The following is a 50,501-nucleotide window of genomic DNA, read 5'->3' as shown; positions in this document are numbered from 1 at the left end:
CGTTCGGCCTCTAGTACATGAACGCTGGTTCCATTCGCGAGATTGGGAAAATTTTCATGAAGAACTTGTTACACTATATCTTCTAGACTTCTTTCTTTCTCCTCCCCTTCAGGGATTCTAATGATTCTGATGTTGGAACGTTTCATGGAGTCATTTATTTCTCTGATTCTGTTTTCATGGTTTCTAAGCTGTTTGTTCTAGGCTTCCTCTTGATCCTTCCTCTCTATCTGTTTGTCCTCCAGATCACTAATTCTATCTTCTGTCTCAGTTACCCTAGCTTTGAGAGAATTTAGATTAGATTGGAACTCATTGAGAGCATTGTGAACCTCAGCCCTGGTAGCTTTTAGCTCTGCCCTAACATTGTGAACATCCTGTCTGGTCGCTTTCAGCTCGGCCCTAATCAATTCTGTTTGGTCATCCATGGCTTTCTCCAACCTAGCTATTGCCTGGATAATTGTTAGCCTGAATTCTCTTTCTGACATATTGTCTATGTTGATAACCGTTAGCTCTGTTACAGAAGGTCCATCCTCTATATTTTTCTTCTGTTGGGCATTCCTCCTCCTAGTCATTTTGGTGAGAGATGACTGAACAGATGTAGCTGGTTGTATCGACCATGGTGCAGTCTGGGTGCATACAGCAATTCAGTAACGTGGCAGGATACAAAGTCAATGTACAGAAATCAGTGGCTTTCTTATACACTAACAATGAAAATACAGAAAGGGAAATTAGAGAATCGATTCCATTTACTATAGCACCAAGAACCATAAGACACCTGGGAATAAACCTAACCAAAGAGGTAAAGGATCTATACTCGAGGAACTACAGAACACTCATGAAAGAAATTGAAGACACAAAAAGATGGAATACCATTCCATGCTCTTGGATCGGAAGAATAAACATTGTTAAAATGTCTACATTGCCTAGAGCAATCTATACTTTTAATGCCATTCCAATCAAAATTCCACTGGTATTCTTCAAAGAGCTGGAGCAAATAATCCAAAAATTTGTATGGAACCAGAAGAGACCCCGAATTGCTAAGGAAATGTTGAAAAACAAAAATAAAACTGGGGGCATCACATTACCTGATTTCAAGCTTTACTACAAAGCTGTGATCACCAAGACAGCATGGTACTGGCATAAAAACAGACACATAGAATAGTGGAACAGAGTAGAGAGCCCAGATATGGACCCTCAACTCTATGGTCAGTTAATCTTCGACAAAACAGGAAAAAATATACAGTGGAAAAAAGACAGTCTCTTCAATAAATGGTGCTGGGAAAACTGGGTAGCTATATGTAGAAGAATGAAACTCGGCCATTCTCTTACACCGTACACAAAGATAAACTCAAAATGGATAAAAGACCTCAACATGAGACAGGAATCCATCAGAATCCTAGAGAAGAACATAGGCAGTAATCTCTTCAATATCAGCCACAGCAACTTCTTTCAAGATATATCTCCAAAGGCAAAGGAAACAAAAGCCCAAATAAACTTTTGGGACTTCATCAAAATCAAAAGCTTCTGCACAGCAAAGGAAACAGTCAAGAAAACAAAGAGGCAACCCACGGAATGGGAGAAGATATTTGCAAATGACAGTACAGACAAAAGATTGATATCCAGGATCTATAAAGAACTCCTCAAACTCAACACACACAAAACAGATAATCATATCAAAAAATGGGCAGAAGATATGAACAGACACTTCTCCAATGAAGACATACAAATGGCTATCAGACATGAAAAAATGTTCATCATCACTAGCCATCAGGGAGATTCAAATTAAAACCACATTGAGATATCACCTTACACCAGTTAGAATGGCCAAAATTATCAAGACAGGAAACAACATGTGTTGGAGGGGATGTGGTGAAAGGGGAACCCTCTTACACTGTTGGTGGGAATGCAAGTTGGTGCAGCCACTTTGGAGAACAGTGTGGAGATTCCTCAAGAAATTAAAAATAGAACTTCCCTATGACCCTGCAATTGCACTACTGGGTATTTACCCCAAAGATACAGATGTAGTGAAAAGAAGGGCCATCTGTACCCAAATGTTTATAGCAGCAATGGCCACAGTTGCCAAACTGTGGAAAGAACCAAGATGCCCTTCAACGGATAAATGGATAAGGAAGATGTGGTCCATATACACTATGGAGTATTATGCCTCCATCAGAAAGGATGAATACCCAACTTTTGTAGCAACATGGACGGGACTGGAAGAGATTTTGCTGAGTGAAATAAGTCAAGCAGAGAGAGTCAATTATCATATGGTTTCACTTATTTGTGGAGCATAACAAATAGCATGGAGAACATGGGGAGTTAGGAGAAGGGAGTTGGGGGAAATTGGAAGGGGAGGTGGTGAACAATGAGAGACTATGGACTCTGAAAAACAATCTGAAGGGTTTGAAAAGGTAGGGGGATGGGAGGTTGGGGGAACCAGGTGGTGGGTATTAGAGAGGGCACAGACTGCATGGAGAACTGGGTGTGGTACAAAAACAATGAATACTGTTATGCTGAAAATAAATTTAAAAAATGATTTAAAAAAATTAAAACTTTAGGAAATGTATAGGACCTCTGGAGTAGTTACATCATTTACCCAAATGTAACCCAAGTTTTATCATTGATTTAGCAGTACTTCCTAAGTAACTTTGCATATCAGGGAAAAGCCTTATGAGTCAAAGAAATCTCATTTACAATTCTGGGTGGACAAAGAAAACCATTTACATTTTCTTAGAAACATCTCAATCTCTAGTGAAGACTAAATATTAACCAATTGTGAACTGTTGCAACAGCAGTTATGCACAAAACATGTTTACCAACAGATGTCAAAAGCACAAACCTAGTTCCAGCAACCAGCGCCCTAGCACTTCATCCCATTTGTCATCCAAGCAAAACTTCAAAGCTTCAGGTTACCAAAGACTCCGAAAGCTACTTTAACAATTACCCATTAAACCCTGAGACAGACAGTTAACCATCAGCCCAGCCATCCCTCTGCCAACAGACCTCATGTTCCACCTGGGCCCATTCACTTCAGATACCATGCTTTCCCTGCCAGCAAGGGGAAGGGGCTAGGCAGTCCATGTCAGGCCAGAGAAGGCAAGGAATTCCCTGAAACAAAGGGAGTTTTGGCAGCTGCTTGGGAATATTCCTTAAAGTCTCTGTCTCGAGGTCAGTTTATCCTGCAGTGCCAGTTCTGCTTACCAAAAGTGGCCCACTAGGCACTCATATTCCACACCTGGCTCCAATGAGCATCAACATTGGGCATCTTAACCCGGCATTAGACTAACCCCAGTTGGCTCCAGTTATAACCCTTAACACATGAAATGAGTGAGGGAGAAGCCCCACATCTATTAGGAAGAACGGAGAGACAAAAGTCAGAGCCCCCTTATTCTGTTTGCCCCATTCCTTCAAAAACAACAAACAGCACAACAGACAATTAAAAAAAAAAAAAAAACAAGGCAAAGACAAACGCAGACCCAGTGATCCTCATCCAGAGCCTGCTGCTGGTGGGGACTCTCTTGGTCCCCTGCAAATACAACAAACCACACAACAGACAACAAAAGAACCAGGCAAAGACAACTGCAGACCCAGCGATTCTTACCCAGAACCTGCCACTGGTGGGGGCTTTCTTTATCCCCCAACCACCTAGGGGGACTCAAACCCCTCAACTATCTAGGGGGATGTGGGGGACTCATACCCCCTGACTGCCTAGGGGCACTCAACCCCCCCGACCGCCCAGGGGGACTAGAACCCCCCAACCACCTAGGGGGACTTGAACCCCCTGACCACCCAGGGGGACTCGAACCCCCTGACCGCCCAGGGGGACTCAAACCCCCTGTCGATCTATCCGCAGAGGGATGGGGCATCCCCGCATCCACTCCAGCCCTGGGGAGCATGGCTGCATCCAGCTTCTCCACAGTGGGCTATACCCTGGAGCTCCAACCAGACAGACAGATAGGATCCCAATACCCAAGATCCCAATACCTCCGGAGGCTTTTCCTAAAAATTCCGATGCTGGCTCAGTTCTCGTTGTTTGATCCCGGATGAGCCCCCAATGTTAGGGTCCATGATCAAAGGAACGAGACTGATATAAAGCGAAAATCAAACAAAGCTTTATTTCACACCAAGCATCAAAAATCAAACTGACTGGTGAGGGCTATCTCTTATGAAAAGACGACGATGATGATTCCGACAAGGTCACTCCCAAAAAGGCCGCTCCGGACAAGGCTGCTCCGCAGATGAGGCCACTCCCTGGTTGGAGCCGCTCCCAAGAAGAGGCCACTCCCAAGAAGGCCGCTGCTGGTGAGGTCGCTCCCCAGACAGGGCCACTCCCAAGAAGAGGCCATTCTGGAGGAAGCCGCTCCCAGGACGAGGCCGCTCCCAATGACGAAGAGGCGATGACGACAGCGACGATGACGAGGAGGACAACACCGATGACACAGACTCTGCTCCCCATGACACCACTCTGACAAGGCTGCTCTGGCGAGGCCGCTCCCCAGAGAAGGCTGCTCCGGCGAGGCTGCTCTGGAGGCAGCCTCTTTCCTGACGATGCTGATCCTACACGGCCGCTCACCGAGGAGGCCTCTTCCCAGACGAAGCTGCTCCCCGGAATGACACAGCTCTGGTGAGGCAGTGGCTCAGGGTTCCTGGCGAGGTTGCTACCATCTAGGCCGTTTCCTGCGGCGCCGCTGCTGAGGGTCGCAGTGTGTGGGCGGGGCCGCTGGTGTTGGGGCCGCTGGTGTCTTGGGGCACAGGCGTCTCGGGGCTGCAGGCGTCGGGGTACTGGCAGCGCGGGACCGCTGGCATCTGGACCACTGGCGTTGGGACCGCTGGCGTCTGGACCACCGGTGGCTCAGGCCACAGGTATGGGACCGCTAGTGGCTCGGGGCCGCAGGCGTTGGGACCGCTGGCAGCTCGGGGCCGCTGGCGTCTGGGCCGCTGGTGGCTCGGGGCTGCTGGCAGCTTGGGGCCGCAGGCAGTGGGACCGCTGGCGGCTTGGCTGCTTGGGGCCGCTGGGACTGTTGGCGGCTCGGGGCCGCTGGCGTCGGGACCACTGGCAGCTCGGGGCTGCTGGGACCGCCGGCGGCAGGACCGCTGGTGGCGCGGGGCCGCTGGTTGCTCGGGGCTGCCGGCGGCCGAACTGCTGACGTCTGGACCGCCGGCGGCTCAAGGCCACCAGCGGTGGGACCACCGCAGCGCTTATAGCTCTTACAAGAGCTGTTACAACCCCTATAGCTCTTATAAGACCTGTTACAGCTCTTCTTCTGCTCCCGCCAACTCTTCTTCTTCTGGTGCTCCCGCCGACTCTTCTGCTGCTGCTGCTCCCACCGACTCTTCTCCTTCTGCTTCTTCTTCTTCCTTCTTCTTCCTCTGACAGCTCTCTTTCTTCTCCCCTCAACAGCCTCGCAGACCAACCTTTATGGGGGTTGTTGAGCCCCACCCCTACACAGGCGGCCAATTGAATCCCAATTCACCCCAGTGGATATACACGTGCCCCACCAATTGGACGTCTCCACCCGGCCTGCCCCGCCCCTACATCTGGGGTCCAAAAGCCAGTTCCTCTGGGAGGGGCAGGCCCTTACACCCAGGGTTCTCTATTGTAATTCTCTCAGTGCTCTTTCTCAAATGTTATGCAATGTTTTTTTTCCCACCACTGACAATTCTAACATCATAGGCTCTGTCAAATCAGTGCAGAACTCCTTCCTGCTCTGGCAGCCTGAGCAGTATTCCTGTGTTTTGTTCTTCTTTCTTTGTGAAATGCAGTTCAAGATGAAATAATTTGTCTTTTAATTTAGAGAAGATATCCTGGCAGGTTTCCAAGCACTGGTTTATCGATGCACCAGGCCTGGTCTCCTGTCCTCTGGAGTATATGTGTCTTATCAAGGCATTCAGCATGCTAGCCATCTCTTGCTTACCTGCTCTGATCAACATAATTTCATCAATGTGATGGAACAATGTGATGTTCTACAGGAAGTCTGGGTCATCCAGATCTCCTCAGACTTTATTACGATGGAAGATGGGTGATAAGATCTATGGAAAAACTATAATGTACGTTGTTGCTCATCCCCTCTGAGCGAGAACTGTTTATGATCTTCTTTTCCATTTAAATTACAGTAGTTCAAGTTCTCCTGAGCAAATTCTTATTGCTACACTTTATAATATTGCTAAAACCAGAATCAAGGTTCTTATCTCTAAAAGAAATTCAACTGAAACAAGTATTAAACCTTAGGTAAGGGGTGATTTCTAAGCTTAGAAAGAAGAGAAGAAAACAACAACATGGAATGCCTGGGTGGCTCAGTTGGTTAAGTGTCTACCTCAGCTCAAATCATACCAGGATTCTGGGATGGAGTCCCACATCTGGCTTCTTGCTCAGCAGGGAGCATGCCACTCCTTCTGCCTGCTGCTCCCTCTGCCTGCCACTCCCCCTGCTGTGCTCTCTCCCTCTCTCTCTCTGACAGATAAATAGAATTTTAAAAAATTAAATTAATTAAAGAAAAAAACAACAGAAAAGACAAATATCCAAATTACATATACATTTTTTACAACAATAAAAAAAGTGAACTAAGCAAACAACTCAGGATTGCATTAAGAGAATAAAATGAATCAAAAGTGAGAGAAAGGAAATAATGAAGACATAAGCAATAGCAAAGAAACCAGAAAGTAAAAAAAGTAACAGATTTGATACATAAGCCAATGAATCATTTTGAGAAATTAAAATAAGAGAAAGAATAAAACAATTTTAGAGGAATACTATAGTAGAAATGTTTAGGGGGATGCCCACACCCATTTTTCCTTCATAATGGGTTCCCAAATATCTTTGTGAAATTATCTGTCCTCTGTTATGGGTTGTTTTGGTGAGAGAATAGTTCCCGGCACCTGCTTTCCAAAACGGAAGTTAAGAAATCCATATCCAGCCTCTTTCCATTCCCTTTTATAGACCAGGAACTGATGAAAGAGTCTCTCTCCTTGGTGTTTGAATCTTGAGTTAATGATAGGAAAACAGAAGAACCAACTGGGAATAATTTATTGAAGCAGCAGCAGCATCAGTAGTAGCAGTGTACTGGTCAGGTGGTTTAGCTGTTGTAACACAAGTTTGCTGTGATTCCTTTTCACCTTCCTGAATGACTATCCCCAGTTCTTAAGCCTAGTTTCTCAGCCTCCTGTCAGTAGTGTGAATATTCTATTACCTTCCAAATGAATTTTCTTTTACTAAAGCTAGTCAGAGCTGGTTTGGTGGCCTGTCACCTAGAACCTTAAGTGATAAAAGCATGTGCAACTTATCAAATAATCTGAAGATCTAGATGAAAATTTCAAAGAAAATAAAATGATCAGAATTTACTCAGGAAGAGGTAGAAAACTCAAGTTAATAGCTAAGGAGAAATAGAAAAGTTAAAGATTTTTAACCCCCCCCCCAAGACACTAAGTTTTACTAACTCTCTCTCTCTCTTTTTTTAAGATTTTATTTTTAAGTAATCTCTACCCCCAACATGGAGCTTGAACACAACCCTGAGATCAAGACTACTCTTGGGGCGCCTGGGTGGCTCAGTGGGTTAAAGCCTCTGCCTTCAGTTCAGGTCATAATACCAGGGTCCTGGGATCGAGCCCCGCATTGGGCTCTCTGCTCGGCAGGGAGACTGTTTGCTTCCTCTCTCTCTGCCTGCCTCTCTGCCTACTTGTAACCTCTGTCTGTCAAATAAATAAATAAAATCTTAAAAAAAAAATTACCTACTCTATTGACTGAGCCAGCCAGGTGCCCCTATTGTTTTTTTTTTTTTAAAGATCTTATTTTACTAACTCTTTTAATAAAGATAATTCTTCTGTGATTTAAACTTTTCCAGAACACAGAAAAAGATTAAAAGCCCTCCAATTTATTAGCAACATTCTAATAATCTTATGCCAAATTGGTAAGATGGGCCTCAGAAAGAAATCTATGAGCTAATAATTATAATTAATTATTCATTTATATGCAATGATCCTAAATAAAATATTAACAAATTTTAAATTATAAACCACAGTATATTAAAAACAATATAATGACCAAGTGGGGAACATCTAAGAAATTTACAGGGATAATCAACATTAGGATATCTATTAATGTAAGTCAATATATTAAAATATTTAATTAATTAAAATAATAGATTAAATAAGATATCTGTATAATTATATCATAAGGTATCGAAAAGGTGTTTGAAATGAGTTTAACATAAATTCTTAATTTTTGAAAAACGAGAACAAATATCATTAACCTGATAAAGGGTAGAAACCAACAGTAAACACCATATACAATGGTGAAACACTAGAGGCAAACCCAGAAAAATCAAAGATGCTGTATTTCAATACTGTGGTTGTTGGAGGCAATAAACATGAAAAAAACATAAATATTAGAGCAGAAGAGACAAAATTGCCATTATTTGCAAATGAAATGACTGTCTACTTAGATAAAAGTACTTGAAAAAGTATCAGACCTAATGTCAAAGTTATTAAAATGACTGGATACAAAATCAATAGGAGAAAATGATTTTCCTATATGTCAGTAATTAAGAAGGAAAGGTAATAGATGGTTCATGAGTGACATTCTGTATAGTTAGTTTTTATCTTTTCCCTCCTAACATGTCAGTGGGAATAAATATAAAAATAAAAATAATTCCAGGGCACCTGGGTGGCTCAGTCAGTTAAGTGTCTGCCATTAGCTCAGGTCATGATCTCAGGGTCCTAGGATCCAGCCCTGCATTGGTCTCCCTATGCAGCGAGGAGTTTGCTTCTCCCTCTCCCTACAATCCTACTCCTCACTTGTGCTCTCTCTCTCTCTCTCTCGGTCTCAAATAAATTAAAAAAAAATCTTTTTTAAAAATGAAAAATAGGGGCACCTGGGTGGCTCAGTGGGTTAGGCCTCTGCCTTCAGCTCAGGTCATGATCTCAGGGTCCTGGGATCAAGCCCCGCATCGGGCTCTCTGCTCAGCAGGAAGCCTGCTTCTCCCTGTCCCTCTGCCTGCCTCTCTGCCTGCCTCTCTGCCTACTTGTGATCTCTCTCTATCAAATAAATAAATAAATCTTTAAAAAATAAAATAAAAATAAAGAATAAAATAATTCCATTGCACCATCAAAAACTGAAGAGCAATTCCATCAATAGGACATAAACAGTGAAGAGCTACTGAAAATGTACCATAGAGATGAAGAGATTAACTGCAAAACCTAACAAAGTTTAAGAAATGTCCTATATATGACAATGACACATCCAGAATAAGGGAAACCACAAAATAAATAGAGATAGTGGAAATCTAAGAGACGTGATGCTCTAGGTGGTCAATTAAAGAAAGGTCAGAATAGTTGAACTAGTACCCCATTCTTTTTTTTTTTTTAATTTTATTTTTAAGTAATCTCTACATTCAATGTGGGGCTCCAACTCAAAACCCCAAGACCAAGAGTTGTATGCTCTACCAACTGAGCCAGCCAGGTGCCCTGAGTGAGTACCCCATACTTGGTGTAATTTACTTTAGCATTTGCTCCAGGATAAAGTCTACAGAAGGCTCTCTACCCATCATGTTCTAACTTAGTACTCCCTGAGTGGGTAGTGGGGCAGGAGAAGAAAGAAGCATTCTAGGTATATACAACTTCATGGGGTTCAGAAAACCTCTGCATTTGAAAAATAAGCCATAGGCAAGTTCTGGAGACCTCAAATCTCATCCTATCCCTCTCCTGCACAATCATCCACAGAGATTCTAGTAAGGTCTACACAACCAGAAAGTACAGCGTAAGAAAAAGATCAACCTCATTTAAGACTATAGGTGCAAAAATTCCAAATAAAATATCAGCAAATTGATATAAATAAAATCTTAAATAGGATTCAGCAGTCTGTAAATAATAACATCAACACTTGACAACAACAACATAACTATGTTATGCATATATACACACACATCAACACACATATGTCTGTAGGTTCAAGTAAATAAGTAATTAGGTTAATGTCATAATTAAAGTGTGGAAGAGGCACAAGTTTGAATTCAAAGAAGCAAAAACATTGTAGTCTTAACTTTGGATTGAAAATGTCAGTGTAGAAGAGGGAGGAGTAGCAGACTGAAATGACATCAGGTCACAGGAGTTCAGCTAGATATCAAACCATTCTGAATACCTACAAATTCAACAGGAGATAGAAGATAAGAGCAGCAATTCTAGGAACAGAAAATCAATCACATTCTGAAAGACAGGACGTGCAGAGAAGTGAATCTGAAGTGACAGAAAGATAAACCGTGGGTGGGGGGGGTGCTCCCAGCAAGCAGCAGAGCAACGGAGCACAAAATCAGAACTTCTAGATGTCTGCTACACTGAGGGACATTGCTCCAGAGGCTAAGCGGGGGTGGAGCCCTCACAGAGACAGTGTAGTCTCAGGTCCTGTGGGGTCATAGAAGGATCGGGGGTGTCTGAGTGTAGCAGAGCTCACAGGTATCAGAGTGGGGAAGCTGACTACAGGGACTGAGCCAAGGAGTGAGCTCTCAACTTGGGGTTACCTTAAACTGTGATCTGTGGCACAGTGGGGCCACTGCTCTTTGCGCAGAGACCCCACAAGTGGCAGATCCAGGTACACCCACCTTCCTCCACCAGAAGAGCAGCACAGCAGGAATCTGCTGGGTTTGGACTCCAAACAGGGCTCTGTGTAAGAGACAGAAATGCTCGGTCACAGGCTGGGTGAGTACAGAGCGTGGCCGGAGACCAGGGAGATGGGAGTGATTGACCGCTTTTCTCCAAGGGCGCACTGAGGAGTGGGGCCCTGAGCTCTCCACTCCTCCGGGCTGGAGATTGGGAGGCCACCATTTTCATTCCCATCCTCCAGAGCTGTACAGAAAGTGTTCAGGGAATAAAAACTCCCGAGAGCAAACTTGAGCAGATTTCTTAGCCTGGCCCCTGGCAAGGGTGGTACAATTCTACCTCAGGCAAAGACATTTGAGAATCACTACAACAGACCCCTCTCCCAGAAGATCAGCAAGAACATCCAGCCAAGACCAAGCTCACGGATCAAGGAGAACTGTGGAACTCCAGAGATAGGTAAAAGCAATGCATGGAATTCATGGCTTTCTCCCCATGATCCTTTAGTCTTGCAAAGTTAATTAAATTTTTTAAATTTTATTTTTTTATTCTAACTTTTTAAACTTTTCATCTTTCCTCTTTTAACTTTTTTAACTAGTTTATCTTAATAATACTTTTCTCTTTTTTCCATTTTTTAATTTATTTGACAGAGAGAGAGAGAGAGATCACAAGTAGGCAGAGAGGCAGGCAGATAGAGAGGGGAAAGCAGGCTCCCTGCCAAGCAGAGAGCCCTGATGTGGGGCTTGATCCCAGGACTCTGAGACAATGACCCGAGCCTAAGGCAGAGGCCTGACCCACTGAGCAACCCAGGTGCCCCTTAACAATACCTTTCTAAAAAGTCTTTTTAAAATTTCATTATTATAGTCATATTTTATCCTTCATTGCACTTAATCTTATTTTTTGTATACATATAGGGTATTTTTTTCTTTCTAAAAATTTTTGGGATACAATTTCCGCTAATAGATCAAAATATACCCTAAATCTAGCAAGGGCTTTGTTCTAGTCTCCAGCCTGAGCACATTCTCTCCCCACCCCCCCCTTTTTTTTCTTCTTTCTTTTTCCAACCAACTTATCAATTCCTTTTTTAGAATTTTTTATAAAAATGTTCATCTTTACAGTCATATACAGCCCTTCATGGTGTTTACCCTTACGTTTGTATATATATAAATTTTTTGTTCTTTAAAATTTTGGGAGGCAGTTTCTTCTAAGAGACCAAAATACACCCAAAATCAAGTGGGTGGCTCTGTTCTATTCACCAGTCATATAATATATATATATATATATATATGTATGTATATATATATATATATTTCTTTTTACCCTCTTTTACCCTTTTTACCCTCTTTCTTCTCCCCCCAGTTTGGGGTCTCTTCTGATTTGGCTAGCGTACATTTTTCTGGGGTCTTTGCCACCCTTTTAGTATTTTATTCTCTCATTCATATATTCTTATCTGGATAAAATGACAAGGCAGGAAAAACTCACCACGAAAAAAAAAAAAGAACAAAGGGCAGTATCAATAGCTAGGGACCTAATCAATACAGACATTGGTAATATGTCAGATCTATAATTCAGAATGACAATTTTCAACGTGCTAGCTGGGCTCAAAAAAGGCATGGAAGATATTAGAGAAACACTGTCTGGAGAAATAAAATCCATTTCTGGAGAAATAAAAGAACTAAAATCTAATCAAGCTGAAATCAAAAAAGGAATTAATGAGGTGCAATCAAGAATGGAGGCTCTTACTGCTAGGATAAATGAGGCATATGAGAGAATTGGTGATACAGAAGACCAAATGATGGGGAATAAAGAAGCTGAACAAAAGAGAGACAAACAACTACTGGACCATGAGGGGAGAATTCAAGATATAAGTGGTACCGTAAGATGAAACAATATTAGAAAAATTGGGATACCAGAAGAAGTAGAAAGAGAGAGGGGGGCAGAAGGTATATTGGAGAAAATTATAATAGAGCATTTCCCTAATTTGGCAAAGGGAACAAGCATCAAAATCCAGGAGGCACAGAAAATCCCCTCAAAATTAAAAAAAAAAACAAAAAACCACAAAACAAAACAGGTCCAAACCCCATCATCTAATAGTAAAACTTACTAGTCTCAGTGACAAAGAGAAAATCCTGAAAGCAGCTCGGGACAAGAAGTCTGTAACATACAATGGTAGAAATATTAGATTGGCAGCAGACTTGTCCACAGAGACCTGACAGGCCAAAAAGAAGTGGCATGATATATACAGAGCATTAAATGAGAAAAATATGCAGCCAAGAATACTATATCCAGCTAGGCTATCATTGAAAATAGGAGAGATAAAAAGCTTCCAGGACAAACAAAAATTAAAAGAATTTGCAAATACCAAGCCAGCCCTATAGGAAATATTGAAAGAGGTCCTCTAAGCAAAGAGAGAGCCTAAAAGTAGTAGATCAGAAAGGAACAGAGACAATATACAGTGACGGTCACCTTCCAGGCAATATAATGGCACTAAATTCATATCATTCAATAGTTACCCTGAATGTAAATGGGCTCAATGCCCCAATCAAAAGACACAGGGTATTGGAATGGATAAAAAACCAAAACCCATCAATATGCTGTCTGCAAGAAACTCATTTTAGACCCGAAGACACCTCCAGATTTAAAGTGAGTGGGTGGAAAACAATTTACCATGCTAATGGACATCAAAAGAAAGCTAGGGTGGCAATCCTTATATCGTAGAAATTAGATTTTAAGCCAAAGACCATTATAAGAGATGAGGAAGGACACTATATCATACTCAAGGGATCTGTCCAACAAGAAGATCTAACAATTTTAAATATCTATGCCCCTAACATGGGAACAAACAGTTAATAACAAAATCATAAAAACAAACAAACAAACAAAAAACAACAAAAAAACCCCCCAAAAACAAAAACCATACAAACCAGTTAATAACAAAATCAAAGGAAAAGACTGACAATAATATAATAATAGTGGGGGACGTTAACACCTCCCTCACTGAAATGGACAGATCATCCAAGCTAAAGATCAACAACGAAATAAAGGCCTTAAATTACACACTGGACCAGATGGACATCACAGATATATTCAGAACATTCCATTCCAAAGCAATAGAATACACATACTTCTCTAGTGCACATGGAACATTCTCCAGAATAGATCACATCCTGGGTCACAAATCGGTCTCCACTGGTACCAAAACATTGGGATCATTCCTTGCATATTTTCAGACCACAATGCTCTGAAGCTAGAACTCAATCACAAGAGGAAATTTGGAAAGAACTCAAATACATGGAGACTAAAGAGCATCCTACTAATGAGTGAATGGGTCAACCAGGAAATTAAAGAAGAATTACAAAAATTCATAGAAACAAATGATAATGAAAACACAACTGTTCAAAATCATTGGGACACAGCGAAGGTGGTCCTGAGAGGAAAGTATATAGCAATGCAAGCCTTTCTCAAGAAACAAGAAATGTCTCAAGTACACAACCTAACCCTATGCCTAAAGGAGCTGGAGAAAGAACAGCAAAGAAGCCTAAACCCAGCAGGAGAAGAGAAATAATAAAGATCAGAGCAGAAGTCAATGAAATAGAAATCAAAAGAACAGTACAACAGATCATCGAAACTGGTTCTTTGAAAGAATTAATAAGATTGATATTTATCAATATTGGCCAGATTTATCAAAAAGAAAAGAGAAAGAACCCAAATAAATAAAATCATGAATGATAGAGATCACAACCAACATCAAAGAAATACAAACAATTATAAGACCACATTATAAGCAACCATATGCCAGCAAATTTGACAATCTGGAAGAAATGGATACCTTCCTAGAGACATATAAACTACCAAAACTGAAGAAGAAATAGAAAATCTGAACAGACCCATAACCAGTAAGAAGATTGAAACAGTCATCAAAAATCTCCCAACAAAGAAGAGCCCAGGGCCAGACAGCTTCCCAGGGGAATTCTACCAACATTTAAAGAAGAACTAATACCATTCTTCTGAAACTGTTCCAGAAAATAGAAATGGAAGGAAAACTTCCAAACTCATTTTATGAGACCAGCACTGCCTTGATCCCAAAACCAAAGACCCCATCAAAAAGGAGAATTACAGACCAATATCCTTGATGAACACAGATGCGAAAATTCTCACCAAAATCCTAGCCAATAGGATCCAACAGTACATTAAAAGGATCATTCACCATGACCAAGTGGGATTTATTCCAGGGCTGCAAGGTTGGATCAACATCCACAAATCAATCAATGTGATACAATACATTAATAAAAGAAAGAACATACTCTCAATAGATGCTGAAAAAGCATTTGACAAAGTACAGTATCCTTTCTTGATGAAAACTCTTCAAAGTGCAGGGATACAGGGCACATACCTCAATATCATCAAAGCCATCTATGAAAAACCCACAGTGAATATCATTCTCAATGGAGAAAAACTGAGCGCTTTTCCGCTAAGGTCAGGAACACAGCATGGATGTCCATTATCAGCACTGCTATTCAACATAGTACTAGAAGTCCTAGCCTCAGCAATCAGACAACAAAAAGAAATTAAAGGCATCTGAATCAGCAAAGAAGAAGTCAAATTCTCACTCTTTGCAGATGATATGATACTTTATGTGGAAAACCCGAAAGACTCCACTCCAAATCTGCTAGAACTTGTACAGGAATCCAGTAAAGTGTCGGGATATAAAATCAATGCACAGAAATCAGTTGCATTTCTACACACCAACAACAAGACAGAAGAAAGAGAAATTAAGGAGTCAATCCCATTTACAATTGCACCCAAAACCATAAGATATCTAGGAATAAACCTAACCAAAGAGGAAAAGAATCTGTACTCAGAAAACTATAAAGTACTCATGAAAGAAATTGAGGAAGACACAAAGAAACGGAAAAGCATTCCATGCTCCTGGATTGGAAGAAAAAATATTGTGAAAATATCTATGCTACCTAAAGCAATCTACACTTTTAATGCAATCCCTATCAAAATACCATCCATCTTTTTCAAAGAAATGGAACAAATAATCCTAAAATTTATATGGAACCAGAAAAGACCTCAAATAGCCAGAGGAATATTGAAAAAGAAAGCCAAAGTTGGTGGCATCACGATTCCAGACTTCAAGCTCTATTACGAAGCTGTCATCATCAAGACAGTATGGTAATGGCACAAAAACAGACACATGGATCAATGGGACAGAACAGAGAGCCCAGAAATAGACCCTCAACTCCGTGGTCAACTAATCTTTGACAAAGCAGGAAAGAATGTCCAGTGGAAGAAAGACAGCCTCTTCAACAAATGGTGTTGGGAAAATTGGACAGCCACATGCAGAAAAATGAAACTGGACCATTTCCTTACACCACACATGAGAATAGACTCAAAATGGATGAAGGACCTCAATGTGAATCCATTGAAAGGAATCCATCCAAATCCTTGAGGAGAACACAGGCAGCAACCTCTTCGACCTCAGCCACAGCAACTTCTTCCTAGGAACATTGCCAAAGGCAAGGGAAGCAAGGGCAAAAATGAACTATTGGGATTTCATCAAGATCAAAAGCTTTTGCACAACAAAGGAAACAGTTAACAAAACCAAAAGACAACTGACAGAATGGGAGAAGATATTTGTAAATGGCATATCAGATAAAGGGCTATTATCCAAAATCTATAAAGAGCTTAGCAAACTCAACACCCAAGAACAAATAATGCAATCAAGAAATGGGCAAAGGACATGAACATACATTTCTGCAAAGAAGACATCCGGATGGCCAACAGACACATGAAAAAATGCTCCACGTCACTCGGCTTCAGGGAAATACACATCAAAACCACAATGAGATATCACCTCACACCAGTCAGAATGGCTAAAATTAACAAGTCGGGAAATGACAGATGCTGGCAAGGATGAGGAGAAAGGGGACCCCTCCTACACTGTTGGTGGGAATGCAAGCTGGTGCAACCACTCTGGAAAACAGCATGGGGGTTCCTCAAAAAGTTGCAAATAGAGCTACCCTATGACCCAGCAATTGCACTACTGGGTATTCACCCTAAAGATACAAATTGTAGTGATCCGAAGGTGCACATGCACCTGAATGTTTATAGCAGCAATGTCCACAATAGCCAAACTATGGAAAGAACCTAGATGTCCATCAACAGATGAATGGAGAAAGAAGAGGTGGTATATATATATAATGGAATATTATGCAGCCATCAAAAGAAATGAAACCTTGCCATTTGCAAAGATGTGGATGGAACTAGAGGGCATTATGCTGGTCGAAATAAGTCAATCAGAAAAGGACAATTATCATATGATCTCTCTGATATGAGGAATTTGAGAGGCAGAGTGGGGGATTTGTGGAGTAGGGAAGGAAAAAAATGAAACGAGATGGGATCGGGAGGGAGGCAAACCATAAGAGACTCTCAATCTCACAAAACAAACTGAGGGTTGCTGGGTGGAGGGGGGTTATGGATAGGGTGGTTGGGTTATGGACATTGGAGAGGATATGTGATATGGTGAGTGCTGTGATGTGTGTTAAGCCTGATGATTCACAGACCTGTACTCCTGGGGCAAATAATGCATTATATGTTAATAATAATAATTAACTAATTTTAAAAAAAGAAAAGAAAATGTCAGTGTGAACCTTAATATTTTTCTTTCTAAAAATATATACCTCCTAACTGTATTCACCAATAATGGCTAGAAGTTATGATAATCCAGAAGCAAAAACCATCCCATTGTGTCCAGATTGTGTTCTTTACATACTATTTCTCATTAAAAGAAGGAAAGACTCCTTGGAGAACAGGTTGAGGTAGGAAATATGTATAAGTCAGATAAAGACATCTTGTGTCAGGAACCAGGAAAGCTATTAGAGGTTACTAAATGGTATTAAAAGACATGGGACCCAAATTGAAGTGGCTCTCACGAGCCAAAGATGAAGCAGTTTTAGCACTTGAAAAATAATAATAATAACGAAGGATTGAAATAAAGGTAAATATTAAAATTGAGGGATTTTTATCTCAGGTGATTGCAGAAGGAATGATAAAACTAGCATATCACCATTTTGTAACCACTTACAAACCAATAAATCTAGGTGATGATCATCAGTTGTTGCTAAAACCATTAGGTGAAAAGCTGGAAGGGAACTTCCTAACAGACAAATTAGGCTGATACACTGATCGCACTGACCAATCTTAATATTGACAAGAGAGACAACTGGATGCCAAGGGCAAAAAAAAAAAAATTGAACTTTGAACATAATCAATTTTCTAGATCTCACTACCAGTTAACTACCAGTTTATAGGAAATGGAGAGGATAGAGAACATGGTTTATACCAAGAGGCTGGAAAATACTGAACTAAAAGATTCAGTATATTTAACAAATAAAGGCCATGAAAAAAAATAGGGGGAGGAAACTGATCAAGAAAAAGAGTCTTAGAAACATATCAGTCAAATGTAATGTGTAGGCAGAGCTTGGATCTTGCTGAAAGCAACTATTAACAAGACATTTAAAAATAATTGGGGAAAATTCTACATGGACTGTTATTAGCTGTAGGAATACTAAGGAATTATTACTTTAGTTAGGTGTGATAATGGTATTGCACTCATGTTTAAAAAACCCTCTGTTGGAGATTTATGGGTGAAATGCTATGTGGGGTTTACCACAAAATATTCCACCAAAAAAAGTATATAAACACATAATTTATAGTAATTCATAAGTAATTATAAAACATTTCAGAATTATAAAATAAAATATTTATTTTAAAAATAAAACTTATTTTACAATAAGTTTATATGTATAATTTATAATAATATATATTATATATGTAGTAATGAAGGTATAGATGAAACAAGATTTGCAAAAGGCTGGTAATTGTTGAAACTGAATTATGGGTATATAGAGATTCATTGTACTGCTCTCTGAATTTTTATCTTTGAAATTTTAATACTAAAAGTTTTAAAAAATAAAGTCATAGTGCCTGGCTGGCTCAGCTGCTTAACCATCTACCTTCAGCTCAGGTCATGATCCCAGGGTCCTGAGATGGAGCCCTGCATTGGGCTCCCTGCTCACTGGGGGTCTGCTTCTCCCTCTCTCTCTGCCACTTCCCCCTGCTCCTGCTCTCTCTCTTTCTTAAATAAATAAATAAAATCTTTAAAAAAATAAAATCATGAGTTCATATTAATGTTTCCAATTTATAGTCAACTATATATGGCCATGTCCATTTAAAATTTTGTTCGAGTATAACGTTTTTTAGCCCTTTCTCTTCTGTTGTTCATAGTATCCCCCTACAAAGTATTTCAATTAGATTTCCTAAATTTTCAGTAGCACAAATGGATGTATATCTCTTTAGATATTGGATCTTATAATTATGCTGTATTTTATATCCTCTTTTTCCCTCCATTTATTCGATAATCTCTTTGTCCACTATTTTGTAGTCATTTGTTGACATTCGCAGTCTTAATGAATGGGTAGAAATTCAAATTACGGAGTTCAGTTTAGTTCAGTCAACAAATACTGGGCATCAGGGTTTTTGTTTTTTGTTTTAAATAGGCACTGCGCTAAATGCTTAGGATACAAAAACAAGTAAGATGTAATGTCCACACTTCAGGAACTTAGAATCTAGTGTAGATTTCTCAGTTGGGGCGCTGCAGATGCCATTAGGGGCTCTGTAAGAAGTTAGTAGAAGTTTCAGATAACAAAGGGGAACATTTTTAATTTTTTAAAATTTCCTTCTCCATGCAATGCCAGTAATTGCAGTAATGACTAATTAAGTAGCTCTGTTAGTAATTTGGCTAGAGGTTTTTCAGCTGTATGGCAATGTCTGCATGACTACGTCCATTTGATTGAGTCCACTCTCAGTTTTTGATATAAGATAGGGGATGCTATTGATAATTGGTGAGTGCTGAATTGCACTGATTGGAGAGTGATAGGTTGATGGCATCAGCTTCTCCATCTTGAACTGTACCTCCTTATTCTCCCTCAGCCTCTCCCTACCACAGCTATCTTTCTTTATCTCTCTCTGACAAATAAATAAATAAAATCTTAAAAAAATAAAAATATATAGGGCACCTGCGTGGCTCAGTGGGTTAAGCCTCTGCCTTCAGCTCAGGTCATGATCTCAGGGTCCTGGGATCGAGCCCTGCATCTGGCTTTCTGCCCAGCGGAGAGTCTGCTTCCTCCTCTCTCTACCTACCTCTCTGCCTACTTGTGATCTCTGTCTGTCAAATAAGTAAATAAAATCTTAAAAAAAAATTCATTGATTTCATCACAGTGAGTTAGAGTTAACAGTGGACACCAAATGGAGTTAAACACTGAACATAAAAGTTAGATGAAGCAAAGCAAAATAGAGCAAGGCAGTCAAGAGTAATTTTCTATATGATCTACAGAATTTAAAGTACATTTACCAAATCTGAATAAAAATATATTTATTAAGTTCCTTTCATACATAGGATTGTTAGGGGCTTTCTCAAGAAATTTATGTATTAGTGTAGAAGACATATTGTGATTTCCAGCATTTCATAGTGAAGTTTACAAAGTTGTTTCCAAATCAAAATTAGCCTCTGAAGTGGGTACCAATCTCCGCCCTTTCAAAGAAGAGGCAATTCGACTGTGTCAAATACCAAGGTAAGGTCTCAGACAATTCTGGTGTAAAAGATACCATCCAGGGGCGCCTGGGTGGCTCAGTGGGTTAAAGCCTCTGCCTTCGCCTCAGGTCATGATCCCAGGGTCCTGGGATGGAGCCCCACATCGGGCTCTCTGCTCAGCAGGGAGCCTGCTTCCTCCTCTCTCTGCCTGCCTCTCTGCCTACTTGTGATCTCTGTCAAATAAATAAATAAAATCTTTAAAAAAAAAAGATACCATCCAAATTTAATAAATGGTTCACTAGCTTTCTTTGGAAAAGAAATTATACTGGAAGCTGAAATTAGATATCAAGGGCTTAAAGGGGATGAGGGGCTTGCAGCATAGAAGGTCCAGAGCCTGTCAGTGCTAAAAACGTACTGGACAGGGGCGCCGGGCTAGCTCAGTCGGAAGAGCCTGCCACGCTCCATCTCCCGGTTGTGTGTTGGAGCCCCACGTTGGGTGTAGAGATTATTTAACTAAAGCATGTTAAAAAAAAAAAAAAAAACTTGACAAACTGAATAAACCGTTTGGTGCAAAAGATAAAAATATCTGGCTTTTGTCACATAAAATATACTTTTAAAGAAAAAATATTTTTAAGATAAACATACACCCAGTTTTTCTTCCTTTAACTGGTGAAACCGTAGGAGAGGACAGGCGCAGTCAGCTCACAATCGTACATACTTCAAAAGGTCCGAGAGAAACAAGCGCTCCAAAGAACGCAGGAAGACCTTGCACGGGGTTGCAATGCCACCAGATCCACCTCTGGGCAGAGAGCAGCTGAAAACCCCTCAGAGATGTGGGCTGCATAGTTGCTGCGGCTGGTAATGAACTGACGAACGAGGAGACCATTTCACGGCCTGAAAAGCCAGAGCTCACGGCCAGTCCCCCGCCACTTAGAACCCGCAGGATCCCGGGAGAGTCGGCGGATCACTAACTCCAGCCATCTCCCAGGGCAACAGCGTGGCGGCACTTCCGGCAGCTTCATCGCATTCAAAGGACGCCACTATTATACGTCACTTCCTACGTAGGTGACGGCAAGTTGACCTGTCGTGAACTGGGGTTTGAAGTTAGTATTGCTGCTCTTCCAGCAGAAAAGGCTGTTCTGAAAGGCGACGGCGCCCCGGGTTCTGCCGGTGATTGGCTTTTTGTAAACCAGTCCTTCGAGTTTCTTGCCGTTTCCCACCCCACCCCGCCCCTCCTCGCTTCGCCCTCAGTGTGCGCGGGTACGGTGGCCGAGGAGGCTCGTGTATAGCGAAAGTACAGGGCAGGTGGGTGTGCTCAGCGGGGCTGGAGGTGCACGTGGCGTCGGTGAGTTGTAGTAGGGAGCCCAAGGGTTCCGGAACCCAGCTGCGGGAGGGTGTGGGGGGGAGGAAGAGAATGCGTTGTGAAGACCTTACTGCCTGCTCGGGGAGGAGGTACTAAGCGGGGACGCCGAGGCTGGTGAGTGGTCCGGTCAGCGCGTAAGGCTCTGGGGAGGTGACACTCCTCACCCTTCAGGTTCATCTCTGGCGGTTTGGTCGTGCTGAGGCGGCAAGGTTGCTGTATTTATTACTGTCCCCCCGTATAGTGGTCTGAGCGTGGCTCAGAGGGGTTAGGTGGTGTACCCAGACGGCACAGTGACCAAACGGTACGCACTTTTTTTTCCCCACCAGGTAAAGTAAGCATGTCTTTTCGAGGAGGAGGTCGGGGGGGCTTTAATCGAGGTGGCGGCTTCAATCGCGGCGGCAGCAACAACCATTTCCGAGGCGGAGGCGGGAATTTCAGAGGCGGCGGTGGCGGCCGAGGAGGATTTGGACGAGGAGGTGGCCGCGGAGGCTTTAACAAAGGCCAGGACCAAGGACCTCCGGAACATGTAGTTTGTATGTCGCCTTAAATCTTAGCCTGCTTGTTAGCCTGCTTGGGGCGGAGGTTATAGGTTTAAGTTCGGGGGTTACGTGCTGAAAGATATCTCTAGCAGCTCTCCTCATACGGAAATTGCTGCTTGGTTGGGGAGTCAGTTCTGGAGATGCTGTAAACTGACTTAAAATAATGCTTTATTGCTGTAATGAGAAAGGGAAGATGAAGAAAGCAAAAGAACACGTAGAATGCGTACGTGAGGTGGAAATTGAGCTTGGGCTGAAAACGAAGTTATTAAGTAGGTAGTATTGTGTATTTACTCCTGTTGTTCCCGTTTTACAGGTAAGAAAACTGTGATTCAGAGTTAGGTTTCTTTACAGGGATCATAGTAATAAGTGATCAGTTTGAGATACAAAGCTTTTCTGACTCCAAAGCCCATGCTCTCAGTTGCTATTCATAAGTAAGAGAAGTGTGAAATAAATTGCTTGGAAGGGAAACTAGAGGGGAAGCCAAGAAAAAGACCTAATTAGAGTAGTTTTGAAGTAATTATCAAATGAGGTGGGATGGAAGCGGTGGAAAGTGACACAGATTTGACAGTAGAAACCTACATCAAAAAGGAAAAATGATGAAGAGAGTTTAATATAAAGATGAGGTTGGGCCTTAAAAGCAGTTGTGCAACATGGTTTGAAGAGTGCAAAGGGTAGAGTCATAGGTCCTAGCCCACAAGCATGCAATGATCCAGGCATGGTGCACTGTGAGGGGGATGGAAGTGAGGGTAAAAAAGGAAGGGTTTGATGGGAGAGAGATTCCAGTGGAAACAAATTCAGTAGAACTTGGCTAATACTTGGGAATAAAAGGTTCCAGGTTTTGAGCTTGGGTAAGGGGGATGAAGAATTGGTTTTGCAGGGATGTGATGAGTATTTTTGTTTGGGGTGACAGTCAGAAATAATGGTATTTTGAGATTCCACACTTCTCTGAAAAAGAATGAAGAGTCATTGGTGTAGAGGTGGTAATGGGAAGTTATAAAAGGGGAGGAGAAAAAGAACAAAGACTTGATTTACGGTTAGGGACTGTGGAAATGAAAAGAGACGGTAGAGTGTAAGCATGGTGTTTAATATAATAGTTACTGTTATAATAAAACACCTGTTATAGGTTGGTCTTAATGTGCCAGGCATTTTTCTTAGCACTTGACATTTATTATTGTGTTTATTCCTCATAATACTGAATGTTAGGTGTTAGGTGTTTATTATTGTGTTTATTCCACATAATACTGAATGTTAGGTGTTGGTACTGTTATTAGCCCTTATTAAAGACAGGGACACTGAAACAGAGAGATAAGAATCTTACCGCAGTTTACATAGCTAGTGTGGAGTTTTGGGCTTTTTTTTTTTTTTTTTTTTTTTTGGCCTCAGAGGAGAACAGATAATGTGAAATCCCAGGTACCCAAGAAGAAAGCTTGCAGATGATGTTAGTCAATATCATTTGAAATTGTTTTATATTTTAACATTTTCTTGTCCTATTTCAGTATTAGGAGAGTTCCTGCATCCCTGTGAAGATGACATAGTTTGTAAATGTACTACAGATGAAAATAAGGTGCCTTATTTCAATGCTCCAGTTTATTTAGAGAACAAAGAACAGATTGGTAAAGTGGATGAAATATTTGGACAACTTAGAGATTTCGTATCCTTTTTAATTAGAAGACCCAGTGATCTCATTCGAAGGTTACCATTTGCTTTTTCTGGAGCTAAGTTCTGATTTAATTAGACTTCCTGCTTCATTAAATTGGACAGAATATTGCTGTGATTGGACCATAAAGGAGAATCAAGAGAGGAGAATGTATTTCCACATACTGAAAAGAAAAGACCCTATAAGAGTGACTTCCTTTTTGGAAGGTTTTAGAAATGACTGCCATTTGGATAAGTGCTACAGGATTAAGGTACTTTGTTTTGATTATGATGATGCCACAGGAGTAGTGTGGAATTAGAAGTTTTAAAAACAAAAACTTTTTTCTCTTGGAAACTCACTTCTTACCTTTCCTAAATATTCCCATATAACTTTGTTTTTATAATTACATATGAATTCATAAGGTTTTTTTTATCTTAATTGCTTATTCCTTAATATAACTAATAGTATTTTTCTGTTAAATTGTCAGAAAATATGAAGGCATCTTCCTTTAAAAAACTGCAGAAGGTGAGTCAAGCTTAGGATAACTAGGATCTTTGGTTTTATAAGTGAATGACCTTCCTTAGGACAGTGCTACTTAGCACTTGAGAATCCCCCGCTGTATCACTAGTGAAGCTCTTAAATTCAGATGTTTTGTACTTTAGATGTTGAACTTACTGATCTCTAAAAGCATATTATTTAATATTTAACATTTATTTAAAAATAAATATTTATTAGCAAATTCTATAACTGCTATATTGTGTTTTTTAGTTTATGTAAAACTCTTACTGGGAAGCTTACATGACCTAACATTCTAAGTAAAATGTTAAATTTTGAAATATTATTTGGGAGAAGTCAGACATTAAATGATTTCACAAATATTTCAATAACATTTTGATACGTGGTGTGAAGGAGAAATACAGATTGCTATGAGAATGTTAGTAGTGGGACCAAATTTAATATATTGGATTTCTGAGGAAGTGAACTAGAAGCCGAGACCTGAAAGTTGACTAGAGGTGATTCCCAAACCTCATTGCTCATCAAAATATCTACAGGAGCTTTTAAGGTCATTATTTCTTGGTCCCACTCTTAGAAATTTGAGCAAGTAAGTCTTAGGTAGGGATCAGGATTCAGTTGTAAAGAGGGAGGCTCCTGGATAATTTTGATATATTAGGCTAACGCTTGGGAACCACTGCTAGCCAAAGAGGTGGAAGCCCATTGCAAGTAGAGAAAAACAGTTTGTACAAGTCTCTGAGACAGCCAATTTAAGGATCTGAAAAAGCAGAAGTATAGCTCAGATACAGAACATTTAGATGAGACTGGAGAGGTAGGCAGGGGATGGGTTACTTAAGGCCTTCAAAGTAGTGGGAAAGAGTTTAGGCGTTAGTTTTGTTTTTAAATATTAGGATAAATACAGTTAAGTTATGTTAAAAAAGAGCACTGGAAAAATAAAAGCATGTTGGAAAGGGATTAGTACAGTATGTAAAGGAGGCAGGACAGAGAACTGCATTAATCCTGGAAGAGATGATATTTCGGACTAGGGTAGTAGTGACAGTGGAAATGGAGAAAAGTGGATTGATTTATGAGAGATACAGGAAGTAGCATTGATAGATCGTGGTAGTTGATTAGCAATATCTGGGGTGCCTGGGTGGCTAAGTAAAGCCTCTGCCTTCAGCTCAGGTTGTGATTCCAGGGTCCTGGGATGGAACACCCTGGTTGGCGGCTGGCTCCATGCTCAGCGGGGAGTCTGCTTCTCCCTCTATCTCCCCTCCCCCTGCTCATGCTCTCTCAAAAATCACCATCTTTCACATGTCTGATTTCAGCATCTTTGTGGATGTACCAAAATGGGGAACATTGGAGAAGAAGGGAATTGGGGGAAGATGGTGGATTCAGTTTTAGACATAATGAATTTGAAGCACTTAGGAGATACTCAGTTAGGAGCTCAAAGGAAGAGCTTGGATTAGAGATGGAATTGGAAGTTGTCATTGTACAGACAATATATGGTATAGTCTAGGAAGAAAGAATGAGAAAAAGAGCTTTGGGATACCTCTCTCTTGGAGACTGAGAAGTAACACCAGTAAAGGAGGACACAAACCAGGAGAGTTTTAGAAAAGTGGTTATCACCAAAGTCGGAAGAGCAGAAATGCTCAACTGTGGTAAAATGCTGCTGTAGCGTGTTCTTTGGATTTCGCAACAGTGAGGGCAAAATGTCATGGAGCCAGTGGAATGCTGGGCCCACTGATGAGATGGGGATAGTACTTTGTTGCTGGCATATGGCTGCTACTGGCTGTAGGAACCCTGGCAAGTACCCACTGGGAAATTGACTTGCTTTAGGTGGGCCTGAGAGCCAGGCTTCTCATTTAGTGACCTGAAAAAAGGAATTTACCTGCAGTACCCACTTAAATTCCATCTGGATGCCTGCCCTTTCTCACGATATTTTTATTTGAATATTTATTATTTTAAAGATTTTGAGAGAGTGAGTGAGAGAGAGCATGAACAGGGGGAGGGGCAGAGGCAGAGGGGGAGGGAGAAGCAGACTCCTGGCTGAGTGGGGATTCCAGTGTGGTGGGACTCAATTCCAGGACTCTGAGATCATGACCTAAGTGGAAGGCAGACGCTTAACCTACTGAGCCACCCAGGCGCCCCTGTGGATTTTTTATTTAGTGGGGTTTTTTTTTGTTTTGTTTTTTATCACGGATGCTAAATTGGTGCATTCTGCCTCTCCCCATTTCTAGATTCACTGTTTAGGTTCAGGTCTTCCTTATCCAGCCTAGGCTATCTCATTGAATTTTCTGTAATGATTGAAATATCTACCTAGTATAGTAGCCGCTAACCAAATGGTTAGCTATTGAGCACCTGAAATATGACTAATGTAACTCAGGAACTGAATTTTTATTGTTAATTAAATAGCCACATGTGGCTAGTGACTGCTGTATTGGGTGGTGCAGAGCAAGGCAGTATTTTTGAGAGAATGGGTTTGAAGGGAAGAGTGATAAGGTGGTATCTAAAGAGGGATTCATACATCTTATTAGTAATATATTACCATTTGAAACTGCTTATATGTGTTTTACGTAAAATTGTGAACTATACCTCATTATGTTTCATTATTATGAAAAATTATGTCTTTAATCCCAAGTAATAGAGCGGGATTAGTTTATGCATATCCTTTATGACTTGTATGTTCAGCAAATAGTTACTGATCTGATCCTTTATTAAAGTTTTGAAATAACTAGTATGTGCTTCATTTTGAATTTTAATGTTAAATTCTTAATAGTTTTCATTTTAGGGCAATTCTGTTGAGTGAAAAGGTAGTTAATATTTGGAAGGCATCTATTTATAAGGAGAAATGAGACTGAATTGGTCTTGGGTTTTTTATATACATGTAAATGCTTATTGTGTATGAAGTTTAAGTGCTTTGTGTACATTACTCTTTGGATCTTCACAGAGACTTTGGGGTAGGTACTTTGTTCTCTTGATTTGATAGATCAGAAAACTAAGGCACAAAGAAATTAAGTCTTCGCCTTTTAAGTCTAGTGTGTAGATTCTTCACGATTATACTGTAATGCTTCCTAAGTCGTCACACTAATTGTTTCTGTTATACTTCCAGTTTTATATAGACCCATATAAATTGCTACCACTGCAGAGATTTTTACCTCGACCTCCAGGTGAGAAGGGCCCTCCAAGAGGAGGTGGCAGGGGAGGTCGAGGAGGAGGAAGAGGCGGAGGTGGCAGAGGTGGCAGAGGTGGTAAGTTATTTTGGGGGGAAATTTTCTAATGAGATTTCAAAGTAGCAGCCAATTCATATAGTACAGTTTAATTTTTTATGTAGGAAAACCTCCTTTATGCTTATTTATTTTTTTTTAGAAAAGCTGTTTTCAAATCTTGGCAGATTATCAGAGTAATAGTGCTCAGTTTCAATAACTCATTTAAAAAATCTAATAAAGTGTAATTTTGAGGGATTTTATCTTTTTGGGGTTGTTCATGTTTTTTTGAGCATTTTATAAGGTAAAAAATGTGGGTGGTTAGATGATGAACAGAGTTGGGGATAAGGTGCAATGCAGCATCGAGTATGCCTAGATCTGTGAGTAGTGGGGTGGTGGGTGGGTGGCAAAGCCAAGTTATTAGGAAGGGGAGCGGAAGATTGGTTGGATATCTTCTGTTACTGAAACAGAAAGGAGAGAACTGTTTTTACCCTTTTCTTTCTCAATTTAGTTATTTCATTCTAAATGTGCTTTTTTAGGGCCACATAGCTAGGAGATAATCTCTTTAAGAAATCTGAATATATGTCTATTAAATATTTTTGAGACTCTAATGAGATCCCCCTCCCATTCTATATTCAGTCTCATATATAACGAAAAAAATTCATGTTTTCTTAAAACTTGTGTATTTGTATACCAGTATTTTAGAAATGTTTGTTTTTCCTCTTGTTATAATTCATCATTCCTTACCACAAAAAGAATTAAAAATGGAGACTGAAATAGGAAGCTAAATGTATGTTAAATAATTAAAAATTTTAAATTTTCTATTCAACATGTGAGTATCAGTGATCATCCATAATGTAGCTCAATTAACTTTAAATAATTGTTTTATTATAGGATCTTCAGAGTGAAATCGCCTCCATCTGCTACCCTTTGTTCTTATGATAAAAATCCTTAGTTCAATTAAAAAAGTAATTAAGCAAAAGTTGAGGTACTCCTGCACTTAACTGTAGGGCTGAATGGAACTTTAAAGTAACAAGTTTTTGTAATTCATTAAACCAGAATACTTGTTTAAAAAGTTACAATCTAGGGTATTAGGCTTATCAGAATAGGATAGGCTGCAATAATTTTATAAATATTTCTTTTTTTTTTAGGTGGTTTCAGAGGTGGAAGAGGAGGTGGAGGCTTCAGAGGAGGAAGGGGGGGTGGTGGTTTCAGAGGTGAGTGTGAAAAAACAAATCTTGGAATCACTGAATTTCTGAATTAGTATTATCTACCATTTAAAATTTTTTTTTAATTTTTTTTTTTAAAGATTTTTATTTATTTGACAGAGAGAGATCACAAGTAGGCAGAGAGGCAGGCAGAGAGAGAGGAAGGGAAGCAGGCTCCCTGCTGAGCAGAGAGCCCGGCGCGGGGCTTGATCCCAGGACCCCAGGATCACGACCCGAGCCGAAGGCAGAGGCTCAACCCACTGAGCCACCCAGGCGCCCCTACCATTTTAAATTTTAATTCAATCTTATTTTGGTTTCCCCAGTGTATAGAAACCGTGGTGTTCTTTGCTTTAGCCTGATTTATAGCTTTATTTTGATCACTTTCGTGCTTTTCCTTTTGAATTTTTTCACCTACTTCTAATTTGTTTTGCTGTATTAATTTGACAAACGAAAAGGTATAATATGAATGACAGTTAAATGTGGTAAATTGGTTGGCTAAACAGTCTAAGACCTCATGCTGATTTTAAACTTGAGATTTCGGGTATAGTGCTATTAAAAATTGATTTTCTGAGTGAAGTAAGTCAAGCAGAGAGAGTCAGTTATCATATGGTTTGCTTATTTGTGGAGCATAAGAAATAACACAGAGGACATGGGAAGATGGAGAGGAGAAGGGAGTTGGGGGAAATTGGAGGGGGAGACGAACCATGAGAGACTGGACTCTGAGGAATTGAGGGTTTTGGAGGAGTGGGGGTTGGGAGGTGGGTGAGCCTGGTGGTGGGTATTATGGAGGGAACATATTGTATGGAACACTGGGTGTGGTGCATCAACAATGAATTCTGGAACACTGAAAAGAAATTTTTAAAAATAAATAAATTTTTTAAAAAATTGATTTTCTATAGCCTTAATACTTTCATTTTCTCTTAATCAGGGAGAGGACATTAAGTATAACAGTTGGCAGAGAAACTTTCTACATGAACTACTTCTATGGATCAGAAACTTGTTTCTTGAGCAAGTCTTGAAGAACTGGTCATTTTCTGACAGTGGAACTAAAATGTCAAAGCCATGCAAAAATGAATGCAACAGAATAGGTGATTTTGCACTAAAAGAGTATGGACAAACATTTTAATGTTTTGTACAATGCTTAATAAATGGGCAGTTTCCATTTGAAGCATACTTGGAATTTTTAAAATAAAATGTTTTATTTCTTTAAGTTGTAACAGAGCAGCTGTGTTTATTAAAACAGGGCTATTTTTGAAGCTAAAAGGTACAACTAAGCTTAAACTCAGTGGATTTCAGATAGATAAAATGATTTGTTTACATATGTAACTGATCTTTAAAAAAAGTAGGTTAGTGGAACAGTACTTTAACCTTTTTTATAAATTAACACCCCCTTTCAAAATCTTTGCCTTTTGTTTGTGAAAACAATACCTTTTATTGCATTTCACTTGTGTATGAAAGAGTTACTAAAACATTTTCTTTAATTATGATTAATAATTGATTAGCAAATTTTGGTTTTGATTATGAATCTATTAAAGTTGGAACAGCTCTGTTCACGTGAGAACTGAAGTTCAGGAAATTTCTGGAGACGTGTTCAATTCTCATTCAACATAGATGGAATCTTGAAAGTTTTACTGAATGTTTTTATTTTACCTTTTAAAAGAAACTCTAAAGGTTAAGATATTATTTATCATTAAAAAAAGATGTTATTCTTTATAAATATATATTTGTTCAGATTCCTGGTTACATGTTCAGAATCCTGGGTAGGGACATTACAAATGAAATTGATTTTTGATCCCCACTGCTAGTGTAGTATCAAGAAGTAACTATGATAACAAGTTAGAATACTGTGCTAATAGGACCATTTGCCTGCCATTGATTTTTCCCCCCCACACGTATTTGTTCTCAGAAAGAGTGATATTTCCATCTTTGCTTAAATTTTCTAGCATACTATACCTAATATTAATACTTGGTTAACTCTTGAATACTTGTTTGAGGTAGCATATAGTATTGTCTGAGTCAGTGATGAGGTTTTATTTATCTTTCTTGATTAATAGAGTTGCAGCAGAATTAATAAATATGTTGGCCACGAATATATATAATGAACAAATATGTTGGAAATTACTTTTTCGGGGAGCCTGGGTGGCTCAGTCAGTTAAGTGTCTGCCTTTGGCCAGGTCATGATCCCAGCGTCCTGGGATCGAGCCCCACTTTGGGTTTTTTGCTCAGCAAGGGGCCTGCTTCTCCCTCTGCCCCCTGCTCATGTTGTCTCTCTCTTGCTCTATCTCAAATAAATAAATAAAATCTTAAAAAAAAAAAATTACTTTTTCACAGGAAGAAGCGGTTGTGTTTTTAGAACTTGGGAAGGGAGGCTATTCGATTTTTAGAAATGTTGGGTTGAAATTGGATTGAGAGTTACAGCCAGAGTTTCTACTCTTGGTTTGTAAAAAACCTAGCGAGCACTACAGGGGTGATGATGGCATTGTCCAAAGAACAAATAATAGTGCAACTGTCCTACACTTTTTTTGGTATTTAAAAGTCTCAAATGTCTGTGATGGAAGCAATGTGTAGGTTGGTAGACAAACTACTTGAAGGTTTCCCCTTTTACCTTAGGTGTATCTTCGGTCATTGTTTATCTTTATACTTTTACTCTCACATCTTATTTTCCCCTTTTCTTCCTTACAGTAGTTCTTTCTGGATTTCCTTTGGGGCATTCAGTTTTGAATCAAGTTCACATGTTTAGGGAGCCTAACAATGAATTTGGTACTGTGGTGTGGTAAATATCACTGAGTTCCATTCTAAAAGATTTTTTGATGATTCACATATTAAATCTTTGGAGTTGTTAACTGAATAACATCTTGATTGCTTGCGTCATGTTAAAATGTACTTGTTGCCATAGTAATTAAACTGTTTAGTGGAATACAAGCAATAGATCTTAGTATGCTTGGAAATTTGGGAAGAGTTATAAAAGGATTGACTTTAGGTCAGTTGAAGTTTATCAGATTAAAGAATTGTGAGCTATATGTAAGCGTTATATGCTTATAGTTCTATTACTTAGTATTCTAAGCCTTATCCCAGTACAGCTTTTCTGTATTGATCATGAAGGAGCATGAAAAAGTATTTTGAAAGTACTTAGCACATTCATACTTTTGAAGCTTTTTTATCTACAGCAGATAAATTTGGAATTTTTCTTTAGTTCTTAGAAATAATTCTTTCTGGAAAATTTAAGTGGATGCTACAACTAGGTATAATCCATTACAGAAAAGGAAGGGAATATGAACCTATGAACCAAAGAAAACACAAGTAATTTGTGACTTATTCTACATATTGAATGCCAAAAACAAAACAAAATTTAAAACCCAACAACCCAGAGATTTTTTTTTTTTAAAGGGGAGAATTCCTTTTAGGGATTATGTTAATTGCCTTAGGTCATTTGAAAATATTTTGATATTGGAATCTGATGAGATTCACTTTCCTAATATAGATAATCTTCGGAGTATTACCTTACATTTATGAAATTTTGAGTACTGGTTAGCTGTAAGATCTGGGACAGATCAACCTGGCTCAACTTCATTTTATTTTTTAATTTAAAAAAAAAGATTTTATTTAGGGGCGCCTGGGTGGCTCAGTGGGTTGAGGCCTCTGCCTTCGTCTCAGGTCGTGGTTGCAGGGTCCTGGGATCAAGCCCTCTGTCAGGCTCTCTGCTTGGTGGGGAGCCTGCTTTCCCCTCTCTCTTTGCCTGTCTCTCTGCCTACTTGTGATCTCTCTCTGTCAAATTAATAAATAAAATCTTAAGAAAAAGATTTTATGTATTTGAGAGAGAGCAGGAGAGAACACAAGTGGAGTTGGTGGATGGGGGTGCAGAAGGAGAGGGAGAAGTAAACTCCCCATTGAGCAGTCTTTCCCAGGACTCTGGGACCACGACCTGAACTGAAGGCAGACACTTACACAACTGAGCCAACTAGGTGCTCCTCAACTTCATTTTATACGTAGTTGGAAGAACTGAGGCAAAGGATTATTTTGTATCCTTTCCTGCTGCGCTATTCTAAGAGTTATAAAATTAAATTAAGTGGGTAAGTATAGCCCTCTAGTGGTTCTGTTACATGTTTACACTGTTAATTGGTATATCTAGCATTTCTCTGAAGTTAACTGATTTTGAAAAATTAACTTGAAAAGAATAGGATTTTAGTAATATTACATGACATAAAGAATATGGGGGGGAAGCTTATAGGGAGATCTTTTTTTTTTTTTTTTAAGATTTTATATATTTATTTGACAGAAAGAGACATAGCGAGAGAGGGAATACAAGCAGAGGGAGTGGGAGAGGGAGAAGCAGGCTTCCCGCCGAGCATGGAGCCCTATGTGGAGCTCGATCCCGGGACCCTGGGATCATGACCTGAGCCGAAGGCAGACACTTAACAACTGAGCCACCCAGGTGTCCCAGGGATATCTTATTCTAACAATTTTCATGCTAGATTATAACCTGTTTCTATAATTACTTTTTGGGTTATTACAAGATGGTTCAGAATATTAGAATTGCCCTGTACTTTACAGGATGAATCCAGATTCTTTGCTGATAGATGCTGTGATTATTATTATCTGATAATTACTTGTGCATATCAAAGCATTGGGTTAATTAAGGTGGGCTGTGAAGTAGATTATATATATGCATGCTATGAAATACAAGTTATTAATAAGTTAGACTTGGGTTTATTGGCCTGGAATTTATGATGTGACTTTAGAGGAAAACAGGTTACAGAATGATTTTATAAATGCATATCTCCCTGTTTTTCCTTAAAAGAAAAAAGTGGGAGAAACCTCGATACTAGTGTGAATACATATTTGTATAAGCAAAGAAAAACAAGATCTACACCAGAAAATATTCTACTTTTAAGAAAGTGAGATTTGGAAAGATGGAAGGAGATCACTTCTCTGTTTATGTCTGATTATTCAGATTCTTATGGAAAAACTTGAAAGGCTCAGCAGAAAGCAGGGCCCTTAATCTGAAAAGTTTTAGGAGACCAAGGCCAGTTCTTAATTTCAGAACTGATTCCACCAGCCATCAGTTAAGTCAGCTCCTGCTGATTTTGAGTTTGTTTATTGTTTGAATAGGAGGTGTGCACTTGATAATCTCCTTAGCTACAAGTCTGATGCCCCAATTGTTTAAAATGCTGTGCTTGGTATTTCTCTTTATTTTGCTAATAAGCTTTTTCCTTGTCCTGGGAATTAAAATCCTTTCCTCTCCAGCCCAATTAAGTTTGTTAAGGGAGGGCTTCTATGAAAAGGCCCTTCTTTGAGGTCTTTAAGTGGAAATGATTGGTTCTGAAAATTCTTCCTTCAGTGGTTCTTAAAAAATTTCATAATTATTGAAGGCTCATTATGAAGTCTGTCTCAATTTCTTCCCTCCAAAATGCTAAGGAATAATTTAGACAACAGTACAGACTCTAAACAAGAAGATGGCTCGGTCTTTTCACAGACTGAACACAATATTGTTGCAGCTTACTTGATCACAGCAGGTATGAAGGTTTATTCCATTAACTGTTATTTTGTTTTGAATGGGTGAAGGAAAGTAGAGGTTTTCAGCATAAAGTTGTAGAAAAAGCATGGGTTCAGAAGTGTTTCAAGTTCCATATTGTTGGCCACTTACCCTGAGTTGGGGTGCTCATGTGGCAAATAGGAATAATAATAGTTGCCTTATTTCTTGGCTGTATAGTAAGAGAATGTAGGCGAAAGGACAGATGAAGTCATTGTTAATGGTGGTTAATGCCACAAGTTATTTTGAATCTTGATAAACAATGTAATATTAGTGAAGTGGGGCTGAGAAAAGTTTTCTATAAAATGAATAATATGTCATCCATATATTTGGTTATTACATTGTCAGGTTTTTATTGGGGAAGAGTGTGTACCATGGCAAAAATGTATTTTTGTGTCCTTTACTATTCTAATACTATTCATAGTCTTGTCTTTGGTGGTGGACTCTAGTTAAGATGAAAAGGTCTTGGAAAGAAAATTAAAGTTATAAAAAGAGCGGACTCTGTTGTCACTGAGGACAGAGTTGGAAAGTTCAGCTCATTTCCAGAATATGCTGTATTGGGAAACTCTTGAGCTTTGAATTTTATCTTATAGTATCTTACCTTTCCAACAGTAAGCAGGTTCCTTCAGCTTTTTGTTCTTACATTTTCTTTTCTGAAAACAGGATAAGAATAAGATAACTGTTAGGATTGTTGAGAAGAGTGAAATTAAGTGACCTAAATAACATATACAGTAGGTGTTGGGCACATACTTGTTTCTTTCTCCCCATGTGTACACACTCATTGATGTATAGTGGATTAAGATAAAGGCATGTTTGTTGGAAGAAAGGGATGGGGGAAATGAAATAGAAGTTGTCTAATTATCTTTTTAATGTATAGGTTGAATTATATAAATTTTATATTGAGGAGTCACTTCATTTCCAACTCTATGCTCATTAATGAGTTTTAAAAGTAACTTATTAAAAAAAAAAGTAACTTATTGGGAGGGAGACAAGCCATAAGTGACTCTTAATCTCACAAAACAAACTGAGGGTTGCTGGGGGGAGGGGGATTGGCAGAACGAGGGTTGATGGGGGGAGGGGGGTTGGGAGAGGTGGGGGTGGGGTTATGGACATTGGGGAGGGTATGTGCTATGGTGAGTGCTGTGAAGTGTGTAAACCTGGCGATTCACAGACCTGTACCCCTGGGGATAAAAATATATGTTTATAAAAAATAAAAATTAAAAAAAAAGATTCAAATAAGAAAAAGAAAAGTAACTGTTACATTGGCTTATTGTCAGTTTTTGGATTGACTTATATGAAATTCTCAAATATATTCAAAAGTGGAGGGAAAAAGTATCACAAATCCTACTATAACCAGTTTATTCTTCATAGTTGCTTAGTTTCCCTATAATTCACAAATACTTCTGTGCTAGCAATTGTGGTTCTTCAGTTAATTTTTGTAAATTTTAGTGGTATGCTAACTTGTTCACTTGAATACTGCAAATATTCAGGTACTGGATAAGTACTGGATAAGTTCTGTTTTCTTTTTGATTTTTGTTGTAACAATATGAAAAAATAATCTGCTAATTAAAGAGAAAATCTTATTACAACTACATAGAAATACTTTGTATGCAAACTTTTGGTTTAGTTTTTTGTAGATGACCAGGAAAGCTTTCTTTTTTGATCTGTTTACAAAAGTAGCATGCAAAGAAAATTTCTTGTTAAGAAATTGTTCTCTCTGGTTCTTATGCCTGTAACAGTAACAATGATAGGAATTTTACCACCACTACTATGATGATCATTACTGCCACCATCACCACTAACTACCACTATTAACTGTTATTTGAATACGTGCACTGTTCTAAATACTTAAACGTACAGAATAATTCATCCTTACACAAGATCAGTAAGTGAATCAGTTTTTTCTTCCCCGTTTATACAGACAAATAGTTTAAGTAACTTACCCAGTACACACAGATCTATTAAGGAACTATGCCAGGATTTGAACTCGGGCATTTTGATTCCAGAGCCCTCATGTAACCTCAACGGTCAGTTTTATTAAGGAATACCTTGGGTATGTGTTATTCGCAGTTTTGGTAGATTAACTGAAGGGAGCATATCTAACCTCTTTATGCTCCTGTTGAAAGATTTATTGTTCTCTGGGTCCCCTAGTTTTCTTAGGTCCCCTTTTTAACAAAACCCACTTGCATTTCCAAATCAAAACCAAAGCTATGAGAAGAATTTAGTTAAAGCATTTATTTCATTTGTTACTTTTACCAAGAGTTTATTAGATTTATTGTTTAAAATTTAATTTTCAATTTAATATTTCTCTTAGATTTTAGCACTTATAAACTTTTACCGGCTTGAGCATGCTCCCTTTCTCCAAGTAAGGCTGGGAGGCAAGAGGACATGGTAAATTGATGATCTGAAATAAATTCATTATGGATGAATTGTAATTGAAGGGTAAAAGATACTAGGCTGCAGCGGAGGCTGTATACCAGGTAATGAAGAATCACCTAAGTCATAAAGGTGATGAGGAGTCCCTGAATGACATGATTCCATTTGCATTTTAGAAATATGCTGTACTAGTAGCTAAGAGACTACATAGGAGGCCCCTGTGTGTTTAAGAAGGATCCCGAGGAGTGAGAAGTGGCAATTAGGATAGAAGTAGACACATTCAAGAGCCAGAAGTTAGAACTGATGGTTGGATGTGGCAATTGAGGGAGAGGGAAAGGGAGTGTCAATGAAGACAGGTTTTCTGTTTGGGGACTCCTGTGGTTAGATGGTGAAGCCATTCACCAGGAATACATGGGGAAGAACAGGTTTGAAGAAGGAAGAGAAAATTCACTTGGTTCAGCGTGAGAGATGTCCAGTGGACATGTGGGCTTGAATTTTGAATTTTATGATGTCAGTCTGGAAAAGAGCAGCACATAGCCTCGGATATGTATGAAATAACAGATTATGTGGTCAATGTGAAAAGAAGGGGGTCTAAGAAGCTTGGATGATGCACATATTTAAGAAGGTGGAGATGGAGAAGGAAAGCCAGGTGTAGAGTAAGTGGGATCTACCAAGAGATTGTAAGAAAGCCAGAGGCTAAGAGGGAATTAATTTAGACCTATTAAATGATCTGTTGCTACCCATTAGAAAATACCTGCAGTTAAGAAAATAGAGCAGAGAGCTTGAGATAGCTGCCGAACAAATAGAGAAAAAGGCCAAATTGTTTAACTCATACCCCCTGTTATATTTAAGACGTCCCCAAAGTACAGTTACTTCTGGTTGTGTACTCGGTAGGCAAGAACTTACCGTACTATGTTTTATCTGATTTTCAAAATCGCTAATTAGTAGTTAGCTTAGAAAGATTTTTCAATTCATTAAGCTTTTTGGAGTATTTCTTGTATGCCTGCTACAGTACTTGATGCTAAAATCAGAGCCAAAGAGGGGCACCTGGCTGGCTTAGTTGGTAAAGCATGTGATTCTTGATCTCAGGGTTGTGAGTTCTAGTCCTACACTGGATGTAGAGATTACTTAAAAATAAAATCTTAAGAATCACCAAATTTGCTATCACTGTGCCTTACTTATGCTCTGCAGGAATGATAGAAATTAAACAATATGAGTTTCAGTTGTGGTCTGTTTATTAAATAAATCTGCTATATGCCACATAGTCATAGAACACAGAAGTCATTAGGAACCTGAAATCTAAATGAGAAGGCTAGGAATACCTAAAAGTTAAATATAGCATCACATAAAATGAACAGTGTATAATAAGCAAGCGCTTTGGGAATTTAGAGAAGGGAGAATTACTGTAGGTAGGGGAAAGCTCTAGAGCAGAGCTGGGCTTGAATAGAACTTTGAAGGATGGGTAGCATTTGTATAGGTACAGGAAAAAAATAGGGTGTTCCAAGTGAGATGGGCTTTACAACAAGCCTTGTGTCTTTGATAAATAATTAGAATTGGATGGCTTGTTTGGCAAGTGTGGAAATTTGCTTAGAGAAGATGAAAACAGATTGAGGCAAAACCTGGCTATCAGGTTGGAACATGTGGACTTTTATCCCACAGCCAACAGAGAGTATTGAAGCTCTGAGAAGAAACGTGGCTAATTCTCTGTTGTAGCCAGCTTATTCCACCAACAGCACAGAGGGGAAAGAATAGGAATCTGGAGGATTAGTGTCACGGGATGCTAAAAGGAAGTTTCGACTGAGGTGCCAAGATGAAGTGGAAGTTCTTCCTCAGCTGGTACTTTTGTGTGTTGGTGCTTGGAAACCTTCCCTCTCTACTGTTGCTGGGGGCTGCTCACTCTCCAGTTGTTAGGACCTAGTATATGACCCACATGTGGCTTACAGGATGTTTATGCACCCCTTGCAGCATGTAGAGGTTGTAAATTGGGCTAATGTGGGTGTCCAGTTCATTCAACAATACACTGCCATTCTGATGATGAAGTTCAGTCATCTGTCTACCTGAGTCCAGCCCATTCCAGGGCATTGACAACAGTGAGTTTCTGGGCCCCCAAGGCTAAGAGTCAGATCCCAGACTGTGGAAACTTGACTAGGAAGGTGTCTCCTGTGAGGCTTCTCAGTATACCTAAAAGCCAGACGAATTCCCTTTCTGAATAGTCAAACCTTGCAGTGTGCCTTCTCTAGGGGTCTGTGTTTGTGCACACTGAATGAGGTACTCAGGTTTGGACACACTGAGCTTCCAGAAATATTGGAACAGTCATATGATCTTGTACATGGGAGGTCCTAGTAAATGGCAATGAGTTGAATGAAAAGGGACATGGAACTGGAGCATGGGTCAGGGCTAGAAAGTGACAGAATTGTTAGGGTAGAATTGATAGGTGAGGCTTGAGAAAGGAAACTATAGAGAAGGAAAAGCCTCAGGCCTCAGGAAGGAGGAGGAGGAAGTTAGACTGCCAAAAGAGATGGTATGGTCATACATGTATCTTAAAAATCAGCAGAGGTGGTATCATGAAAGACAGGGGAGGAATTTCAAGGGCAGCATGATTAACAGTGAGGACAGTAAAACTGGCCTTCAGTACTCTGTATGCAGTTGGTAGATTCTTCATTTTAATTTAATTATTTCTGTTTCACAGAAGGGCTGGGAAGATACTACAACCAATTTTAAGAACAGTTGGAACTCCTCCAGTAAATGAACTAAAATGGATTTGCTTTGCTTTTGAGGGGGCTTAAATATTTAATTTTGATACTACTTTTAAATATTCAAATTAAACAAAGTGATTTTTTTTTTTATATGTTCTCAGGTATAATAAGTATTTTCAGCAACCTAATAGTTCTGGGCATCTTCATTAAGTACAAGGAACTTCGGACACCCACAAATGCAATTATCATTAACCTGGCTGTTACCGATATAGGGGTCAGTAGCATTGGATATCCCATGTCAGCAGCTTCAGATCTGTATGGAAGTTGGAAATTTGGATATGCAGGATGCCAGGTATTGGAGATCTTTGGAATGAAAGCAAAATAAAATAGTAAAGAGATGTAAATTTAACTGTCTTAAAAAAAGAAATTCCAAGGGTTTCAAACAAATAAGATCATGTAGGATAATAGAGTGGTCTTACAGAAAATAGCTTCAGAAGTGACTGGGAAATATATTACTTAGTAAAAGAGAAATGACATTGGTAGCATTCATTATATTTTCAAAAATTCCCTTACCCAAAGGAAAAAAACAAAAAAATCAGCATTCAGCTAGAGAAGAAAAGTAAAAATCTGCATATTCAAAAAACTTTTCATTGGAAACAATGAACTATCTAATGACAGTATCATAATATCTAAGTAATGTAATTAAGCTATCAGTTTTTGTCCCCCTCTATGGACAGTCCTCCAATGGACTTGCAATTAATTATATTCGTTATTATTTTTACTGGCCAGGAAATATATTAATATTAATTCATATTAGGAGAGTAGGGAGATAAGACTTTTGGCCCAAGTTTTTAAAACAGTTTACTATTTTAAGCTATGAAATTACAGAGAATAAAATGAGAGTAATAGAATAATGAATACTCATGTATGTACCTCCAGGTTTTGTCAAATCTTAATGTTTCGCAATATGTGCCTCAGGTTGTTCAGCTTTTTAAAGATAAAAAACTTGAGGGGCACCTGCGTAGCTCAGGTGGTTAAGGGACCTGCTCTTGGTTTCAGCTTAGTTCATGGTCTCAGGGTTGTGAGATCGAGCCCTGTGTTGGTTCCACGTGCTCAGTGCAGAGTCCAGTTTATAGTCTTAACTGTCCTGCTCATGTGCGCGCGTGTGTGCACACATGGTGTCTCTCTCAAATACATACATAAAATCTTAAAAAAAAAGAGATCCAAAACTTGAATAATACTGTTGAAGGCCGCTGCCTACTATCCCCAACCTTCCTTCTCTTCCATGAATGTCTTTCTATCTTAGTACATATTTACCTGCACATAAACTATACTGTTGGGATATTTCAAATTCTCTATAAAATAATATGTTGTGTACATGATGCAGTCTTATTATATGATACCATGTTTTTGAAGTTTATCCATGTTGACGGATGTAGCTGTAAGTCATTCACTTTAACTGCTCTATGATATTCCATTTTATGAACATACCCCAATGTATTTATTTTTCTGTTATTAAGCATTTACTCCCATTTGTTTTCAGTCACAAAGCTTCAATAAGCATTCTTATGTCTCCTACAATGTCTAAGAGTTTAGGAGAAGGATGGTTGGGTTGTAGAGAATATTCATCCTCAATTTCATCAGATGTGGCCAAATTGCTCTCCAAAATGGGTATGCCAGTTATGAGAGAACTTCTACTATTTCATATTCTCTCCCATGCTGGGGATTGTCAGATTTTTAATTTTTTGTCATTTTGTTGGATATATAGGGGTACCTTAATAATCTGCAGTTCTTTGAATATGTATTGTGGTTTACATCTTGTATCATAAACATTCAGGTTTCCCCTGTGTGAACAGCCCATTTTCCGTTTGTCTTTTCTTGTTGAATTCTCGATCTTGTGAACACTAGTATTTTGTTGGTTATCTGCACTACACCTGATTTGTGGTTTGTTTTTGCACTATGTTTATAGAGTATGATGTATAGAAGTTCTACTTGAAGTCTTAAAAATTTTTTTAAAGTTTTAATTAATGAAGACCTAAAACACTTTCCGTACATGCCTTTAATAAGTCAGTTACAATATGACAATGGAAAATGTATTCTAAAATTATTAAAATAAAAAACATTCAATATCCTTAAATGTACTCTAGCCATGTGAATAAAAATGTAAGTGTCTCTTGGGAGGGTGTGTAGAATGGTGTATTCTTTCCAACTTTGACTTTTAGATTTATGCCGGGCTGAATATCTTTTTCGGAATGGCAAGTATTGGATTACTCACTGTCGTGGCCGTAGATCGATACCTGACCATCTGTAGTCCGGACACAGGTATAACCCTTCTCTTAGCTTTCTCAGCGAATCATTTCTGGCCTAACTACTCAACACACATGCACTTTAAAATAAAAATGTAATGACTGGGGTGCCTGCGTGGCTCAGTCAGTTAAGCATCTGCCTTTAGCTCAGATCATGATCCCAGGGATGGAGATGGAGCCTGGGATGGAACCCTGCTTGCTTCTCCCTCTCCCATGCTCCCTGCTTGTGTGCTTGCTCTGGATGCTCCGGCATCTGGCTCCTTGCTTAGTGGGAAGTCTGATTCTCCTTCTGCCCCTCCCCTGCTCATGCACACTCTCTCTCTCGCAAAAATAAAATCTTTAAAAAATAAAATAAAATATAAATGTAATGAGTTGTATTAAGACTGCATAGTCACTCTTGTTTCTCTGATAATCCTTGTTCAAAAGTTTCAATGATTTCCTATGATACTTAGAATGAAATCCAAATTTCACAGCCCAAACTCCAAGGCTCCATGTGGTCTGGCCCCTGGCTATCTTTCCAGCATTGGCGGGCGTCCCCTCACTTTGGGGTACTGGCCTAGGCCTTTCGCATTTCGGGATCTTTGTAAGTGCTGTTTTCCCTGGCCCTGGGGAATGCTTCTTCCTGCTTGTCCTCTGGCTGATCCTTTTTATCATTCAGGTGCCAGTTTAAATGCCTTCTTTTTTTTTTTTTTTAACCTGAATATGAATTCATGTAGAAGGTGCTGAGTGAACTAACATGCTTTGTAAAGAATCTACCTAATAACTTTGAATAATCAGTTAAAGTGAAGATGTGAATTCTGTCATTGGCAAATGATGCTAATATTTCATCTGTTTGTTAATAGGAAGAAGAATGACCACCAACACTTACATCAGCATGATTTTAGGGGCCTGGCTCAATGGTCTCTTTTGGGCTTTGATGCCTATCATAGGGTGGGCTAGTTATGCCCCAGATCCTACTGGGGCTACTTGTACCATAAACTGGCGGAAGAATGATGCGTAAGAGACACATTTTCACTTTAAAATAATCAAATGCTTCTAATGTAGACAGTTTCTCATCATTTCAAATTTAAGCTCAGATCAAATATTTTCCATACAGAGTGTGGCCAAGTGCTTCCTTAGTAGTGATGGTGTGATTCCAGCATCAAATTATACTCGTTTGCAAGTAAAGGCCATCTAGCTCCCTTGTTCCCTTACCCTCTACCGTCCTCTCTCACCTGTGGCAGCCAAGTGGGTATAGACCACCCTTCTGTATTGGTATCTCAGGGGTAGAATCTGAAAGGGAAAAACGGAGCATTAGTATCACTAGACAGCGTGTGGCTCTGCCGAAAGCCCAGGCGGACCCCCTATCTTTTCAGGATGACCTGGTGATAAAGCTGGAATGACAAGGCAAAGGCACAGTCACTGTAAGGACTGGGTTGCTCCTTAGTGATGCTCTTCTGTATTTACCAGGGAGAAGAGGGTAACTTGGTTTGTTAAAGAAAATGAAAGATGACCCAGAATAATGGGTAGAAAATTTCTAACTCTCCAACTAAATCTAAATCTTAAACTTTGTGTAAAGGGTCAATAAGAAAATATTTTAGGCTTTACAGACAAGACTGTCTCTGTTATGATTGTTCAACCCTGCCTGTGAAAGCGGACGTAGACAGTGTGTAGATAAATGTAGTTCCAGTAAAAGGTAATTTATAAAGAAGACGGGCCATAGTTTGCGAACCCCTAATCTAAATGAACCAATTAAATATCCTTCCTACGTTACTTAATACAGTGACTGTTGAACAGTGCCACAGTTATTTTTAATAATTGTTCCATTTTCTTTCCCCTATTCAGCACAATAAACAAGTAGTGATTTGGTGATTCCCTTTTCTTACTTTCAGATCTTTTGTTTCTTTCACGATGACAGTTATTGCAGTAAATTTTATTGTGCCCTTGATGGTGATGTTTTACTGCTATTACCATGTCACTCGATCCATTAAATGTCGTACTACTAGTAACTGCACTGAGTACCTCAACAGAGATTGGTCAGATCAGGTAGATGTAACAAAGGTAAGACATTAAAATCCTTAATTTATGCATATGTGGTCCATATTACAATCCCCTCTCCCCATCACCTGATTCTTACTCTGACTCTTCTTCTTATGTTTGTCTCCATATTTCTAAATGATGTGCTTATCTGCCGTTTCAGATATTTTTGTTTGCTATTACTCTTGATTTCCTACTATGGATAGTGAGAATTTATTTCTCTTACACCACCTTTCCTATTCCTCCACCCCAACCTTTCTCTCTCCTCATCTTGTCAGCATAATGTTAATAATATTTGTTACATAATTGCACCTTATTGTAACTACCTAAATTTTGTTTATTGCAGATCTCTTTATGGTTCTGTGATTTGTATTTTTTTAATTTTGTTTTTCTTTTGGGGTTAATCATTTTCTTTCTCTTCCTCCTCTCAGTCCCCTCTTCTGCTCCCTATCCTTCCCACACCCCCATAGTTTTGTTTGCTCACTGTTCTGTGTATGGGTCACTAATTCATCTCTGAACTCCCCACCAGAAGCACCAATCTCCTCTCTGTATTTTCAAATGCATTAGAGACTAATTGACTTTATCCTTCTCTTGGAACCTTCCCTCCTGCTGTGACTCTCAGGCATCTTGCTCTACGCTGGCCCTTCTCTAAGATGACTGCTGGCATCCTCAGATCTCCTTATTGACAGCTGAGAATGCCTGTGGCCTCTCTCCTGGGTTGGATCACCTGTTTTCTGGCTTGCATGTCTTCCTTTTTTGGGGGGGTACTCGCTCTCATTTGGTGGAGCACATTCTCAAATAGATTTCTGAGGAGGTTATAGGAGGTAAATTTTTAAAGATTTTGTTGTCTTGGGGCGCCTGGGTGGCTGGCTCAGTGGGTTAAAGCCTCTGCCTTTAGCTCAGGTCATGATCCCAGGTTCCTGGGATCGAGCCCCACATCGGGCTCTCTGCTCAGCAGGGAGCCTGCTTCCTCCTCTCTCTCTGCCTGCTTCTCTGTGATCTCTGCCTGTCAAATAAATAAATAAAATCTTTAAAAAAAAAGGCATTAAAGATTTTGTTGTCTGAAACTGTCTTAATTCTATGATCATGTTTGACCGTTTGCCTCACATGGAATTTTAAGTAGAACAATGATTTTCAAAGAATTTTGAAGGCATTGCTCTAGGGTCCGCTAGCTTCCAGTGTTGCTCTCGCAAAGGCTGACAGCATTATGGTGACTGACCCTTTGTAGTGTTCTATGTGTTCTCTCTGGAAGCTTGGAGGATCATCTCTGTGTCTCCAATTTTCTGGAATTTCATGCTGATGTGTCTTGAGGGGGCTCTTTATTCACTCATGTTCTTGGGTACCTAGAGAGTGCTTTCAATATGAAGACTCAAGACTTAAGTCTTCCCCTTCTGGGAGATTTCTTATATTATTTCTCTGGTGATTTCCTTTCCATGTTTTGTTTGTTTGTTTGTTTTTGTTTTTTTCTGGAAGTTTTTTTTTTGTTTGTTTTCTGTTTCTTGTTTTTGTTTTTGTTTTTTTATATTGAATCTCCTGAAAATATCTTCTAATTTTCTTAGATTTTCTCTCTATGTTGTCCCTGTCTTGGACTTTGTTATTGTTTCTACTTTCTGCAAGATTTCCTCAACCATGTCCAGGTCTGGGATTGGGTGAGAAAAGTGAGGCTCAAGCCTTGGTGCGAAATTTAAACAGGCACCAAAAAAACTCAGCAATCCTCCCAAAGAAGTAGTTAATGTAGTGTTTTTTAAAAATCAAATTTAATATCACATCAGAGAGGGAGACAAACCATAAGGGACTCTTAACTGTAGGAAATAAACTGAGGGTTGCTAGAGGGGAGGTAGGTAGGGGGATGGGTAACTCGGGGATGGGCATTAAGGAGGGCACATGATAGAATGAGCACTGAGTGTTACATGCAACTGATGAATCACTGAACTCTACCTCAGAAACTAATACTATATGTTAATTAATTGATTTTAAATAAAAATTAGTTTAAAAAACCCCGTATTGAACAAAATAGAAAATTTTGAAGACAGGGTCTGACCCTGTACTTAACACAACTCACCTAATTACCCTAATGCTAGCTAACCCCATCATTCAGCCTTTCAATTGCATTTTTAAAATTCTGCCCTTTTTTAGGGTAAAGGATAAAAATGGTTATTATAGATTAAAAGAGTTAATTTCACATCCTCTACTCCTTTCCAGTTGCCGCCTCCTCTTGTTTTATGGATGTATATCTTCTTTCTTGATAGTATTATGTACATATTTACATTTTCCTTCTGTTCATCACATATTTCTTGTTTCCCCTGAATTTCTGCACCACTTTTTTTGGTATCTTAAAAAAAAATACTTATTATTGAAGTATAGTTGACATACAATGTTGTACCAGTTTCGGGTGTACAACATAGTGATTCAATTGCAGTAACTGCAGTTACCATCTGTCACCATGCAATGTTATTACAATATTATTGATTATATTCCCTATGCTGTGTACTTTCCATCCCTATGACTTATTTATTTTATACCTGGAAGTTTGTACCACTTAACCCCCTTCCTCTATTTTGCCCATCCTCCTATATTCCTCTCCTCTGGTAACCTCCAGTTCTCTGTATTTATGAGTCTATTTTCATTTTCTGTCTGTTCATTTGTTTTGTTTCTTAGACTCCACATATAAATGAAATCATATGGTATTAATCTTTCTCTTTCTGACTTATTTCACTTAGCATAATACTCTCTAGGTCCATCCATGTTGTTACAAATGGCAAGATTTCATTTTTTACCAGATTGAATTTACAAATCTAGAAAGTTATTTTTTTCAGATTAGCAGATAAAGACAGTGAGGGGGAAAAAGCACAATGCCGGCAGTCCATAGCACAATTAGTAGATATGGGTTAGGAGTGCATTTTCATCTGCCTCTCTTCAAAGCCAACTTTTGTATTCTTCTCTAGCACACTAAAAGAAAGAGGACATACTTTACATTGTTTAACATTCTATCCATTTAACAAGCTCTTGCTATCATAGAGGACTCAAGGCACAGAAGCAAAGTACAACGAGGTTTGGAAAAGTTCAGATTTTCCTCTATGTCATCAACAACATAAACTTATTCAAATTCCTATTTAGATAATTATTCATGCTATTTTAAATATAGTAGCTACTTCAATATTTTAGATATTGGGTTTGCCAAATATTGACTTATTTTACAGATGTCTGTGATAATGATACTCATGTTTCTGGTGGCATGGTCCCCTTATTCCATTGTGTGCTTATGGGCTTCTTTTGGTGACCCAAAGAAGATTCCTCCCTCAATGGCCATCATAGCTCCGCTGTTTGCAAAATCTTCTACATTCTACAATCCCTGTATTTACGTGGTTGCTAACAAAAAGTAAGTAATGTTTAAGATGCTTTTAAGTTAAAAAAAAATGGATATAGAAAGATTGTTAAAAAGATTTTTGGGGAGGTAAGTGACAGAAACTCCTTTAAACTAGTGTAAAAATTTGGCTCATGCAATTGGAGAAGCATCTAGGCCTTTAAATGCCTTGAGCTCCAGTTCTGTGACAGCCTCTTCCCATATGGAGGGGAGAGGATTATAGCAACCCAAGACCCAAGTTCTACCAGCAAAGCCTCCCCAAATTTGAGTTTCATCTCAGATGGCTTTCTGTCAGAAAAGCTGCTGGAAGGTTGTTGGTGGGCTCTGCTTAGTTCTTATGGTTATCCCCTCTCCAATTCATGGAATTATTTTTCCAAAGAAAAGAGCGGTTTTATTATCAGAAAATGGACAAAGTGAGGAAGGCAAACTTGGGCTCCACAAGTAGGTGGTATAGTTGCATATTTATTAGAAGATATTCAAACGCAAGAGAAAAACTCCGTGCTAAAATAAAAGGGCTTCAGGGGTGGGTAGTTATTCAGGATAATAAAGAATCCTGAACTTAGCAAAGATTTCTGGCTCCTCAGTGAAGCCCAAATTATTTTACTTCCTGTTACTGCTAAAAGATGGGATAACCAATTTATTGTCCTTAAATATTTGATCAAAAAAATCTCAGTGGAGGCCAGGCAATCTCGTCCTGAAATGCAAACGTTTGTACTTATGCACATTTTTTGGAGAACAGCTTTAGCTACAGGTACACAGAGAAATATAAAAACTTTTAAGACCAAACAGATCACATAAGAAGCATAAAGAACATATATTAAATTCAGAGTCCATTGGTAGTTCTTTTGGAAAGATTAGTCGTTCTCTGGCTCCCCTTAATTTCACCTGGCCTTTGCTCAGAAGAACAAACGTGTGAAATATACATCCTTAGTTCAAGTGAATTTTAACTGACATTTGAAGTGTCATCTTAATACATACTGATTTTTATTAAGTGTCTTCAATGTTTATAATCAATGGGGCAAAACTGGTCTTTAACTGTACCATATACTTTATACATTCATGAATGTTCTTGACAGATGTTAAAATTGGAGGCAAAAATGTATTTGGAGATGTCAGTTAGCAGTAGAGGCATCTTAGCCATGTTCGAAAATGCTTTAAAATTTCCAAGTCATTATAGGATAATGCCAGATTTCCCCTTTCTTACTGTAGATTTCGGAAGGCAATGTTTGCCATGTTCAAATGTCAGACTCACCAAGCAATGCCCATGATGAGTATTTTACCAATGGATGTATCTCAAAATCCACTGGCTTCTGGAAGAAACTGAAGTAAGAGAAAAAGTACACAGTGTCAAAATAACTTTATTTACCTTATTCCCCAGTGGTTTAGTTTTATTTTAAATATGATCCTGTTTAGATAAGATGCAAACATAGATTATTTTCTTATTAGACCCTAAATTCCCCAAGTTTAGCTCCTCATTCTTCTGCTTATGAGATGGCTATTGTAGTGATTGTTTATTTTCTTCATGTAAATTTACTGTTCATCTCCTTTGATGACTCTAGGCATGTGAGATTAAGGCCCATTCCCTTTCTCCCAATCATGGGATTCATTATACTATATCAGTGACTTCATAACTTGTCTAGGCTCTCCATTAGATTAGAAGTAGCCACTATTTTATTGTTAAAATAAATTAATAATAATGATAATAATAATAATAGTCTTCAATGAGTAAATTACTGAAATGAGTTGTTGGATGTTCCTAGGTAGATGGAAAAATATTTAAGCATTTCACACTTCTCAAATTGTAATACAATTATTAACTTATACTATTTAACAAAAATATTAAACACTGTTGCTTCTAAATCACATTAGCTGATGTACATATATACCTTACATAGCAATGTAATCTCTGCATATTATTATGTATTCTGCATTTTTAATTTACATTTTTCTGTGTATATATTTCCATATATTTGCCACTAGGATTAATTTAATCATGGGGGGTTTATATTTGTTCTCCTTTTTTCCTATTTTGTTTGTCTGAAATTTATTTTATTGCAGCAAGAACACAACATGGCTCTGTCCTCTTAACCAGTTTTTAAGTGTACAATACAGTATTGGTAACTATGTGTACAGCAGATCTGTAGAACATATTGTCTTGCTTAACTGAGACTTTATGTCCATTGATAACTGTTTACTTGTTCTTTGATGTATCTTTAGCAGGTAGATGCATTTTGCTTGGCACATAGTAGGTGCTCAATAAAAAACATTGTTGAATATTGAATGCATTTGTAGACTCATGTATTTGTTGTTTTAAATGACCATTGTTTAAATAGTGGACATTTAAAATCTCTGGTATTGGGGCACTTGGGTGGCTCAGTGGGTTAAAGCCTCTGCCTTCAGCTCAGGTCATGATCCCAGGGTCCTGGGATCAAGCCCCGCATCGGGCTCTCTGCTCAGTGGGGAGCTTGCTTCCTCCTCTCTCTCTGCCTGCCTCTCTGCCTACTTGTGATCTCTGTCTGTTAAGTAAGTAAATAAAATCTTTAAAAAAAAAAATAGGGGCGCCTGGGTGGCTCAGTGGGTTAAGCCGCTGCCTTCAGCTCAGGTCATGATCTCAGGGTCCTTGGATCGAGTCCCGCATCGGGCTTTCTGCTCGGCGGGGAGCCTGCTTCCCTCTCTCTCTCTCTGCCTGCCTCTCTGCCTACTTGTGATCTCTCTCTGTCAAATAAATAAATAAAATATTTTAAAAAAATTAAAAAAAATAAAAATAAATAAATAAAATAAAATCTGTGGTATTTTATTTTAACTGAGCACATTTTTCTGCCTTTATTGTTTCTGTATGCATCCTATCAATTTTAAACATTTCCCATAATCTTATTTTTTACAGAATTGACTTTCTTTTGAAAGGGTTTTGGTTTAAAGATTGTTGATAGAACCACTATACAATAACAAGATTAAATTCTATATATATGTGTGTGTTATCGGGCAGGGCTAATCAGGAGGTACTTGATATGCCCAGATATATATAATATATATATGTGTTTGTATGTGTTTATAAAACCTAAATCTTTGATTGTCAATTGCCATGAGGATTTTCCATTTTGTGTACATGGAGATAGTTTTTAATGATTGAATTTAATTTTTATTTTTGGATAGAGCCTAATTTTGCTAAAAGACATGACAGCTGATCTGTCAGATATGGCTTGATGCCTATATTGAAAAACTACTTAAGAATAAAATATATTCCTGAACAGAGATCATGGCCTTTGTTAGAAACTGCTGGGATAACCTTACACTGCCCCGAAGTGACCTGGGAAAGCCAGAGTCTTAGTCCTGCCACTCAGTGGTGGATTGAAGCATTTTGCCCAAAAAAATCTAGGTACTTGATTTTGTTAACTTTGTTTTTGGAGACTCTAAATGAAAAAAAAAATTTATAATGTTATAAATAATCTGCAGTATTTTCTAGCATCTGCTAAAAGACAATTATTCTTAACATGAGGTGTATCTTCAAGATAATAGTAGCAATTACATCCATAGAAAAAGGACTTAATAAGCATTTCCTTCCAAATCTGGATATGGGAACCTATTGAAAT

At 38.9% G+C, this 50,501-nt stretch overlaps 2 protein-coding genes across 4 annotated transcripts; both read left to right on the top strand.

Annotated features, from left to right (window-relative positions):
• The first annotated feature begins 21,249 nt into the window (after positions 1-21,249).
• On the top strand, positions 21,250-29,706 carry GAR1 (GAR1 ribonucleoprotein). 3 transcript variants are annotated; one of them, XM_032859914.1, is made up of 7 exons: positions 21,250-21,524; positions 21,869-22,075; positions 23,578-23,732; positions 24,183-24,242; positions 27,322-27,460; positions 28,567-28,632; positions 29,552-29,706. In XM_032859914.1, the coding sequence occupies exons 2-7, from the start codon at positions 21,880-21,882 to the stop codon at positions 29,563-29,565; spliced, it is 630 nt and encodes a 209-aa protein (XP_032715805.1). In that variant the 5' UTR covers positions 21,250-21,524; positions 21,869-21,879; the 3' UTR covers positions 29,566-29,706. The 3 variants fall into 3 exon arrangements, with proteins under 3 accessions (XP_032715805.1, XP_032715816.1, XP_032715796.1); XM_032859925.1 differs by having other exon boundaries at positions 21,251-21,524; positions 28,567-28,578; XM_032859905.1 differs by lacking the exon at positions 29,552-29,706 and adding an exon at positions 28,907-29,208 and having other exon boundaries at positions 21,253-21,349; positions 28,567-28,689.
• Positions 29,707-33,003: 3,297 nt separating this feature from the next.
• On the top strand, positions 33,004-48,648 carry RRH (retinal pigment epithelium-derived rhodopsin homolog). The gene is made up of 7 exons (XM_032859895.1): positions 33,004-34,136; positions 39,387-39,577; positions 41,448-41,547; positions 42,374-42,527; positions 43,403-43,571; positions 46,748-46,926; positions 48,121-48,648. Exons 1-7 carry the CDS (start codon positions 34,031-34,033, stop codon positions 48,233-48,235), a joined length of 1,014 nt encoding a protein of 337 aa, XP_032715786.1. The 5' UTR covers positions 33,004-34,030; the 3' UTR covers positions 48,236-48,648.
• The last annotated feature ends 1,853 nt before the right edge of the window (positions 48,649-50,501 follow it).

The sequence above is a fragment of the Lontra canadensis genome, unplaced genomic scaffold (genome assembly GCF_010015895.1).
Source record: "Lontra canadensis isolate GAN:19392208 unplaced genomic scaffold, GSC_riverotter_1.0 scaffold1, whole genome shotgun sequence".
Taxonomy (NCBI): domain Eukaryota; kingdom Metazoa; phylum Chordata; class Mammalia; order Carnivora; family Mustelidae; genus Lontra; species Lontra canadensis.
The sequence above is the reverse complement of the archived record's forward strand: the minus strand, read 5'-3'. Positions and strand labels throughout refer to the sequence as shown.

Excerpts from the sequence above, each read along its gene's own strand:
- GAR1 (XM_032859905.1), top strand. The coding sequence starts at position 21,880 with ATGTCTTTTCGAGGAGGAGGTCGGGGGGGCTTTAATCGAGGTGGCGGC. Across the intron at positions 22,076-23,577 it reads ACCTCCGGAACATGTAGTTT|TATTAGGAGAGTTCCTGCAT; the intron begins GTATGTCGCCTT and ends GTCCTATTTCAG. Across the intron at positions 24,243-27,321 it reads CCTTTAAAAAACTGCAGAAG|TTTTATATAGACCCATATAA; the intron begins GTGAGTCAAGCT and ends TTATACTTCCAG.
- RRH (XM_032859895.1), top strand. The coding sequence starts at position 34,031 with ATGCTAAGGAATAATTTAGACAACAGTACAGACTCTAAACAAGAAGAT. Across the intron at positions 41,548-42,373 it reads CATCTGTAGTCCGGACACAG|GAAGAAGAATGACCACCAAC; the intron begins GTATAACCCTTC and ends GTTTGTTAATAG. Across the intron at positions 42,528-43,402 it reads AACTGGCGGAAGAATGATGC|ATCTTTTGTTTCTTTCACGA; the intron begins GTAAGAGACACA and ends TCTTACTTTCAG.